Source organism: Nesoenas mayeri (assembly GCF_963082525.1).
Source record: "Nesoenas mayeri genome assembly, chromosome: 2".
Classification (NCBI taxonomy): Eukaryota; Metazoa; Chordata; class Aves; order Columbiformes; family Columbidae; genus Nesoenas; species Nesoenas mayeri.
The window spans coordinates 131,139,468-131,211,556 of NC_137543.1; the positions used below are offsets into that span (position 1 = coordinate 131,139,468).

The following is a 72,089-nucleotide window of genomic DNA, read 5'->3' on the forward strand; positions in this document are numbered from 1 at the left end:
TCAACACACGCACAGTCCTGGCAAACATTTCTGGAGATGAATACTTCCTGCTTTTCAAAGAGAAGGATTATTTTTATGTCGTATATTTCAATAAATGGTTCTTAGTATGGAATGACTTTCAATAAACTGTGTAAGAATTCAGCTACTAAAGAATTATCGAGAAATGCAGCTGAAATTCTTACCTTTACTATCACTTAAATATATTTATGAAGTTTAATCTGCATTGATGTAATTCCAAAATAATCTTTGTTCTTTTTTTTTGAGTATTGTTATCTGATAAAGTATCTGATGCTTTGGAACTATTTCAGTTCAAAAATCAACTGAGCCTGAAAAACAAATATGAAGATGTTTTGTAGTTCACAACTAAATGGCAGATAAATATCACTTTACAAGGAACCCACCTGTGATAAAACAATGGCCAAAACTGACTCATATGGCCCCTTCATTTACATACACTAGAAGTTCTTGCCAGTTTGCTCTGACCAAGTTGCAGAAAAGAATATCCCAGGAATCACAATATTACAGCAGCATTAGGGCCACATACTGAAAATGCAATTGAAAACAGAACGTTATTTAGCTTCAGAAAAATGCCATCAGTCACATTTTATCTTTTTATCTAACGGTGGCTGATGATTTCACATAGTGAGACACTGCAAGCCCTGGTACAGATCTCTGTTGTCACAGTGGCACTGAATGCTGCTAATCTCCAATTTCTGCTGCAAATGCGTAATCTGAAATGCAGACTTTTTCAAAATATCTGGTACACACCTCTGGGTTTTTTTTTTTTGTTTTTTTTGTGTTTTTTTAATTAAGACGAAATCTTCCACAAATTGTTCCTGAAATTTTCCTTGTGTTATCAGCTCCTCCTTTCCCCTGGAAGCCCCGGACCTTTGATAGCCATACCCTGCTTCATGACACCAAGCTGCCAGAATGAGAAGTATACCTGGAATCAAATTTCAACAGGAGCAAACTGTACGAACAGGATGTAATACATTTTTTCCACTGCTTTCTGCATTAGTGTATCTTGTGTTGCCACTGACTGATCATAAACTATAATCTTTCTAAAACAAAAATTGTTGTTTTCAACTGAAAAGCATTCAGAAAGTTATGCATTCTGCTGCACCATCACTCCATGTTTTTTCTTTGCTTTCAAACACCCCTTCTCATCTTACTGTTCAGTAGGATTTCCTTTTAATGCTTGACCCTTGCTTCAAGCCAAAAGCTGACCTTCCACAGCATATTTAGTGTCAGCTCCATAACACATTTCTTCTTTTCTAGAAGCCCCACTCTGTTACTTTCTCCTCTCCCTTCCTTTACATATACATTTCAAAGAAGTAATTTCAGCCAATGTAACAAGCCTTACTCCTCTGTAAGTACATCTTCCTCTTTTGAATAGTCCAACCGAATCAGTAGATCATTTCACACAGCAAAACTGAGAGAAATTTTTTCACACCAAATGTATCTCCTCTGTAAAGTTGGCCTACAATTTCCCCCAGGGATGGTCCCTAAATCCATAAATAATTCATCCTCATGATTAGCCAAAAATTAAACTACCCCAATTCACCCAAAAACCATAAATACTATAAAGGTTATTTTGTCTATATAGCAACAGGTTTAAACTTAATCCTTAACTAAAATCAAGTTCTTCCTTGAGAAGAAAAGCTTAAAAGCTGAAATTAGAACTAGTTACTTATATCAGGGTTGTTGTAGTTTTTTTGTTTGGGTTTTTTGCCATTGTTTTTTGTTGGTTGTTTGTTTTTCTAAGATAAGCTTCATTTTATGAATAAAGACTTTTATCCTGATATAAATTGCTAAGAAAATGTATCCATTTTCAGCAGTTCCCCCTAATCTGCAGACCTCATCTAAAAATCAAAAGAATGTAACAATCTAGCAACTAGAGTAATATAAAACATGAGAGACTTTTACTCATCACCCTCCCAATTTGTATTGTAACTGTATTTGCCTTTAAATCTTTATCAACATATTCTATTTGCATATCTGTTAATGTTTCTAGGTTACTACTGGTAGAATATTTGACTGGAAGGTACTTACAAAGCCTGCGACATGTTGAGTAAGTTTTGCACTACATCTGTTAAAGAAAAGAAAAACTTGTGTGGAGGTTTTGTTCAAAACTTAGTGTTCATTTTAATTCTCAATACTGGATCTTAAGAGTGACCTGAAATTTTAAAGTCTTGAACCATAATGTTCCTTAAGTTCATAAAATTAAAACTTTTTACAGCTTAAGGGAAACTTGCACAAATCTGACTTGTGTAACAGAGCCACTCAGTTTCTGTTGCCATGTAGGGCCATTTAAGGAGAAAATGCAATCAGGAGGCTTTCAAAAGACCAAAGGTTTCTGTTCACTGTGTGCCACAATGGGAACAGAAAGTAAAAGTGGAGCTGCACTTTCTCCCAAACCTATTTTACACTTTGAGCCTCTATGCTCCACACGTGTCTTTTTGCAACGCCCCTTGTCTTTACAGCCTGTAAATGGCAGCGGGCCACAGCTCCCTCCCAATTTCACATTTTCCACTGAACTGTGTGATAAAATTTCCAAGCTGGTGCCAGCATCTATTCAAGTGTGCTGACATCCCTGTCCAGAAACACACATGCCAACCAACCCAGGCCATGTGTAAGCAACCACAGGTGACAATCACAATAACAGTCACTGAAGTAGTTAAGGAAAGCAAGTTAAAAGCACTCGGAGGGGGAATTGTATACATTTGAATGTGACTGGATCTCAGGAAATTCAGTTTGGACACATCTGTGCTGGAACTTTATGTGACCTCTGTGGCCTGTATCCCCTAGGCGGGAAAGTTCAAGAAGAGATGGAGAGATCATACGTCCTTCTTCCTGTCACTCCAGGAGTGACACATGATTCATATTTAGCGTTTCTGACCTCCACTGTAACTAAATACTGGCAAGAGTTCAGTAAGTTTTACGGAACTTTGAAGAAGTTTAGTATTTGGATTTAGATTTAGGAAGATTCTGTGTTTATCGAAGTCTGATCCCCTGGAGTGTCTTATGTAAATGACGCAAACATTTTACACATTCTGCCTCCCTCATCACATAAACAAAATCATGTTTGGGGGTTAAAACCAGCCACACATCAAACCCTAACAGGCTATAAGAGCACTTCCCAGCAGCAGAGATACATAATGCTAACAAGAAGGTGGATAAAGAGGAGTGGTACTGCAGTGCCCTGCATGGCTTTCCCCTACACCTCCCTGGCAGATATCCCCCCCCAGGCCTGCAGTTCAGCTTGTGCCTATAAGAAAAGCACAGCAAAGGAGCAGCAGCAGTGCTGTGAGAGAGAGGAAAGATATAGGAATGGGGAGAGAGTGGGAGGGTGATGGCAAAGGCCCAAGGGATGGTGGGAGTGGGAATGGAAATGGAAATGAGGGAAAGAAGAAAGCAATAGACAGGAGGTTCACATAAAGCAGGTTGTGAATTATAGGGCTATGCATGGTAAGCCATCTGTCACTTCTCCTAAGAATACTGTTTTGGTAGTGAGATAGATAATACTTGGCTGTACTTTTGTTCCCATAGTAAGTGTCCCTCACTCCAAGAGTGACCAAATTTTAACTGGGACAAGCCACGCTGCCCTTAAAGATTCATGGGAGGGCTATATGCCTTGATCAAAGCCATCTATGCTACCAAAATGACAAAGAAGATGTCAAATCACATCACAAGACATCCAAACTGCCTGTCACAGTCCAGTCAGCATATTTGTTCTCTCTACCTAGCAGTCAAAGACTCATCACGATTTGCCAAGTCTCTGAAAAAGCAATATCTTTTGATTTGTCAGGCTACCTCTTTCTTCATCTAAGGGCCTACAGTTTAGATATTTCCTAAATTTCATCTTTCTTTATTTTTTTATCTGATGAAGCCATCTTTCTTTTCTCGTAATTGTACTGCTATAGATGAGAAGAGCCCTAGCCAAAGATAGGAATCCCAATTCTATTGATGGCCTCCAAACCTAAATGAAAAGTGAATTCATGCCCAAAAAGCATAGATATGAATGCATCCCCTTCTTTGGGAACATTCGAGTGGCATGCAAAGAGCTCTAAGCTTGCTTCTCCTTTTTTTTTCCTGTAGAATGAAAGAGTAATTTGTGTTGGAAGGGACGCTAAGAGACCATCAGAACCAATTGCTGCTCAAAGCAGGACTAACTTCAAAGTCAGATTGGGTTTTCTGTGGTCTTACATAGCTGAGTTTTTAATATCTCCAAAGATGGAGACTGCACAGCTTTTCTGGGCAACCTGTTCCAGTGATAAATCATTCTCCTTATGAAGAATCCCTAGCCTTCACAGGAATTTCTCTTTTCAGCATGGGTCCACGGCTTCTTGTTCTGCTGTACACCTCCAAGAAGAGTCTGGCTTCATCTATTCTATAACTAACCATAGGAGACAAAGACAGAAAATGGATCTCTGCTTAGACATCTCGTCTCCAGGCTGAAGAAACACTGCTCTCTCAGCCTCCTCTCACGTCACTGCTCAGTTCAAATGTTTACATTTTCCTAAACTGTCAAATCTTAATGGAATATTTTCACTGATTGCAACTGTGGGTCCCAGTGGATGGGTCACAGTGAGTAATCCTGCCAGAGAGGCAGTAGGCAATTGAACCCTGGCAACACCCTAAGAAGCCCACTCTCTGGTGGAGCCAGGGTTTCATTCTTGAAAGCTATCACACAGTTTCTTTTTAAAGGAAGGCCAATATGTAGGCCGTTTGTTTTCCAGCATAATTGTTTTCCCAGACCTTTCTATCACCAAATTTATCTTGATTTTCCAGGAAGGACACTGATTTAAAATCTCTGCATTCAAAATCTGGTTTTCACTTTTGCTCCTGTTATCACTACTATATTTGCAATGCCTTATTCCTCAATACTGTTTTATTATTTGATCTTGTCCTCGACATATGCAATACTGCACCAAGGCAAGTACCTTAGAAAAAAAATCAATTACTACACATGCATGCACAAACTCAGTAGCTTTTCTTCTGATGATACACCACACTGCAGGTTGCAAATACAAGGGTAGACTGAGCTTTTAGGAAACAAGAACACAAAAGCACTTAGAGGTCTTCTCTGTTTAACAGACACAGACTAATCTCTTCCTCTCTGACAGTTGGGCTTCAGAGTTTGCTGTGTATGCATACTGATACAGGGTAATGAACAGATATTTATTCTGTATGGTATTCAAAAGCCGAGTGGAAAATTCTCCCTTTTCTTCTGCGTGAAATTCCAGATATCTTAGTGCAGTAAGATAAATTGTTATCTGATATAACACTACAACTATTCTAACTAATGTCCTTCCCGAAGTGGACTGTACTTTCATTACATGCCATTTATGATGTTCCTTATGAAACATGTGCCCTTTCCAGCTCTCCCTTTCTTTAAAGATAATGCAATAGTGCAACAAAATGTTAGACCATTCCCTGCACATGTATGTCTATCTCTTTGCACAAAGAATGAAAGCTTCTTACAATTTGAAACATTTCTCTTCCACAATGACTATTTTTGGTCTCTTAATCAAACAAGAGAGTGTATTTTATTGTTTAATTTATTCTCACTGCTTGAAATGAGCCAGCTGCATAATGGGAAGTTTGTTGACTTCCATCTAAATTCTTATCTTTATTAGATCGCTAGTATTATTATAGTAAATAAACAACTTAATAAACACACAAAATGCTTATCTAAATGTACTTAGTGAAAGTTATCAAACCAGATAATTTACCCTTAATTTTTCTGAAGAAGATAAAACTATGCTATCTCTCTTAGGTCACCAGGGAAATTAAGTCCTCCACTATCAGATCTCTTGCAAAATCCACCCCCACTGAATGGATACGTGTACCTCCTTTGATTGTCTGCTTTCTATAGATACCTAGAACAACCATTTAATGACCTTTCTATTAATTCTACTTTTGGAATATAAGCAAGTTAGAGCACTGCTTTCTTCTGCTCCCTTTCAGTTGTCCTTTGCACAGAAAAAGAACTGAAAATGACATAAATAGTGTAGGTTTTCTCAGAATTTTGCTTTCACCACTGTCAAGCATAGGGAAGCAAATAGTTCTCCTTTTGTGCCAATGTTGACAGGGTTAGAGATTCACAGACAGAAGCTCAGCATCTCCAACTTCTCCATCTCAGACAGACGAGTGCCATAAAGGGCCCAAAGAGGGTCAGGGTGATGCTGGTGATGCAGAGCTCAGCTGTTCTACAGGGAGGGCTGGATTTCCTCTTTTGAAACCTTCCAGCCACATAATGCATCTTCTCAGAGAGATTTTTGGCATCAGCCAAAGTCATTCCTAGTTACGTTGCAATGTTCAGGTGTCTGTTTAAGGGCTTCATGTTCTTTAAAAAATTTGTCTTAGTTTTGAAAACAAAACAAACAACTCCTGCTAGCCTGACTTCACCTTCAGTGTCAGCCCACCAATCAGCAAGAACAAGATGACAGCAACTCTCTCCATAAACACCAGTAATTCACACTCAAGAAAGACATTTAAAACTTTTAATGTTGCTGAATAATTGTCTTTAGATATTAGTCCATTTAACTAAATCCTGAAACCCCTACTCTGCAAATATTTCCTGTCTCTGGTGTGTTGAAAATAGAAAGATCCAACACTGACTGCCTAATTAAACATATTTCTGAATTTGAATTTCACAAAAACAAATTTTTATAATTCCTAAAGATAATTGAATTTTTTTCCAGGAATAAATTTAATGCAAATGCAACTGTTTGTAAACAAACATGCTATTACACTAGTTGGGAATGATGAAATGTGAAGCAGCTACCACCAAAAATGAAACAAACATTTGGTTTGGTTTTAAAAAATCAGACAAATTCTCTGTCAGAATATGATTAAGGCTTTTTAGCCACTTGCTGATTCTTATTAATTCGCTTACTACATAACAAAATATAAATAAAAATTGAGGAACTCAGAAAGTATATCTAGTTCATCAGCAGCAATATTTCAAATTTTTTACATAAAAAAATCCTCAGAGCTCACCTGCAAATAGATGTTTCCATGCTGAGGGCAAACTTCCCTGGAGGTGTTGTTAATTTATTTCATCTGAAGCACACAGATTTGCCTTCTTTTAAAAACAACATTAGTATTAATGATCTTTTAGACAAAAATTAAACCTCAACCATCTGCTCATATTTCTAAGCATTAACATTCTGATGAACCACCTTGAAACACTAGCACCACCTTTGAAAACGTAAGAAAGGCTTTTTCACTGTTCCTGTTTTTCTGTGGGTCATCTCTCACCTTTTGGTTCGTTCTGTCAGTGAGTCAATGGAATTTAATGCTGAAATAGCTGCATTTGTGTTGAGCCACATACAGGCTGGCAGGGGAGGGATGAATCGCATTCTGTTCCTGAAATCACCTAAAGAATGTACTTAGCTTGAAACTCGTGTTATTTAACAAAAGCAGAGTTGTAGAACTCTGGCTTTTAACTGTAGTGAGATTAGTCAGTGGTTTGAAGTTAAATTCTTCACTAAAATTGTGGCCTTAACTAAATTTACTCATGGGTACATAATTAATTCACTATAAACTTCCCTACACTGTTTTATCTACCCTGTAAATTAAAACAACAGCAGCAAGAAGATAAGTTAGCCTTCCTCACACCAGATACTACAAAACATTCTGTTCAACATCAAGAAGTGCAATGCCTCATTTATTTTAAGCCCAACTGTCTGAATACGATGCTTTTTCTCTCCATGGCATATGCATACTGATGCATCACGTACCCGCAGGTTACTTGTACAGATTGTCACAGCAAATTTTTGATCCATAATAAAGAGTAGATTGCACTGACTGAAAAGTAATGAAACTTTCAGTCAAGATAAATTTTACACATTAAATATGCTCCAGGTTTAGATCAATGCAGATAGTGCCAAATAAAACAAAAAACTACAAGGGAATATTCACAAAAATTGATTGTGGCCAAAATACGCCCCAGTACTGTTAAGAGGTTTACTTCAGTAGTGTCTGTGGTCATTGACTAGATCAATGAAGCTTATTCTTTCAACAGCATCCAATTATCAGCTTACTGTGGAGTGAGCCTTCTAATAAATCAGTATACTTTACATAAAAGTAGACAAAACTACAATGAAACTTAATAGCAAAGTACAAAGACATTTTGATTCCAGGGCGTGGAGGCTTCTTTGCACCCAAGGAAAGGAAAGTGAATAATTACTTTCTTTATTCAAGTCTGATCCATAGTTAGTAACATTTTGAGGCAGTAACTTTCTGTTAGTTTATGGTTAGCCAGATAATAGTGTTTGATTAAGCACTTAGGACAGGTGATCAATATGCTTCTGTCATATTTACACAATAAAAAAATGGCATGTAACTAAGTGTCAAGCAACATAAATTCAGGCACAATATCAGAAAGTCAATTAAGAACCACTTTACACAATGCAGGACTGGAATGCTTTCATACCAGTATCATGTCTCAGATATGTTTTTCCATATTCTTGGGTAAATAGGCAGCCAGTGAGCATTTGAACTTTATGACCACACTGGGAACAGTGGCAGAGGTCAGGTCATCTTTGGGTAATCTTCCTCTCCAAGAGGTGACCATGTGAGGAGTCCTCAGGACTGCATGTTGCCAGCAACAGATTGGAGAGACAGATAAACTTGAGGACTTCATAACCTGTAACGTTTTTATGTCCCACCACCTCTGTATACCAAAGGTTTCCTACTATTTCAGAGTTGGGAAACCAAAAGAGAGAGAGAGAAAGGACTAGATTCTAAAGAGATCTTCTGCAGAGCATTTTAGAAGTTGGAGCTGTTTGTCACATAAGAGTAGGGGCAATTGCACAGAGACGTCTCTGGAAAGCACGTAGCACTGACAGCCAAAGAGTACATAATCCAGTCTCAGAAGATCAAGATTCATCCTGGTTAGCTGTTGGAGTGGAGGTTATCTAACACAAGATATTATTTGAAAAAATGTACCAGCACTTTTACCTGGTTCAACACTGAATGAGTGTCTCCATAGTGATCACAGGCACAGAGATGCCAGGAATGAGACATTTACATCCATGTTCAAATTCATTCCCAGAAGCCTGAGGAGAGGTTTATATAGTGCAAAAGGTCATTGGTGCCTCCTCTGGTCCTTGCAGAATAAGTGTGCTGTCAGTGCTTACTTTGATCCATATTTTTACACTAGTAATATATGTTCTACAGTCATAATCTTGTTGCTCTCACTGGTGCTGTTAGTTAGCGCTTTAGCATTCTCTGAAGGATCCTAAAAAAATGTAGATTGTGTGAGATAAACTACAATGTCTTTGTCAGTACTTTAGACCCCTGCATTTGTATCAGGCATGGTGCTGCAGCTAGGCTGGCTTCATTACAGTACTAGAATTAGTAGAAGCAATTCAAAGGAACAAAATCTACAGTATCTGAAGGTGAATCTAACCACTGCTCTGCATTGAGCAGAGCACTCCTGAAAAATGTCCTGGTGCTGCATCGCAGCATTCCTACCTGCCTGAGTTTCATGTGGAGCACCAGAATGTGTGCAGGAGCTGTACCACATAGCCTGGGGACATCTCCTGAATCACAGCAGCCACGACACGTGTTTAAAAAAAAGGAGTGGAAAATGTCAAGCCCCAAACATCAGTTGTTATTTTGTCCAGAGACTGGAGTGAATGTCAATTATTTAAAAACCTAACTGATCAATTAAAATTGATTCTGCTTTGCTTCCCATTGATTACCAGGCTCAATGTAGGAGAGGAAAAATAAATTATTCTCTCATATCCTTGATCCTGAGGCAGAGTTGTGGCACTGTAACATAGAGCACCAGGCTGTTCTTTATAAAATCTACACAGAGTACAAATTCCTATTGACATTAGCACAAGCAAAGGTCTGACAACTCCTTCATCCCAAATCCAGTTTTACTGAAAAATTCATCGCAATGTGTACTTCATTATACATGTACCAGACAAGCTGTATTTGAGTACCACAAACTCTATGACTGTAGGAACTGCTGACAAGAAGTTCTCAGTCAATTCAGATACTGGAGTCAGCTAGCCACTTGTACCTAAGGCTGCTGTTTGGGGAGATATTATTTTTAATTTGTGGATAAGTTGAAGTTACTTGTGAAGAAGGGAATGGTGTGTATTCTTTTCAAATGGCAACAAACTCCCCAAGGCTCTCATTTCTTTTCAGCAGCAGATGTTTGTGTCACTGTACATCCTTGTTACAAAACCATTGCTTTAAAGAAAAGAAAAAAAAAGTGGGTTAACGGAGTGAGGCATAATTCTCAAGAACATGAGAGGAAGAGAGATCATAATAGTTCACAAAAAACCCTGTTATTTATCAAAAATAATGCAGTGAGACCTATTATGATCAATGTGAATTTTGTTCAAAGACAATAAGTGTAGATGAGTTTCTGACCTGGGAAACCTCTCACATAATTTGGAAACCTCTGAACTTGATCTTGCAGTTACAGGACCAACTCAATAAAGACTCTAAGTCTAATGTTTCCATTGTACTCTTAAACACCCAACAGCCGCTGATGCATTTTATCCTTATGCTGCCTCTGAGCCTACAAGTTACCTTCGTTGTATCTAATTTGCTATGTTGCTCCTAGGAGAAACTTAGCAGGACTGTCAGATTCCAGCTTGGCTGGTTGCACGTGCCACACCAGCTTTAAAAAAAGTCTAAATCACCTCATTGACCCTACTTGCAGACACACAGGACTTTGCTTCTGGGAATCCTGAATTTTAAACCTATGAAAATTATAGACTGAGCAAAGCCTAGTTATTCAGTTCCAGTGATTAGAAAAAAAAAAAAAAAAATTAGTTCCTTGTGCTCTAGGTGAAATAGGTTGACTGCATGGTCATAACCATTTACATAATTTTCACACCAAATGTTTTCTGCCTTCTCCCTGAGTTGTAGTGCTTGTGAGACCTGTCCCATGAAACAGCTAGTATAAAAATCTGTCCATAAAGACATGTTCCTCAGCAGCCTTAGCAAGGAGATGAGAAGTGCATACGCACCTCTGCTCAGACAAGAAACAAGCTATGGCCAGGACACCCTGCAGGCCCTGGAAAACTGCGCTCCTTCTCTTCAGCTGGGGTTTAGAGATGAAAGGAAATACCTTGAATCCCATCAGGGAATATACAGAAAAGCTGAGCAAATACAGAGCACTTTGTCCTAGAATTAGGCTGATGATCACACGGTGCTTTTGAGAAGTCAGGACATCTATTTTAAATGCCTAAATATGAGCTTGCCTAGTCATTTTGGAAAATCATCTAAAAAATCCCTAGTCTATATGATACTAATAGCTGAAATTACAAATTATATATTTAGGTACTCTCTCACATATCTGTTTTTTCACATTTTAGCCCTAAACTCTTCCTTCACTTTCAGCTTAAAATGCTTACTTACTCATATTTTCATATTATAGTTTACATCTTCATATATTTTTTTCCTCACAGCTTCAGTTTCTCCATTCAGAAAGTCATTATTTAAAATGCAATATCCTTCTCTCTATTTTGAAGTACAGCTCTGAGACATCCTCAAAACCATAGTGTTCTATTGCCTCTCTATACAAGATCCATTTATATACAGATAATTAGATTCCAATACTAAACCATCTTTTACCTTGCCTGTTAAAAGTAAATTTATAACAGACTGATTTAATCTCCCCTACAAGGTGCATACTAGCAAACTCAATTGAAATTGATTTAAGTTAGTTTAAAACCAGCACCAAGAGGATGAAGAAGAGATAGAAAATAATTCTGTTGTGTTCTTGAGAAATGAATTTACAAAAGTTATACATCTATGTACAGAGAGACATACAGACACACAGATAAATAGTTCTCACCTGGGAGATGTGAAAGGTGTCTTGGTTTTTTGTGTTTTGATCATTTACCGGCATTTCTATCTCATGCAGAACATCATTTACCAGCATTTCTATCTCAAGCAGAATGTTATACATGTAAGAACTTCTATTAACAAGCACTTTACCAGATTTCTTATTATACGATGTAAGAAGAAAATAGCCAGCCCTCATAAATTCCTTATTAATGCATAATTTGCTATTAGTAATAGCTAACAGCTTACCATTATTGCTCATATTTGCATGCACACAGCTTTATACACTACAGCATCTTTTATGCAGGCATCCTAAGCCATTTTCAAAGTTTAATTAAAAATCACAGTGGTAACATAGACCAGAGGTTTTGTGGGATATAAATTCCTATGTACAGATCTCAAGACAGGAAAACCATAACGATTAATAAATATTTTAGTTACAAAGTAATTTAGTAAAAATTATTAGTAATTGATATTTGTAATGATATTTGTAATGTCAGGTCATAGGGGATATGCTAGTTCTAGTATCAATGCCCTGGATGTGCCAAAATTTCTGTAGTTACCACCAGAGGTGACTAGTGTTCAAATATTCCTGTATTCACTGAGTCAGTCTGTGAAGGACTGGGTGGGTTATTTTGTGAACTGTGACCCAGTATCACTTGTTGAAAATCTTCCTGTAGTTAGAAGTAGGGCCTGAAGACATGATTTGCTTCAGCCATAAATAGTATTTGTGGTTTATGTGATAAGAAACAGAAGAAAAGCACTTTTAAATATGAATGTGAGTTGGATGTGCTGCAGTTGAAAGGGCAACGTGTGTACCATGATAGCCCTCTGGCTTTGAGCACTACACAGTTATATGCTGAAAATTCTCACTATTGTTTAACTTTAAGCACGAAAGAGAAGAAACACACTTATCTGCTTGAAATCAAATGTTTGCAAAACATAGATCAAAAACTTTGCTATGATAATTACTTCAATATTGAATAAGAAGCATTACTTTTGTAACCAGTCTTGGGCTGTATCCCACATGGAATCTCTGTTGTTTAATAATATTAATTTCTACTGAATCCATTTTCTCTGTGGGGATTCTAACACATGTCTTTTTCTACCACACAAACACCTATTTTCATGAATCTCACTGGAAATTCATATAATTGAGCAATTCCTTCCTTTGTTATATCCATTTCAAATTGATCAATGAGTTAAAACTTTGATGAAGGAAGTCTCTGGGCATCCTGGTAAATGCAACACAATAGCCTGATTACCTCAAGAAAACAGGTTTAAAATACAGATAAATATCTTTCCAAGTGTGCTACTGACCAAGTAACACTATGTCTATAAAATAAATGGCATGTCTGAAAAAAAAGCAATAGTATGTCAGGAGCAGCCTATTTAACTTGCTTGTCTCTGTGATTTTGCTACTATTTCTATATGGGTATAGGATATGGCAGAACTGTATGACATGCTGATGCTCTGCTCCAGCATGTGAGTAAAATACCACAGGAGATTCAGTAACATCTCTGGGCCTTTGATTCAGTTCCTTGCAAGAAATTAAAGAATTCCACTAACAGTTTCTTGTACCACATGTTGATATGCATCAAACATGAGAATAGTTAAGCACCAGGAAAATACTACTGATCTTTCCAGAAAATAAATTTGTCATTAAAATTTTGTAGTAACCAGAGTGCTGTACCAAGTGAGCTAAACTATCAATTGGCTTGCAAATATGTTTTATGTTTGTTTTCCTAAGCCTGCTTGTACTATAGAATTAACTTTTTTTGTCAACTACGTCATTAGCTTGCTTAGTTTTTACAACACTCAAATATCCCATATAGTTAGGAAATTATTACTAAAAGTTAATGGTCATAATTCACACTACTGTCTTGCACTACTAAAAAAAATTAATAATAATAATAATAAAACCTCAAGTGAAGATAATAGTTGAAAATCCTTTATATTGATACAGTGACACTTTGATGAAGTCAAATATGCTTGTGCCATCAGCTGAGAACAGTGAATTGGTAGAAGCATTATGGGAAAGAAGAAAATCAGATTAAATAATTAGTGTCAATTAGCCCCAGCAAAATCATTCTATAAACAATAGGTCTCTAGTGCCCTGCTTAATTATGTGAGACTTTCATCGCTTCTTATCAAGTCTGCTTTGATTTATGTTAGACTCTTGAGCATCCCAGAAGTATAATTAATTATTGTCTTGTAAATAAACCTTTGGTAATTAATGGTAGCAGAAGACAATACAGTATTTTTTTAAAGTATTCCAGTATGGAACTATGAATACTTGAAAACTATTTTAGATTTCAAGGTAAAAAGTACTCACACTGCAGCAGGAGACAAGATAGTCATAGCTAAAGGCCAACTTGTTAAAAGCAGGGCTACAATAACTATGGTCATATTAAAGAACCATTTTGTGCTACTTAGTATAACCAATGTACATCTTTACAATCTGGCTTTAGATTGCCACTCTATCTTACTTATTTCTCGGCCCCTATATTAAAGGAAATCAGTTATTTCTTTCAGGTGTAAGCAACAAATATAATGTCTGCAAAAGAAATATATAACTAAGATAAAATTATTATTAAATAAGAATGCTGTGAAATTTCTGGTACAGCCAGTCCTTTCTGGCACAGTCAGAACTAGAGTAGAACTGCTCAAGGGAGGTGATTGTCCTGCTCTGCTCTTTACTGGTGTGGCCTCACCTGGAGCACTGTATGCAGTTCTGGGTGCCACAGGATAAAAAAGATATTAAGCTACTAGAGAGTGTCCAGAGGAGGGCTAGGAAGTTGGTGAAGGGTTTTGAGAGGAAGCTCTATGAGGAGCAGCTGAAGTCACTTGGCTTGTTCAGCCTGGAGAAGAGGAAAATGAGAGGAGATCTCATGGTGGCTACAGCTTCCTCACAAGGGGAGGAGGAGGGGCAGGTGCCAAACTCTTCTCTTTGGTGACCAATGACAGAACCTGAGAGTGTAACAGGAAGATGTGCCAGGGGAGGTTTAGGTTGGACATTAGGAAAAGGTTCTTCACCCAGAGGGTGGTGGAGCACCGGAACGAGGTCCCCAGGAAGGTAGTAACAGCTCCAAGTCTGACAGTGTTCAAGAAAAGACTGGAAACGCTCTCAGCTACATGATATGAACTGTGGGGTTGTCACATACAGAGAAAAGAGTCGGACTTGATGATCCTTGTGAGTCCCTTCCAACTCAGGACATTCTGTGATTCTAAGAATATACGAACTATACGAAAAAAAGTGAATAGAAGAATGGAAAATCATTCCAATTGCTCAAATTAAACATATAATATAACCTGAATTATGCTATTTGAATTTATAGATGCTACTCCTGTAAATCACTTGTTCCTATGATTCCTCTGTTTGATGGGTTTGTTACACTTGGAAAAATAAATGCAATATCTTTTGCCTTGTGTTGTGTCTACTGCCAGCAATGGCAGAGCAAATAAATAGGCACTGAAAATTATTAGCTAATAAAAGTGTGTAACAGATCTTCTGGAAAATCATCAGGATCAAGTCAAATTTCAAAAATGCTCTTAGCTGATTCATACTGTACTTCAAACTTCTGGTAGCACTCCTATGACTTTACCAGAGAAGAGGAATATTAAATGTTTTTATTGGAGAGATATTGCATGCACAATCTCACCACCACTGCACCTTACCAGTTCCATCACTGTTGGATGCTTCAGAGTAGAACAAAGGGTTCTAAACCTTCAAGTCCTTATAGACTTGGGAATACCATCACTTGATCCACAATCCTGGCTGCCAATGAATCACATCATGTAGTTTCATTCCCACCCACGTGTCCAGATTTCTCTCTCATAGAGATCAGGGAGGGTGGGCCTAAAGGTTAATATAGGGGAGAAACGGAGGGAGAGGTACAGTGCATTCTATGGCATTTCCATCCTAACACAGTCTTGGATGTAGCCTGGGCATGCATCCAGATGCACAGTTGGACACGCTTACAATTTCAGTTAGAGTATAGTGGGGTATTAGGCCATTGCATCTTTTCTTTCACCAGCTGCCAAAACTGAGTTTGACTCCATAATTTCTACAGATCTCCTCCAAGTAGTTGTAGAATGCTATTATATTGCTCCTTTACCTCCTCTTTTCCAGATTAAAGAAGAGCAATTTCCTCAGCCTCTCCATGAAAGACAAGTGGTCTAGGTCTCACCTTCATGATCCTTTGCTGGACCCTCTCCAGAACTGGAGAACCCAGGGATACAAATATTCCCAGTGCAGACTCATCAGTATCCAGCATAAGGAGATAATAACTTCCCTTAACTTACTGGCCTCAGTCCTTGCAATATGGCCCATTATAAGATTTGCCTCATTTGCACTAAAAATGTAGTGTGGGCTCATACACAGCCTGGTGTCCACTGTGATCCTCAGGAACTTTTCAGTCAGACTGGTTCTACCCGCCTGTACTGATACACGAGGTTACTTTGCCACAAGTGCCAGACCCTGCATTTCCTGCTGAACTTCATGGATTTTATGTTGACTCAACCCTCAAGTTTCTCAGTGCCCTTCTGGACTGAATATCTACTGCTTAACAAGTTAACTCCTGCTCCTGGTTTGTTAAGAGCACATTCTGCTTCATCACTTTCACTGTTGATGAACAGACTGAACTGTGTCAACCCTATTATCAACCTCATGGTAGTTAATTGTCATCTTCTAACTGAACAAAAAGCTATTGAGAAATACCTTTGGTTTCAACAGTTCAGACAAGTTTCAGTACATTTAGTGGTCTTTTACATGAGAAGGCTGTGGGATATGGCATGAGAAACTTACTAAAGTGAAACAACACTGCATCCACCACTCTTGCTCCATTCCAATACTCAGGCATTCCATCACAGAAAGTAATCAGATTGGTGAAGCATGATTTCCCTCAAAGGTCTAGAAGTTCCCTGGATTGTTTGCACAGTTCTATGCTGCTTTCCAAGCAGTTGTCTGGGTGGCTGAATCCTCCAGCAGGATGAGGGCCTGTAATTAGGAGACTTCTGCTAGCCATTTGTAGAAAACCTCATCTACTCCATCCTTCAGAGTTAACAGATATGTGGAAAGATGTCAGGCTTGATAATTATATGAAGATTCAGTCTTTCATTGGGGACTGAGACGGTTGTTCTCTCCCAAGATCAGGACTTAATTCCTTTCAATTTAACCATCTTGTTGAAACTCAACTACCTAAAAGGTAGAAAAACCCAAAAAGTCATGGAAAATCTAGACAATGAAGAACACATTCTTTGCATCTCTCACATAAACATTACCAGATTAAAAGTATATTTAGACAGAAAGCTGCAGCTGTGGAAATTGTAAATGTTCTTTAAAAAAGCAGAATGATAATAATAATAAAAAAAAAAAAAAAAAGAGAGAGAGACTGGTATAAACTCAAGTGTTGAACAACCCAAGCATGACAAAGTCTGGGAGACAACACTTCAGGTACAGGGCTGATACAAGTTCAGAACACACAGTTATGCAGAGAGTTAAAGCAGACAGCAGGCACAGTGACATGTTAAATTACCCACATGATGTATAGCTTAATGAACCCCCTTGTGTTGATCATGCTTGGCATTAATCAAGAGCCATGAACAGATTCCCTTATTTTCTCAATGCTGCTCTGATAAACTGCAATTTCATTTAACCTTGGACAGGAACTTTAATAGCTTCCACGGGACAACTGTCAATACTTTCCTGGGTATACAGTGATTAAACTGCAACACAAGATGCATGCCATGAATTTTCTTCATTTGAAATTAGAATTTTCATTTTTAACAACTATTTGCATAAAATATGCTGAAAATATGGAAATATGTACTGGTTTGTGTAATCCTTAGGTAGAAAAATATACCAAGACAAAGGGTTTTTTAAAATAAAGTAATTAACAACACATTAATTAATGTATCGAGAGTTTCAAGTAACCTTCTGGTTGGGAAACAAGACAACAAAAGACAAGAATTCAAGGAAAGGCATGACAATATATTCTTAAGTTAGCTCATTATGCATCAGATATTTTACAACATTACATGCTTCTTTAGCATTTCTGCAGTACTTAGAGGCCAAAGAATTGGCAAATATGGAGAAATGCTTTGTTTCTCAGCTTCATTGGTTTCTATGGTGCTTTTCTTCTCTAAAAATAGAGGTTCACTTCACTCTGAGGTGAGTCTGTCAAAGTCACCTCAGAAGAAAGAGTTAGATCCACTCAGTCTGGGTACATGGAGGTTACTAGTCCAGATGAATGTCACAAGGAACAAAACTGAAGATGAATATGGATTCAGTGCCTTTCCTAGGCAAACTGTTGTAACAGAGGTCTACAAACAAGTCCTTTCCCACTATCTTCATTTAAAAGCTAGTTTCATTTGTTGCCACTAATGACAATAACAGATCAAATTTGGATCACAAGTGACTGAGAGGCAAAATTCTTCACATAATGCAAAATATAGCTATGATTTCATTAAGACCTCTTTATGGTGGATAGACTGATCACAGGATCTGGGTAACAGATGAAACCTAGGTGTTCTAATTCCTCGGAGATTCTAGAGACTTATGGCATGCCACTGGAGAGAAATGAAGGTCTTATTTTCTCTTTCAGAACATTATTATTTGTGTTTGAGTCTGGTTGCACCAGGTGTTATAAAAATGTACACACACATAAGGGAATGGGTAGGAAGCAAACCAGAGGCAAAGAAAGACTCTATCAAGAGGCTAAGATCAGAGATGGAAAGAGAAAAGAGGAATAGGGTGAACAGGCACAACATGAGCACATAATTCAGGAGCAGATATTCCAAAACTGGATGTACGAAAGTAAGGAGAGAAGGTTTCTGAAACCTCCAGAAGAGAATCATAACTGTTGGGCTAAAATGCTATCTAGGTGAATTCCCATTTGTGCAAGCTGGCCCATTTGCAGGTGGGAATGAAAAAAATCCTTCAGTGAGAAGGAAAAGTAAAATGATCCTGCTTTTCATCCAAGACAGAGCAATACTACAAAGTCATCACTGGAAACAGATTAAGAGGATTGGTACCTGGAACATGTACATGTTTTCAAGCGCTTGTCCTGATTCAAGAAGGATATATACGGACTGAATTCCAGCTTAGACTCCTCAAACCATATTAAAATCATGAACCATACTGGTGTTAACTCGCAGTCCAGAATACCAAAGAATAATTTGTTGTTATTAAACTAGTGATACATGTATGAGGTGATGGTTGCTGCTGGTGATTCAGGCAAATGGATCAAATACTTTAGTGCCACTAAGGAAGATATCTCAACAGATCTTTACCACAAAATAAACTGTAGCTCCATAGGGTGTGGAAAGCCCTGGGCAGTCACAACAATTCTTATGCAAATCCATTAGGTGCTCGGGAAGTGCTCTGAGCTACTCATTGGTACACAGGTGAAGTTAACACACCAAAGGAACATAATATGAGGTAGCAGCAGAGAAATCCATTCATAAGAAAGGCAATTGATGTTGTAAATGTGAACAAGGTATTTGTTTCTCTGAGCTTGAAAGTGACCTCAGGTAATACAACCAAGATTAAAAAAAAAAAAAAAAGCACAACACAAACAAAAAACACAAGCGTTTATAACTCAGTTGTAAGCAATTGAAATCTATCGCAAAGGATAAAGTAATCTGCACAGAAGTTGCTTTATCATTTCTACCCCTCATTTCTCAAGGTATTTCTACACTGAAGACAGAAACATGGGGCAGGAGTAATAAAGCTGGCTTGGGTACTGCTGGAAATCCAACCATACCTCCACAATGCAGTCTTCAGTAGGGTCATACCCTCCAAATGTGAATCTAAGTACTGTTTGCTTAGTTAACTGCTTTTCTTGGTCTGGCCGTAGCTCAGATTTTGGCTTTCAGAATTCACTATAGCTCTAGGAAATTAACTTATTTGTAGTGTCTTGGTTTGGGGCCATACAAGATGGAAAATCTGAAGTTCTGACAATCCCTTGTGTAGCTGGGTCACATGCTCTGGAGTGAGTCATGAATGAGAGCTTAAACTACACACTGGATTAAGGAAGCCAAGGCTGGGGAAAAGGATAGTGTGTTCTTACTGCAGACTCCCATATTCAGTTACCTTTTCTCTACGGAAACAGGCTTAAATGCACCAAGAAAAAGATATTCCTGTATCTGCTGGAAAGAAGATGATGATATCCTGCTTTTTTTTTTTTTTTTTCTCATAGTTCCTCCACAAGTTACATTTAAAGTTAGTTGACCTCTCACACCAAGAAAAAGTAGTAGTAAGCTGATTCCACAATCTACATGCTGAAAAAGGGCACTCTATGAATAACTAGAGATTTGTCATTCTTTTTAAAGCATTTTGATAACTTGGACGGCACTAAGAGACTAACTAAGAGACTAAGAGACACTGCTGAAAGAATGCCTCATGCTTGCACTTGAACATGAGTCACAGATTCTCAGCCAAGACAGTTACGATTGTGTACTCTGCCTTCCTGCATAACACACGCGACAGGAGTTCTCTCAACAATTTCTGCCTCAAGCCACAACTTGTGGTAGAACTGCAATGTATTATACCTTCAGAAAAACATGCAGGTTTGATTTAATGTATATACAATTGATTGCATCCTTTGGCAGACTTTTCCACTGGTTAATTGCTCTCCCTTCTCAAAAGTTTACAGTTTGAAAACTGATGACTTTGACTTCTGCCATTGAATTAAGTTATATGTGGCTCTTTCTTTTTTTCTTTTTATTTTTTTGAGTCTTCTTGCCTCAGCCAATACCTTGCTATGAAGAGGGTTATAGACCACTAGTCAAGTTGTCTCTTTACCTTTTAAATAAACTAAGTAGATTAAGTTCCTTTGGGCTGTTACTATAAAAAGCGCTTTCCAAGCCTCCAATTATTCCCGCAGCTTTCTTCCGAATGTGTTCCAATTTTCCATCATCACTATAAAAAGTTAATATCTTAATGGGACACAACATTGTTATAGCAATGCTGATGTGCAGACGCTATTTATTAGTGATAGCTGAATCTCATGTACTTCTATAATATCAAAGAATATAAGAGAAAAATACATGTGAAGCTGACTTAGACAGAGTTTCTTTTAACTATTAGTGAATAAATCTTTTACTGGTAATTTAGCAGCCCGTCACAGTACAGTAAATCCAGGAATAAATATGTAAAAGTTTTAATTTAAAAAGAACAGCATGAAGCTTGAAGGCTGATTTAACAGATATTGCCAAGTTCAATCACCTGATGTTAAGTTGGAAAACATTTCCTTGGTGTCATGAGAAAACACTGTTGGCTACCAAACTAAGGCGGAACTAATGCTGTTAGATTTTCTATATATTGAATGAAGTAAGACTCCTGGTCCCCATCCTATCCCATATTTGACAAATCAAGATGGAAAATTAAGCCAAAAGCACAAGCAATGAACAAGAAAACTTGGAAGGTTTATTTCAGCATGATTACCTGTAAACTCCAGTTTAAAAAGGCAAGAGAATCACAGTTAAGCCATATGTCATCTGAATAAGGTCTTTAAATAAGAGGGGGATTTTCCACTTCCTTTTTCAAACTATAAATAATACATTCTATATTCCATGACAATTCCAAGGATCTAGGATGAATGCTGGATATGATAGCTGTGAGGCTATTGGAACATGTCTCTTGTCACAGAGATAAGGGCTCTTTTGGGACAGATTTTGTGATCTTTGGATTCACCCAAGTCTTTAAATTGATTTGAACAATATTATAAATTCAAAATCCCTGATTTATTTTGCCCCATCTTCTTCCAAATGCTCCCTCTAAAGAGACTGCCCACTGGTCACAGGTAGGTAAGTGGCAGTTTACACTGACTCTTTTGCCCATCATACGGGGTCTCCACAGCCACCAATTCTTTAGTCCAGACTGGGGGAACTGGTGGGGAACATTCAGGGAACTGGTAGGGAACATTTGCATCCAGAATGGTCCTGTCTGCTCCTAACCCAGAGAAATAAGCAATGATTTGCCAGGGAACTCCCCTTCCTCACCATGGCTGGCAAACAAGGTACAGCGTGTACATCCTGCCACCAAAGTGTACATACCTGCATCTGATGAGGTCAATCTCAGTCCCGAAATAGCTGGTTTAATGGCGTCAGTATCAATTTAGCTTTATTTTAGGGGAATTTCCAATAGGTTAGTATGCTATTTGTTTTGCCATGTTAATGCTATGACTAGCTTTACTTTCACGTACATAATAAATCTAAGTGTATGATTGGTGGATAAAGGTTTTGAGTCATAGAATTATGTCAGCCAAAGTTTAGAATTACATTTATGCTGAGTTCATTTGTGCTGACACAGAAAAGATTTCCAGAGTAGCAGCAGTACAAATACTAACTAGGCAGTTACACAAAACTCTCATGCAAAAGAGAGAAGAGTTATCAAAATGCTTTAAAGAAAAAAAAAAAAAAAGTGAAGGAAGAATTCATCTATGTAAGTATGCTAGCACTGTGTCTTATTACCAGTCAAAAGTCATTGACTAACAGGAATATTCAGGTAAACTCTTCCTGAAAATAAAAATGGAATCTGCAATCCAGTCAACAGATGCAAATTACTAAGTCATTTTTGCAAACAGATGTTTGGAATAGCTTTTTAAAGAAGACAGATTTAAGTAGGAAAGTGTATAAACTAAAATCACCTAAGTCAGTCTGTTTGCTATTTAATAGCATATTCCAAAGATCAGCTATTTTAATGACTAAAATATTGATAGAATACATTTATATAATACCAGTCATCTGGAAGAACCAGACCTCAAAGCGATTTAAAGACTAGGTCTGAACATACCCTTGAAGCCTCAGAAGTGAATGGATCGTGCATGCAGATAAATACAGAGAAAGGTGATACCAGTTTGTGCTTTGCTGCTGATTCTAGCTAGAGCAAGAACCCACTGCAGATAATCCATGCTAAATACACCTTCTTGCAGAAGTAGGCAAGAGGAAGAAGGTATTACATTAAAAAGTGAAGCTCTGCTTGAACTAGAGTCTCCACCCCATCAACAAACGTTAATACACAGAAAACTGCAGTGTTTATGTGGGAAGGGAAGTAATTGTAAAACCCTGGAATGCCTATATTGCACCTTCATGTTCTGCAAGATTCCTTTAAATATCTTCGAAAAAAACAATATAAAAAGGATTGGTGATCATGCTCCTAACTGTTTATTCAGCTGTGTTAGCCACAGTGCAAAAACACAGCAGCGTGACAGAGTACTCACCAAGTCCCTTCAATGTCAAGAAAAATTAGCCTAACCAAAAACTTTTGGCTAATTCAAGGTCTGTTGTGGGACAGTATACTTCTAGGGTATTCTTCAGATCCTCTGCTGGATGCTTCAGGACATTACATTAACAATATATAACAGCATTAAATAAAAAAAAAATAAAAAAATAAAAAAAAAAAGGGGGAAAAAAACCAACCAAACAACCACACAAACCTCAACCAACAGTGCTTTAATTTATTTTTTAAACTGTAAGAACTAAATGGCAAAGGATTTATTCAGAACTTTTCTGATGTGGTGTATGATCAGTCTTGAAAGATAGAAACCATCTTGCAAAGTATTTGTATTTCAAATACTTATCTCGGGTTATTTATATTCTTGTCACTCCCCCCACCCCCAGCTAACATGGAGTCAGATTCTATTCTCAGTTAGCCCAATGAAAGTCCACTGAAATCAATGGAATTACTTTGGATTCACTCCAATGTAACGGAGAACAATGGCACTGAACATCACTATTGTGCGTTTGCACCTAAGCTGCTCCTTCAAAATATAAGTATTTGAGTCATTCTTACTCTTTAATTTCAATGGAAATATATCTGCTTTTTCTTCACCCAGAAATTTTAAGTGAGTAGCAATGTCCAGCCTATTTACAGATGAGCTCTCTCCCAACATGCATGGTAAATTGTCTAAATTGACCTCCCTTCCCCCCTCCCGGTACCTGGTTCCAATCACACTCAAATCATGTTACTTATTATTCCTACTATGAAAATCACCAAATATAGTAGGTAAAGATTTATTGTATCTCTTTAAGAAATAAATAATTCATTGAATACATTAGATGGAGTATTGTAGACTTTCTGAAAATCAACAAGATAGCTATTTCTTGCAGCTTATATGGTTTTGAATGCTTTTAATCTTGGAGCAGATAATAAGTTATGTTTCTGGAAAAAAAAAAAAAAAAAAGTTAAAAAGGAGCTATCTAAATAAATAATAAAGCATTCTCCTCCGAAAAGTGTCAGAGTTCAGAAATGCATTTGAAAATGCAAATAAAATTAAAATCTTGCTTAAAACAATAGGATTTAATATTTAAAATTCTCTCTTGATGGGGGATGAACATACACATGATTTTCTCTGCAATTAGCTTTAAATTAGCATAACTAGAAAACCTAGCCTAGAATAGCACTACATCTAGTTTGGAACCCATCATATTTGTTATAAAATCTGGGATAAAGCAAAAGTAAAGAAAGGGAAGAAGCAGATTTTTTTTTATTGTGTTTAAATGACCAGTTCAAAAAAAAAAAAAAAAAAAAATCATTCTCATTATTTCCAGCACTTGAAGTGTTAAGTAGGTGACAGGTTTGAAACAACCAGATTGTGGTTTGGTCACAAATAATAGAAGACCACAATGTTCATTGACTGCTCTAGGTCACTATGAAAATCCAAGCCTCTGGTCTTTGATCTGAAGATAGATGACATAGTAAAAAGAGACCTACATCCTTGAGTGAGACAGGAGACAGCAGTCTTACTTTTTTATTGTAAAGGACTTACAAAATTGTTGTCTGGGATCACATAATCTTATCTAGGGATCTGGTGATAATTCAGAGTAGGTTTAGGAAAGATTATTCATTTGGATCAGGTAGAATTTCTGAAAGATTGGGTTTGCATAAAAGACATGTACAGTCATTTTAATCTAACATATGTGTCTTAGAAATTGATTGTTGTGGACATTGCCATTTCATTATAAATGAAAAAGGTATTCAGTCATGCTGAATGGGGATATTTATATGTAAATAAACACATTTTTGCTTTGGCAATAACTTTATTTCTGAGATTAAAGTTTACATGATTCTCCAAATGCTACACTAACCACCAAAAAAAAACCTGACACAAAGTAAAGCCAAAAGACAAGCCTGTTACTTTGTCCCTGGAACAAGTTTAATGGCTCAACTTCTACCCAGCAGCCACTAAGAAACTACACAATGAGGAAAAGAAGATGATTTGAGCCAAATCTGTTCCTGATGCAGGTCCCCTGGAAATCAATACGTTTGTTCCCAGAGTGAACTGGGCCACATGGCTGCTTTATGTAAGTGGTCACTGGGTTCACTGACACAGAAAACCCTTCACATCTTCAGGAGGAAAATATGAAAATACAAATATGATAATGCAAAATATTTATGTCAGAAGTATGTTCATGTTGCAAATTTAAGCCCTCACGACTTCAGAACAACCAGAATTAAGCTTTCTTTTGCAACTTTAATTTGAGCTCGTTGCACATATGCATAATAATAAGTCTTTAACTGCACAGACACATACATCATTCAGAGCATTGGATGGACGATGCTCCCTGAGTGAGCAGCTGTTCAATATTCTTTTTATTCTTATCACTCAATATGTGGCTCCATGCCTTCCTTACTGCACATCATTCAAATCCAGTGCAGAATACCGAATTATTAATATCTTTATGGGTGTTTCTATAGCATACTCTGCTAGGGTTTCTGAGTGCTTCCCAAACACTAATTAATTTATCGTTAAACCTGTGCAGTAAGACTATACTATTAGACGCACTTTACAGATGGAGAACTGAAGTGCTGAGCCGTTATGGCCAAGATTGATGAAAATATCCGCCAATTTGGGATCCTCAATATGATGTGCTTAGAGCCAGATTTTCCAAGATGCTTAGCATTTTTATGGCACTTCATACATTTAAAGCATAAGTCCCATTGATTTCAGCAGCATCTGTGAGTACTCAGCACTTCTGTGAATCAGTCCTGAGTATCTGAAGTTGTGCACTCAGAAAATAAGGAATATGTAACAAGTGTATTCCACATACGAAACATTCACTTGAATTGTGAGGAACCTGAGTCTGCAGCAGGGAAAAAATCAGGATAGACAAGAAGTAACTTCTAGCATTATGGTTCCAGGAAAATCCTTTTATCCACCATAACATTTAGCTGTTTTCACTGACAGAGCTTGCTTTCTCCCTATTCTGGTTTAATTTATGGCAGCTTCTCACTTTTTCATGATATTCCAGCAGATGATAGCCTCTTATGTTAAAGCATCCTTGCTTGTTCCCTGAGAATTCCCTGTGAGCATGATGGAATGAGTGGGAATGTTGTAGGAAAAAAAAAAGAAGAGTGACTGTATTTTAAGATTGATTCATAACATGAAAGGGGACATTTAAGGCTAGCAAGGAAAGTTTAAATCTATCCTTTTCTAGTCTCTCAACTGAATGCACAACCTTAAAAGTTTTTTGTGTCCTAATTTTTAGTATATAGTTTTTCAACCTTCCACTTTTTTTTTTTTTTTTTAAACATCCTGGCTAAACAGTATTTCTGCTCTGTAGAACCACACTGTTGCTGAAGGTGGATCTTTGACATAGATGGCATCTTGTGATCCACAACATCACCTTCTACAAGTCGAGATAACATAGGAGTAACAGCAATGGTAGTTACTAAGCTCCATATTAACCCGTCACAGGAGTGCACATGACATCCTGCCAGTAGATTCTGCAGTGGTTTGCACTGCAGCTATAAAATCTTGAGTAAAATCTTGAGGGGTGTCGCACTAGTGGTGTGAACATTATTTTAACAGATCCTAATGTAATCAATAGCAATGTTGCTCCTTATTTTAACGGTTTTCCTGGAAGCTGACAAAATGGCAACCTTGGTCAGCTGTCTAAAGGCTGTGAATTTGTCTCTCCATATTTCACACAATTCTCTTTCTAGTATACCCCTTGTGATCCTTCCTCTCCCTTCTTTTAAGCCTATCTAAAGAGAGAGAGAAAATTACCCTGACAACAACGAGCTTGTTGTTTGTTTGGTAGGTTTTTTTGAGAGTAAATGGTTTGGGTTTTTTTAATGATAGATTCTCTTTATACCTAGCCATGTTTTATATTTGGCTACTTGGTGATTTTTCACCCCAGTTTGTAATCCATTTTGCTTTTAAGGAATGTACAACTTTTGCACTGGGATGCAATTAACACCTGCCAGAGAGGCAGTCTGTGAATAGGCAAGGATTTGGCAGCTATAGCCACTGTACTCAGCCTGTTGAAACTCTAATGACTGATCTAATAAGCCAGAAGTATTAGAAGGTCAGAGTGAACAATGTTGCTCAGTTTGACCTTCCATTATTTAAGGTTTGTCACATCAGCTATCAAAGCTCCAAGCCAGGGGTTGATAAGGAGCTGAATCGGCAGCACAGGCATGACACTGCAACATTATCACGTTGTGTGAATAGTGACCCTGCGTTGTGATGACCTGTGCAACCACCCATGACACATGTCCCCAAAGGTGGTCCATCTATGTTCACTATATCATGTAGAAACTCTTTTTGTAAAGTTCAAGATTAACAATATACTGGTACTCAACTGTCTTTTTTTTCTTTACCTTAAGAGGTCTAGATTCCCAAATAATCTCTAGATTCAAAGGCTCCGCTTTTCATAACAGATCTATTTTCATGCTGTTCAGACTACAATTTAACCATTAGCTAAATTATATGGTGCAAAAAAAACCCTCAAACATAGTCTAGAACTCAGGGGCAATCATATCGCGCTCACCTGAGACAGAGGCAGCTCAGTCAAAGAGCAAAATTACTTGGGGGAGCAAGGACCAGGCTGGAGAGAGTGACTCACTACCTGTCTGCATTTTAGTGCAGAGAAAAATGGACTGAAATAGGGTTGGAGTGACCCAGTGGGTGAGTTTTACAGTCTTCAGTATGCTAGATTCTCAGCAAGATCACTAAGACAGCAAGAAGACATCCACTGGAACAGCCCTGTAGGCCAGTTGTCCAGCTGTGGGACAGTATGAGTGCTGAAGAGTCCAACAAGACAGTGTATGTAGTCTGTGATCTCAGCCAGGAACTGATATGAGACAGCTGCCCAAATATCAGGTGTTTCAATATTGTATCCTTGTATGTACATCAGGGTAACAGTGTTAACAGAGCTATTTTCTTTGTTACATTATCTGTATAATTTGTACACCGTCATGATGCAAATGTGAACATTATTTTAACAGATCCTAATGTAATCAATAGCAATGTTGCTCCTTATTTTAACGGTTTTCCTGGAAGCTGACAAAATGGCAACCTTGATCAGCTATCTAAAGGCTGTGAATTTGTCTCTCCATATTTCACACAATTTAACAAACCATGAAAACATACCTTTGAAGTTTGCCAGCCCAAAGCACAAACTACATGTCATAAGGAGTTTAAGTGTGATTCCTTTTCATTAGACAAAGACAAGTGCTCTGAGCTGATTCAGTGTCTATACTCATTAAACTCTTCCTAAGCTTATTATCTTCCAGGATTTGCCTCCCCGAAAAGACCTGGGGAGATACTCAGCCAAAATATCCCCAAGTCTAGTTACAATGTTGATAACGCTTGCAATTTTATTGTGAGTGTCACAATATTTGGTGTTTTTCCCAAGCTTCAGATCCCAGAACAAAATGCTCTTGCATGATTCTCGGCTCTTAATATAACGGCGGACAACAAAACCAAATTCTATCCTGCACAACTTCACACACACACACACACACAAAAGCTTAAAACAAGTGTACAATCCAAACTCATAAACCAGAAGGAAAATGCAAAATACTTAATTTGTGTCATCTGATGAGAAGGCTGTACAGAATTGGCAACAAATTGTTTGCCTTCTGTTACAAAGTCCAGGGAAATTCCTATACACAGTAATGTGGAGAAAACTTACTGGGATATTTCTATCAGAAAATGAAATTTACAGGCCAGTGTTGACTTAGATTACTTTATAAATAAAACAGCTAACAGAACTGAGGAATAACAAAGGGCCAATAACTAATTCAGTTACATGTTGCTTCCCCCAGAACACACATACAGGAAGATGTGGGCAGTCCAGTGAGTCCCTCTCCTTCCTCCGAGCCACTGTCCTTTTGACTAAAAACTTCCCTCCTGCTGTGGGTATCAGGTTCCAAGATTACAGAGACAGAGGAGCAGAGACTTATATACTTGAGGCGGCACCAAATCAACCGTTGTCTCCAAAAATCTGGAGGCCTAGCTGAGACAAGTATGACACTACACAGGGCGAAGATGAGTTTGGTACGTACGTGGAAAGAAGCAGAGGAAATGGAAGGCACTGTTTCAGCTCCTCATTCAGATAGGTTGAAGGGCAAGGAAAAGATCATCATTCATTATTCACTTCTTCAGTGAAGATTTTCCTAGTTCTGGGTTTTTTCATGTATTTTTTTTTTTTTAAGGGGGTTCTTTGTTTTTGTTTTTCTTCTGAATTCTGTGATAGCAACTATGGACCCAAGCCAGTTCTTCTATCTATAAATAGTATGCACCAATAGCAATTTTTAATCTGGTCTTTTTATGGAAGGTTGGATATGATTTTTTTGCAATTGGTGGAGACATATTAAAGTCTGCCCCAACTATGGTCTGACATTGTCCAGTAAGGTCTCATTGTTCTAGCATTTGCTAACAGTAAATTCCCTGAGATTAGACTGGCATTTCTGTGGAAAACATAATTTATTTATTTTTACTTAGAAAACCTTAAATGGATCAAGACCAACCTTACCAAGAAAATGCCTCCTTTCTGCTGCCATTCCTTCATGCCTAAGGTCAGCAGATAAATAGTAAGTAGAGCTCTTGAAGCTAAGTGGGAGGTAACAGACTGACTGAGCTGCTGAGCTGTTCTTCCAGCAGGAACATGGACGTAAGCCAAATCAAAATCACCATGTAGCCCTAGCCTAACTGCCACCGTGTGTGTGACAGGCAGCCTGATGGCCTGGCTTCAGATTCTGGGTTCCCTTGAACAGCAGAGCTGGGCTTCACAATGCCTAAATTCCTCTGAGCACTTTGCTCTTCATGATGCTTTCCCCAAATCTTGGGACTATGAAGCTGAAATTGCAGCTTACAGAGGTATATGCCTAAAGCAATTGCCGCTGGTTTGCACTCTGAGGTTTATTACAGTAGCTCTTAATTATGATTATAAGAAAAGCAATACACAATGTACTACTGACTACTAGTTTGTCCGCTATTGGAAGAAGATAGTATAATTAATTCAATAAATGACTTGAATTGCTATTCTGGGTTTTTTGCTTTCGATTGGTTTGCTAGATATTAAACCAAAGAACTAATGAAGTTATGTGGTTAAACATTTATTTTACATGGTAACATATTCTTCCCAGCCTCTTCCATCCCCTTCTCCTCTTGCCCCTCCCATTTCCTCTCTCCTGTGATCCATATGGACATATTTCAAAATATGCCATTTTTGAGCTTGCAAGGAATAAGTTAATTTACATCACTTGTTTTCATCTTCATCCAGCACTCAGCAGTTGTAGTGTAATTCCCAACCTGTAAAAATATATATTTTTTTGCTTTATGCTTATGTATATATCTGCAATTTACATGCCCACATACCACATGCGTAGGTACGAATTATCGCTAACCACTTTAGTTTCAATTCAAATGTGTCTTAATAACAAATGCAGGTTCAGATTAAACTAATTAAACATTAAAAAAATAGTAGAATCAGAATTCCAAAGACTTTTTAAACTGTAAATTCTACTATTCAAACAGTGGGAAAACAATACAATTACATGCAAGGGCTTGTAGAGAGTTGCTTAATGCATGATGAACATGCTGACCAAATACTCAGTCCTCCTACCTCTCTATCCCAGAGATATCTGAAAGGACCAGGACAGCTGTAGTGTTCCTGATTTTGGGCCATCACAGAGAATGGAATGACAGATGTTGAGCTATTCTTTCAGTGCAGGCAGGAACTCCTCTCTGTCAAACAAAGAAGATTGACAATCTCAGAGCCTAGTTTATTTGTATAAAAAAGCCAGCTGCTTCTTTAACAGTTGAAGGCAGTATTCCTAGCATAGCAGAAAGTAGATGAATAAATTAATAACTACTAACATGATGTTATCTGTTGAATGATTCTGTGGAAACAGTAATTCAAAAAAAAAAAAAAAAAGTTTCATAGACTTAATGTCAGTTTTCCACATAGAATGAAATGTTTTTAGTACTGAACATACCAGGTTCATAAATTCATACTCCAAGCTGTCCCCAAGTTTTGTGTGGGGTCTAAATAATACTTATAGCTATCATATATAAAACACAGACTACATCCTATATATATTTAAAAAAATATTTTAAAAAGTAATTTCAAGCTTTCTGCCTGGTGGGTGACCTTTTTCCAGTGTAAACAGATTTCTAATTTACCAATGAATGAAGTTTAACCATTTCAGAAAAATCCATTTAGCTAGTCAATTTCTCTTTTGTCTACTTTAAATATAGCATTAAACAGACTGACATTTCAAGGGTAGTTCTTTACAGTCCTATTCAATTTTTCCCTAGCCCAGAACACCTAAGGAAAAAATAGTTTATCCCATAGAATGCGAAAGTCAATTTTGAAAGGCAGTATCTGAAAAATACAGAGTCAGCATACAGGCAAATTACGGTCAAATTACAAACATTTACCAATCACTAAAACTGCAAATTCCTTCTAATTAACGATCGTCACACTGGGCCCTTCATATTCAGACCCGAGCATGGGAAAGCACGTGATGCATTGTATCGACCTACATAAACTTTGCTTGTATTATTCTGAAAAAAATTTAGATTTGGGTTGGTTGGTTAGAAACTCTCCCAATTTCCAGCCCGGCAACGCCACCCGGGCCAGGAGGAAGCCCGCACCGTTCCACACAAGCAGCGCCCAGGGCGGCCAGAGAACACCGGGGAAGACGGGACGGCAGCGCCCGGCGACAACATCCCCACCCTCCCCGCACCGGGGGAGCCGCCGTCCCGCCCGGATAGGGCCGCGTGTGCTCGGGGAGGGGCGGGACGGGACGGGGCCCTCACCCCGCCCGCCCTACCGCCCCGCCGCCCGTTACAACCGCCCCCACCTGCCGCCAGGCAAGCGGCGGCGCTCGGAGCGCGGCAGGAAGGCGCGGCACTCCTCTTGGGCTGGCGGCGGCGGCGGGGCCGATCCCGGCCCCCCTGCGCGACCGCCTGTGGGGCCGCCGCTCCCGCCGAGAGGGCGGAGCGGGGCGGGAGAGGGCGGAGGGGTGGGAACGGGGGGCGGAGCGGGGCCGGGCAGGATGGGCCGCTCCGCGCCCGCCCGCCCGCGCCTTTTGTGCGGCGCTCTCCCAGCCTGTCAGCGCGGAGGGCGAGTGTGATTGCTGGGGAGGGTCGTGGCTGGGGGTGTGTGAGTGTGTATGTGTGTGTGCGTCTGTGTACGTGTGTGTACGGGGCAGCGCGCTAGGGTCTGTGTGTCTACGGGCTCGGAGGTGCCCTCGTGTCCTTCCCGGAGAGCAAAGGCATGAGGGGCTCAGGCAACAGGTTGCTGTGGAGGAGTTGGTTGTGTGTGTTCCGTCGGTACATATGGGTGTGTTGGCTCCTTACATATAGGTGCATTTAGGCTGCGTGTGGGTCGGTGTGACTGGAGCAGGAGGCTGTGGGTTGGGCAGAGGTCACGGTCGTGGTCTGCCAGGGAAATCCAGGCATCTGCCTTAACTCAGGACTCCTGACAGGTGTAAGGGTGTTTCTTCTTGACACACTTTGACCTGGCCATCTTCAGTTTGGCCCAAGTGTTTACCTCTGTGTTATTTCCAGCCCAGGAACAACCGTCTCTCCCACTGTGCCAAAAGCCTGTACTTATTTCATTTCCCCCCTCTCTGTGAACAGACAACTACAGTAAACTTCAGCTCAGACTTTGCTCTGTGTTTGAAGAGCAATTTTCCATCAGCACATAGTAAGTGGCCTTTCAGAGGAGTGACGAATTTTACTACCAGACATGTCTGCCCTGCTGAGGGTTACTCTGTCCTTTTATCTTGTGGCTCTTGTACGAATCAGTTGTTGGACAATCGGCTAAACATACCGGGAGCAATGGCATTGGCCTCTTCTTGTGCATGCCTAAGTGCTCAGTGTCAGCATACGTGTTCACTTTGGAGCATTTCACTTTGGAGCACCACTTTGGCCATTTCAAGGGGCTGCACAGAAACCCTTGTCCAGCATAGCTCTTCCACTTCATTTCCAGACCAATGTTTTTCTCTGGTTAGTCATGGCAGAAATGCTGGATCCAAGGGCCAGTTTAAGTCATTCAGAGCTTCCTGCTGTTTTAAACCAAACCTGCCTGTCCACAATTGCCATGTATACAGGGCACCCTCTTGACAGATGTTGCAAGACATAGGGCAGTGTTTCCTGCACAAACCATGTTTTCAGTCCTAGTGGAAACTGACCTTTCTGAGAAATTTTCTGAGCATTTCAGGCCAACACGACTTAAAAAAAGTAAATAAAATGGACAGTCACTTCGACAGGCACACATTAGACTACTTCAACATGAAAACTGACGATCTTCTTCTGCTCATTGCATGGCTTCTGAAATTTCCTTCTAGTTCCCAGTAAGATTGTTCTCCTCCATCAGTTCACGTGTGTCAGGAGTGCAGAGATGCCTGTGTTCAGCAAGGGTAAAATCGGTGAAAAATATATCTACCGTGTGTGTGAGCAGATTGAGTCTGAGGTGAACATCAGAGGGTGAACATCACAGAGGGTGAACATCCTGGACAGTTGCATGCAGGGTAACATACCTTCTGGGAGGAAACTACGTTGTCAACACTAGCTATGTTCCCCCCAAGCATAGTCCCAGTCGTGATTCGCCTGTTGCCCAAGTAACAACGAAGAAAGTGAACCTGTTGATGAAAATATTGAATATCATACTTCTATTACACAAGTACTAGATGTAGTCCAATGAAGGCACACCATAGCCAGCTGGCATGAAAAACCTTAGCCTCTTGTTTCTTTATGAATTGGCGGGCACAGGGTTTATTTTTGAAGATGCAAGCAGAAGTCTTCTCCGATGGAAAGAAAATCCTGTCATGGATAAGGAGGTGTCGCTAGTCTATCTCTTCGGGAGTAACCCGTTTTATGCCATGGAGGCAAACGGGGAGAATTTGCTAAGGTGGCCTGGATCCCCAGGCAGGGGAGGCAGGATCCGTCCCGCTATGTACAGGAGTAACATAGACCACAAGGCACAAAGAAACTCCGGGCGGCCGGATCGGGCGCCCTGGGCTCAGCCCGCCCCGGTCGGCGGCACCCAGGGAGCGCTGAGGGGAGAAGGTACCTTTCCTTTACCGGTCTGTGGGAACGAGGAGACTGAAAAAGCCCTTACTTGTCACACCTCGCATCTGTGTTGGCTTCGGCTATTGTCGCGTCCTTTTAAAATACATCTACGTACCGCTCGGCTTCTCTGGATCGCCTTTGAAGAGGTTTACCCAGAGAGACGGTGCTGCGGCAGCACTTTATTGCAGTATAATGCACTGGGGGAAAAAATAGAAGGGGCTCATTATTATGGTTGATAAACATAGAAAAAACACGTGCCTGACCTTTCATTTGTACAATTAATTGTTCCAGCAGAAAGAAAATGAGTCTTAATTGTGCACAGCTTCCTAGAGGATCAGCTGTGTGTGCCCCTCCACGCTCTGGGAAAAACGCTGCGAAGTTTTCCTGAAGACTTTTACTTTCCACGAGGGCAGGAAAAAGAAGGAAGATCCTTGTATCACCACCCCCCCACACACTCCTATTCTCCCCCCAGAAAGAAAGAATATTGAACTACAGTCCTATTTAAGCAACCTGCAGCATTTCCTTCAGTTTTGTAAAACGAACTTTCCTCATGCCTTTTCAGTGCCATTTCGCACCTATAAGGTAATATTTTACAAGGCGCAATCAAACCCCATTTCAGAGATCAAGGGTTAGCCCAAAACAGCACCTGGAACCCACGCTCTGAATCGGACTACTCAATCACGTTGCTAGTAGTGGGTGGTCATGGTTAGGAACAGGACTTCCCAAGCCCCGCTCTGGTACCCGAATGATGTACTGCATGCGGGCTCCCGAGGGGCTGGTTGCTGTGTACTTACGCAGGAATGTCTGCAACCAAAGCCCCGCTCGGAAATCGAGCCTCTTTGGTCCGTGGCTGGGTGTATCACCACGGCGAATGAAGGGATGGGGCACTCGGGGCGGGCGCGGGGGATGGGGGGAGCAGCGCGCCCGGGACACCCCCACCGTGCCGAGAGATTGAGGATGGGCTCCGGGCCGCGGGATGGACCAATTCCTCTCACAGCGCTGACAGTTCCGCTGGCCCCGGGGGACGGGAGCCCGCGGGAGACTGAAGGTTTTTGGCTTCTTTCAGAACCGCCGGAAAAGTCCTTTTGTCTGGCCCCGGCTGATGATTAATAACTCCCCGGCACCGATCCTGCCCTCGGCATCGCCCCCGGGCAGTTCGGGGTTCAACCCGCGGAGTGGGAGAAGGATCGGGCCCTTCCCGTGCGGCGGATGAGATCCCGCCTCTAGAGTGTGGCCGTCTGAAACGCACATCTTACCGATACCGATTTTTAATCTCTAAATCACAAAGGGGCACATTCTGTGCTCCTTAATAGAGCACAACGCCCATTGACTTCTACCCCATTGACTTCAATGGGAGTTTCGCTCCATTAAGGACTGCAGAATTTGGCCTAAACTGACCGCAATAATTTTGCTGCCGGTAATGGAGCTTCAAAGCCGTCTCTAATTAGCCGACGAACAAGAATCGTTAAACATGCCGTACAATTCAGTGTGTGCTACGTGGGAGCTGCGGAACAGCTGAGCAGTCCAGCTCCGACCTGGAGAAGCTAGGAAACCATATTCAGATATAATTGCAAACTTCTGCGGAGACAACTTGGGGACAAGGGTGTCCGAGAAGCCAGTTCGTAGCAGTTGCGTTAGCATAGGAGCAGTAGGAAAGGAAGCTCTGAAAGGTTATGAAAGATTTGATCAGACACTCAGCTTTCCCTCCCTTCAAAGATGCTTTAAAAAGAATGACAGTATACACCGCTGCTTCCATTTATCAGAGATAAACCTAATTAGTACTGTTTATCCACAGCCCGGAGCACTCCTAACGCGTTCTGGTAAATCCCAAAGTGCTTCCGAAGCAGTGAGTAGCTGTGGTTTGGAGTGGGATGAGTTTCACTACGGTCTGGCACCTTCACGTGTAGCTTTCTGACTAGCAGTTTTCTGAGTACAGGGGCTAGAATGGGGAACACGACAGAAACAAACTCAATCCGCTTGAGCTGAATTCAGCTGTAAAGGCACTTCCAATACACGATGGGATTGCCGTTTGTGGGCATAATCTCCTTCCTCAGTTCCTCAGATGTAGATCCAGCAGCACGAAGAAATATCTCACAAAGATTGTTATTTAATAGACTAAATTTAGGGGCTTATATATGCACGTTGAAATCCCTGCAGACTGTCTATTACCCGTAAATTTTAATTTGGAAAACAGCATTTTCCTCTGGAGAAAAAATATTCGACCAGTGAGAATGGTGCAAAAGCTTTCGATTCGTCAAGGTGAAATACAGCAAGAAAAAAAAAATAATTGTTCAATAGTGTAAACTTCCAGGGTAATTCCGTAAAATCTTCTCGAAGAATTAAATAATATGAGAATAAAAACCGCTCGAAATGTCTAGGCAGAGCCAGTATATTAGTCATTTATTTAAAAAAAAAAAAAAAAAGAGAGAGAGAGCTCGGAAGTTTTGGTCAGTGTTCTAAGCAAAATATGCTCAACAGATGATAGTGGAGATGCAGCCAGAAAACAACTCCAGCTATTTAAACTGCCAAATGAGACATAAAGCCGCATTGTAAAAATCATCTGGAAAACAGGTTTTCCTATTGAAGTCGCTATGTGTTAATTACTGTGATCTGGAAGAGCTCTGTATCTAAACGCCTGGAAGCCGACTTTCACCCCGCATATGTAAATGAAGCAAACGCTGAATCTAAGCCAGAGGGTTCATGTTCGGATTCATTTCCGTGCATGCCTAGACATTAATATGTGTTCATGTAGGGTTCGTACAGTACGAGGTGTTATTTCCTTATAAAGAAACACCAGGTCTCGCTTTCCATTCTCCTTACAAAATTATTCGCATTATTTATGCTACATTGAGCGATCTAATTTCTTCGTGATAGTCAGCTAATTGCTCTGGCAGGTAATTAGAAGCGGTTTACAACGCGAAGGGCTTTTGCGGTGCCCCTCGGATTATTAAGTTGCTCTGTAAATTATACCATATTTGCCGAAGAGAGGGAGGGGGAAGGGGCTCACGATCTTTTGAGAAGTTCTTCCTGCGATCAGAGCTGAAACACGTCCCTGTCCCCCCCCAGCACTTAAAAAAATGGGGGGAGGGGGCTCTTCCAGGGCTCGGAGTCGAATTATTCTCAAGCACGCGATCTGAAGCCCATTTTGTTCGTGCTCACTGGTCCAGAATAACTTGGCCATAATGGCCGGGAATGGGCCAGGTCTGCAGCAAGCTTCCTGCGCCCTGGCAGCGTCCAGCAGGCATGTGGGAAAAGAATGGCTTAAATGGGGACATCTGTTCAGTGTTGCTCATCTCACTCCTGCGGCCAGGTCGGGCTAAGAGAATAACCTGTTCGCCACCTTGCCTCCTTCCCGCTGCTCGCCTGCTTCCCTCCCTCTCCCATCAAGTTATTATAATAAGACTGCTGCTGAAGGGGGAGGGGAAGGCTGGAGAGGGGCGACCTAATTGCTCTGCCGTATAGGCAAATAACGACAGGGAAAGGTGGCAGCTACATTGTGAGCGGAACAGTAAATATATCAATATTAGGGTCTCTCAAATCAGAACGCAGGAGTTCTGCATTCAAAAGAAGGCTGCGGTCTCGCGAAGCGTGCAAACCGACGTCGGCAAAGCCTTCCCGGCTCAGCCCTCCGGAGGTTCATCTTTCCCGGAGAACCAGGGGATCTTCCACTTAACAAACGGCAGCAAGCAAAGATTTTTTTTATTTTTTTTTTTTTTGCCCCCCAGGTGGACGGTTTTGTGCATCTGGCAGAACAAAGAAATAAATAAGTATATACATACATGCGTGGAAAGCTTTCCTTTTCCTCTGTGTTCTCTGCAGACTAAGATTTTGGGTGCTGTAGGATTTGTACATGCAAGTGTCTCACACCCACACATTTATATACGCGCACATATATACACACGCGCAAATGTATATATATATTTGTATATTTATACACAAACAGCATGTACTTCGGGCCATGACCCAGCTTCAGGCAGGCTAATGGCAACGTCCTGCCTTGCACACCGGTTATTCAAACATTTTCTATATATTGTCACCCGTTTGTAAAGCTTGTACAATGATTTGAACACATGTGTGGTTAAACCATCGGACCCAGAGCAGCTCCTAGATTATTTGTAATTAAATACAATTCCCAAAGTAACATTTATCTTCCCGAAACCTGCGACTGCAATTGTCAACCGTCTGGAGGAGACGCGGGGTAATCTGGAAGCATTACCTCCTCTCCTAACGGAGCAGAATGAAAAGAAATCAATACTGCTGAGGAGAAGAATTTACTAGTTTTTAACTCTAAGTGGTGCCTGGGAGAAAGTGATATATAATGGGAAAAACAGAAAGCAGCTTATACAAATTTATTTCTAGGAAGGACTGAAGAGCCCGGCTCTGCAGCCGGCGGCGGGGGCTCCGCGCTTTGCCCAGCCCGGGAGCTCGCTCTCCCCTCCAGTGCCTGCCGGTACTTACATGACCGCCCAGGAACCGCCGATGCCTGCACAGCGATAACATATAGGGAGGAGCGGGGCGGAGGGGGAAGGGAGGGGAGTGGAGGAGGGCAGGAAATAAAGGGGAGAAGGAGGACATGGGGATCGAATCTGGGCGCACACCGGCAATGTAAACAGGGTGGGTGTGAAGGTGCCTCTTCCTCCCCAGGCACACAACACACGGCGGCTTCCAGGGCTAATCTAATTACAGAGACCTTTCAGAGGCGCAGACAGCTTGCCTTTTGTTTGTTTGTTTGTTTTGTTTTTACACAGGCCCAGATAGATAGATAGATAGATAAATGCTGGAGGACGTTGATGTGAACCCCCTCCGCCGGCTGCGAGCAGGCAGGTCAGCGTGTGCCCCCCCTGAAGCGGCTCAGAGAAGAGCCCGGGTTGTGCTGGGCATCTCGCCGCAGCCTGCGCGGAGGAGCAGCCAGGCCGGGCGAGGAAACACGGGGTGGGCGGCGGGATGGGGAGCCCGTCAGGGTTCACAGGTGCCTGGAACAGACACGTTTGAACTGATGGAAGAAATAACGCCAGTAACCTACATAGCAACAGATGCAGGCACCCGCACTGGCTGCTGCCGCCGGGCTGCACCGGGTGCACGGCTACCAGCCCCCGGTCAACGAAGTTACCTAGTGAGGCAGTGCGAGAAACTTGCCAGGTAAATTACTGCAATGAATAGGTGCGAACTGAGGTTAAATAACGACATTAATTATCCCCCTTTGCTCAGTGACCGCCAGGCATCGCACTCTCCTTTCTAACTGGTGGCTGTTTTGTGTCGTTTACGTGCTATTCGCCTTCTTCCTTTCCCCGTCTAAGTTGAGCCCTCCTGCACCTAGAGAGCTGGTTGTCACCCCTCGATAAATCTTACAGATGACAGCTTCGAGGTGAAGGTGGCGGACGGAGGGGAGCCCTCCTGGCCCCCACCTCCCCGGGGACGACGGGCGCGGCGCGGAGGGGCAAACCCGGGGGAGAACGGAGCAGCTTCCAGCTCACGGAGCCCGGGGAGGGTGAGGGCAAGTCCCCCGCCACGTCCAGCGTCTTTTCGCCGTGCAGACCACGGGAGCGGAGCGGGGAACCGCTGGGTGTAGGGGAGCCAAGGTTTGGCTTGCAAGGCGGCGGAGCGGAGCCCGTGGGCCGGGAAGGCATGAAGTGGGGCAGATTCCAACCTATGTGCCCGTAAATTGGCACAAGAGTGGCATGAAACATGCTCCTTCGCTAGCACTGACATTCCAACGTACGGCGTAGTCAGCAGTTAGTTTAATCTTTCCATCTATACCTTTTCAAATAGCATAGACTTCTCTTCACCACCCCCCACCTCGGTAGATCTGTCTATGGACAGACAAGGACCCCTGGAAGAGCAGTTTATCCATCTCTCTGTCTGCTCGCCGCCCGCAGCGCGGTGGGTCGGAGTTTTCTCCGAGGAAAATCCTCCCCCCCCCAGTGAGGTTAGCGACAGCTATCCTTGTGGCTGAAGTTCCGAGATTGCTAATGTATATTGTAGACACAAGATGTTAGGCAGACTTGAGCAAGTTGTTCCCAGGATGTAAATTAGGTCCCAAAAGCTGTTGTCCAAATCGAAGAAACAGAGAAATTAATCTGGGAGACTATCCATCATAGCCTGTAATAAAGGGAGCGACATGGATGAGACAGATGATATGATTAAGGAGCTGTGGTCGTTTTAATTAACTTTTTGCTGTCCTGTAATGATCAAACTGGTCAACAGACCCGGTCAATAAGCATGTTAATATCAAACAAATAAAACCAGGGATGATTAAAAACCTCCTGGTTTATTAAATTTGAAATTCAAATGAAATTTATGCTGCAGATGCATACAGAATACTAATAGATTTTAGCTTTATTGAAAGTGGATCCCACAGGTTTTCAAGAAACAGCACGAACATTTATCTACTCCGTACATTAAACTTCGAATTGGAAAAAAAAATAACGTTGGGAAAACCTCTCCTTTCTGCTACCCCCCCCCGCACCCACCTGTATATTACGTTAATGTACTACACCCCTAAGTGCAGTGGTCAATAACTCAAATGCAAACAAAATTGTAAGCTTCCTTAAACCCTTTGCCCAGCAGGCAATGGGTACAAAGGGGGAAGGTTACAGATGTTTCCGTGGTGAATTCGGAAAAGATCGGCTCATCGCTCTCAAAGTTCAGAATCCGCTGCTTTTCCAGGCTCGGGGAAACTATAAGAGTAGCAGGGACGATGCCACTGACAGGAGTTTTGTGTTTTCTATTCGATTCTGGTGTATTATTTTTCTTTTCTTTTTTTCCTTCTCTGTTGAGTTCCCCTGTATAGACTCTCGTGACTATTTTTAACAACGAGTTTTTCATATTTTCCAAAGCGGTGCTTCTAAAGGAAAAGAGAGAACTGAAATCTAAGGACTTTCGGCCCCAAATGAAAAGAGCCAGCGTCCGCATCGGAACAAACTAACACGAAAAAGATCAAGAAAGTACATGTTTCCTCTGGGCAGGCAAGTGTAGACAAAAATATGGATGCGAATGGAAGACTCACCCGTTGAGACTCTCCTAAATATATATATATATATATGTATATCACTGACGCCTTCTCTTTTCCCTGTGGATGGCCAAGGCTCTCAGACTTTCTGGGGCTGAAAGAATGCGTGTCGATCTCTTTACCTAACCTGGCACACCACAAAATGCGATTTTCTGTTCTTCTAAAATGTATTGCTCGCGGTGCTTGTTTTGCTCTTACGCTTTCTGATCTATGTCTTAATAGTGACTCCCCACCCCCAGCAGATAAAGGAAGTAGAGATAAAAAGTTAATAAGCATTCATACAAAGGAGTATCTCCGGGAAATGTTCTTCCCCCCTTCGCGGGTGATAGTATTGATTAAATTAAACCCGAAATTTAAACAAGTGTGAATTAGGTCTGTAAAATGAATATCATTATAGAAGGAGACCAAAGCAATGAAGTTAATTCTTTTTTATTTGTTAAACGGAGTTCCCTCCTTCCCCCACCCCTTCCTCCTTCTGGGCTGGCCTGTCACGCCTTCTCAACAGGCTAAAATCATTCAGAGCAGCTCGCAGAGAGAAACACGACGTTTATGGTAACCGTCAGCCTTCAGAGAAAGCAAGCAGTTCATTAATTTACTTCACTCTTACTTCAAAGTATGATGATGTACGTTACCCCCTTAATCAATAGATATGATTTACAGCCAATATCCCCACGACACGGAAACGGGCCAAAACAGAGGCCGAGAGGAGAACAGTGGCCTGAAGAGTTTCCCCCCCACCTTTCTGCGACAAGGATCCAAAGAACGGGGAGAGGGAGGACAGAGCAGAGGGGAGCGGGGTGGAGGGTCCCCGCGGAGAAATTGGGTGCTTCCTCACTCTCCCGTCCTTTCCACAATAACAGTAACGATGAGACGATGGTGATATAAATATCCAAACAAGACTAAATTTTTCCGCGGAGGAAAAAAAATAACCTGTTGCCAGATAACGCGCACGGTGAGGGGAGGGGGGCGGGACGGGCTGGAAAGAGGAGGCCGGGACGAAGCAGCCCGACCCGGGGCGGGGCCCCTTGCGGACCGGTACTGGGACCGTGGTCCGGGCTGCTCGACGACGTGACTGCGTGAGGTCACCAGCGCCGTCGAGCCCTCTCCGGGGGTTGTCCCCTCTCCGGGGGCTCGACGGCGCTGATGACCTCACGCAGTCACGTCGTCGAGCGAGGCGGCGGGAGCGGGGATTGGCTGGCGGCGGCTCAGCGGCACTTCAAAGCCGGCGAGGGAGCTACAATTGTGGTGGAATGGGCGGAACTGATCATTGTATTGCACACCTCTAAAAAAAACACTGCCTCTGATTTATCAATATAAAAAAGATCCTCTGAGAGGAGGGCACTTTTGTGTGATGGCAACTTCACTTCTAGGGGTGAGTCTAAGGATTTTTTCTCTTGCTGGTTTAATTAGTTTCTTTTTATTGTCGATTGGAGGGGGTTAAAATAACCCCTGTCTTGACTGGGGCTATCAGTCTCCTCTATTCAGTTTTTTTTCTTTCTTTCTTTCTTTTTTTTTTTTTTTTTTTTTTTGACTTAAGTACAAGTGAGTTTGGCAGAAAAGAAAGAGCGAGAGGGGGGAAAGAGGGCAGAGTCACTTTTCAGTGAGCAGGAAAAGGTTTTAAGGGCATTTGTAGAAACAACCTACAGCGCCTGGGCTGTGCTATTCCTGTGCCCCCGGAGAAGTGGCCTTTCTTCTTTACGTGTGACTGCTGGAAGGAAAAAAAAAAAAATCCAGAACCCAAACCCAGCACAATCGTTTTTCGCGTCCAATTTGTAATTTGCAACAGATTGTGGCTTTTTATTTCCCTTTAAAATAACACAGCCCGCCGTGTCCAGCAGGTACGTTGAACTTGTGTATACATACATATATGTACATATGTTAAATTTATATATATATTTAATTATCGTTGATACGTATATGGGGCTTTTTTTTAAGGAAGCGCTTTTTTCCTTTTTTTTCCTTTTTTTTTAATTTTTTTTTTATTTTTTTTTCCATAAGAGTAAATTGGTAATCCTGAAGTTCTATATTTAAGAAAACGGCATTACTGGTCTGAGGACCGGGGACCGTCCGGGTCCCGGCGAGAGCGAACAGGCTGAAACGTAGCTGGCGCCGCGTCGGTGGCATTTTTAAAGCTACGGTATCAGACGCAACTTTTCACTCTGTCTTTTTTTCCCCCCCTTTTTTTTTAACCCTTCCTGAGCTTCTCCGCAGGAGGAGGGTTGGATGGTGAAAAAAGCCCTGGAGGGTACTTGGAGACAGAGTCGCCGTGTCGGCTCCGGCGAAGGAATCCTCCTGCGGGAGTCGCGAAACTTCGCTCCCGGGGCCGGGCAGCGGAGCAGAGCGGAGCGGGGCCGGGCGGCAGAGCGGGGCCGGGCGTCGGGCAGCGGGCGGCGGGCGGCGGCGGGGCCGCTCCGTCCCTGACCCCGGCGGGGTGGCCCTCTCTCCTCTATGCCCGCAGGAGGAACCGCGGGTAGGCTCCACGCCGCTGGCCATGCTCGCCGCGACCTGCAACAAGATCGGCAGTCCTAGCCCCTCGCCGTCCGCCCTCTCGGACAGCGCGTCCTCCTTCGGAAAAGGCTTCCACCCTTGGAAACGCTCCTCCTCCTCATCCTCGGCGGGCAGCTGCAACGCCGTGGGCTCCGGCCTCCCTAGCTTCGGCGTGGCGGGCGCGGCGCGCAACGGCTCCTCGGCGGCAGCGGCGGCGGCAGCAGCGGCGGCGGCGGCGGCCGCACTCGTCTCGGACTCGTTTAGCTGCGGCGGCTCGCCGGGCTCCAGCGCCTTCTCCCTCACCTCCAGCAGCGCGGCGGCTGCCAGTTCACCCTTTGCTAACGACTACTCCGTCTTCCAAGCTCCGGGCAGCGCCGGTGGCGGCGGCGGCGGAGGCGGCGGCGGAGGGGCGGCGGGGCAGGAGGCGACGACGCATCAGCCCGTCTTCATCTCCAAGGTGCACACGTCGGTGGAGGGGCTGCAGGGCATCTATCCTCGGGTGGGCATGGCGCACCCCTACGAGTCCTGGTTCAAGCCCTCGCACCCGGGGCTGGGCGCCGGCGAGGTGGGCTCGGCGGGCGCCTCCAGCTGGTGGGACGTGAGTGCCGGCTGGATCGACGTGCAAAGCCCCAACGGGGCGGCCGCGCTGCCCGGCTCTCTGCACCCGGCGGCCGGCGGGCTCCAGACCTCGCTCCACTCGCCGCTGGGCGGCTACAACTCGGATTACTCGGGCCTGGGCCACTCGGCCTTCAGCAGCGGCGCCTCCTCGCACCTCCTGAGCCCCGCCGGGCAGCACCTCATGGACGGATTTAAGCCTGTGCTGCCCGGCTCCTATCCGGACTCGGCCCCGTCGCCGCTGGCCGGCGCCGGGGGCTCTATGCTGGGCGGTGGCCCCACCGCACCGCTAGCCGCTTCGCCGCGCTCCTCAGCCCGCCGCTACTCGGGCCGCGCCACCTGCGACTGCCCCAACTGCCAGGAGGCCGAGCGGCTGGGGCCGGCGGGGGCCAGCCTGCGGCGCAAGGGGCTGCACAGCTGCCACATCCCCGGCTGCGGAAAGGTCTACGGCAAGACGTCGCACCTGAAGGCACACCTGCGCTGGCACACGGGCGAGAGACCTTTCGTCTGCAACTGGCTCTTCTGCGGCAAGCGCTTCACCCGCTCCGACGAGCTGCAGAGGCACCTGCGGACCCACACGGGCGAGAAGCGCTTCGCCTGCCCCGTCTGCAACAAGCGCTTCATGCGTAGCGACCACCTTAGCAAGCACGTCAAGACCCACAGCGGCCCCGGCGGCGCCGGCGGTCCCGGTGGCGGTGGCCCCGGCGGCGGCGGCCCCGGCGGCAAGAAGGGCAGCGACACCGACAGCGAGCACAGCGCGGCCGGCAGCCCGCCCTGCCACTCCCCGGAGCTGCTGCCGCCCCCCGAGCCCGGCCACCGCAATGGCCTGGAGTGACGGGCGGAGGTTCTGTGCCGCTGCGCCCCCCCGCCCCCGACCGCCGCCTCCCCGGGCGCGCAGCCCTGCGGCGGGGACGCGGACACGTGAGTAGCCGGCGCGGTTCCGCAGGGACCGCGGCTAGCCCCGTCGGCCGTCCCGCTGCCCGCCCGGAGCCTCGCACGGGGAGAGCGGTACTACCGGGTGGCGCAAGGCCAGCGACGGGGGCAGGGGAGCGACTCGGGAAGGGGCGGAGGGCCACGGCCCCCTGTGGGTCAACTCCCGCCTCCCCTGCGCTTCGCCTTGAGGCCCCCCCTCGGGTTGCCTTTAGAGTGGAAGAAAACACGTTCGCTGTCTCTTTCCTGCTGGAAATCGGCTCGCACCGCTTCCCGCCGCCGCTAGCGCCGGTAGAGCAGCAGAGCTCCGGGAGCGGCGGGCGGGTGGGCCGGGGCTGCCCCGCGGCGGTGGGGTCCGACGGCAGCGCCCGCTAGCCGCGGTCGTTTTCCCAACGGAGCTGGGACTCAGAACTGCCCTCCTCTCGTTAACTGCTCAAAGCCCTTCTGCTCCCCAGGACCGGAGCGGCCGTGTGCTTCCCCTCCTCTCTCCCCCCCTCGCTTTTTTTTTTTTTTTTTTTTTTTAATTTTAACGAATCGTTAACTCCCCGAGTCCAAATTTCATTTCGTTTGCGAACGCAAATTCCCGTTTGAATAGGAATCGCGAAATACGCTGAAATAATTAGGTCAAAAGTCGTATATTTTTTATCTCCAAACAAATGAAGAAGCACCGTGGGTTTCAAGCGAAGCTGTAGTTCCAATGCCAAAAAGGGAGGCGGGGCCGGGATAATAAAACAAAATATTTGTAAAATACGTCTGAAACTATAGGTTTGTACAACCGGGAATCGTTCTAGATTAGCTAACAATTAAATATAACTCCACCACTGTATCGGTGTGAGGTGCAGTTGTCCAGGAGACGATTTTGTATAGTATTTTTCTTGTAAATTACTTCCAGTAAATATTTGAAAATATATTGAAGTACACTTGAGCGCTTTTTTTTTCTTTTACCTTTTATTTTATTTTATTTTATTTTTGTTAAATTTCTTTTCCTGTCACTAGAAAGCGTTAATGTTGCAGTCCTGGTTCACTACATTCCTTTTCTGGACTTATTCCTTGAAGAGTACATCAAATCGCACTTCATGATATAGGTTTTGCTTGAATATTAATTTAGGTAGGCATACAACTGTAATTAAGCAAACAATATTTGATAAATGTTGAATGACATTTAATTTAATGGAGCATGTACTTATTTGCATTTGCTGGCAGTTCAGGTATAGTTACAGTGAGAGTTCTATATTTCATAAAGTGGGTTCGCCACGACCCATGTATTAAATAAACTGTCCAAGTGAAGCTGAACTAGCGTTGGCCTATGTGTATTTCCTGAAAATAATATCGATAAATGTTAATAAACACTCCTGACACTACATTAGCAGTTTGCAACGCTGCAAACTAATTGTCTCATTGTAATGTTGAAATAATTTGGATATTTCACATTGAAATGGAAAGCCCTTCGCTGGAACATTTTAGATTTGCATTTTAAATGCATGAGATGTAATTGATTTTTATCTGTAATATTTTAAATGGTATGAATAAACTCCAGATAAAACATTCTATCTTAGGTCAGCCAATTGTTTTTCTTCTTTTTAATCCCATGGTTATAGACAATGATTTACCTTGAACACATACGGCATGAGTCGTTCTCTAGGGTTTCAGAGAAAAGGGAAAATACAACGAATTCAATTCCCTTGTAAATTGTGGCACCTAATAGGAGCTGCTTTGAGGCATTAAACCGAAGAAGTTGTCAGTCTGCTTCGTGCCTTTTATAATGCACTAGTAGAGGAAACTAAAGGAAAGGCATGAACACGTGTGTTTTTTTAAATATTTTTATCAAACTAACGATACGCTGCCTCTCGCAAAACGGACGGTGTATGAGGGATTGCTTTGCATATACCTACTCCTTGAACTTTATTTTTGCCATCACACCAGATCCATTTAATATTGAAACGCTAAGAGTCATTATTGCTTTAAAAGATCAAATAAAAAGTGGTCTGCCGCTTTTATCTTCACGTGACATGTTTGTGGCTGTGGGCGATGCTAATTGCCGTAGTGAGCGCTAACTTCTGCAGGTCCCGGGGGTAGGAAACTTCACGGTTGTGCGCGAAAACTCCCTTGTCCGGGGACGTTTTCCCCGCAGGACCGGGCACCGGGGCTATTGTAAGGGCTGCGGGGCTCTGCCAACCAGCCGGTCCAGCGCCACCACCCTTGCTGTGTTATTTAAACCTTGTCCATAGCTGTCCCTGAACAACAATAAAAACAATATTGTGAGGGTTTTCTAAAAGCTGGTGTCTTTCACTCGAGATAGAAAAGTAGTTACGGCATTTGTTCAGTGTCTTGGCAAAAAAATCCCGTTAACACTTTCTCATAACAGTGTTTTTTGTGCCTTTTTTTTGGAGGAGTCGTGGGGGAAATATTGCCCGTGTTCGAAAATCTGGCCTCTTGGATTACATAGGGAGGTGATGCTCACTTTCAGAGTACTGAAAAACCAGGGCTCGAGCGTGAGATTTGCATAGCAGAAAGATCTGTTGTGCATACATGTAAATATCATAATTAGCGATAACCTAAACAGCAGGCAGTAAAATGTGGAATACAGACGAGTCAACTCCAGATGCTTTGAACATTTTGGTTTTGTGCGTGGTGCAGAGATCAAAAGGGGCTTTAAACGTGCACTGGAAACAGAAATTGTTCTGGTTAAGCTTCTCTGGGCTGCATTTTGAATTTGCTTCATTACAGATACAACTACCAGAGGCCTGCAAAGTTTCCTACTGAAACAAAACAACTTTTTTGTTTTTTGTTTTTTGTGGGTTTTTTTGTTTGTTTTTTGTTTTTTGTTTTTTTTTTTTTCCCAGTGCCACATAAATGAAGTGGCACAGCGACACCAGATTTCACCAGTGGGAGCGAGGGCCAGTGTTTCTGTTACCTGAAGGTTTCAGTCTTGATGGAATGTACTGAGCACCAAGTGAAAAGGAAAGTGAAATGGAGCAGTAGGTAACTTCTATTACTATTACTATTATCTCCCTGAAAAGAAAGCGCTACTAAAATGCCACTGGCCAGAAGCTTGCTGATTTGTTTAAGGTACTGGTTACTCCATCTCGGGGTGGTCTGGCAGTGGGATAGAGCTGGCGATAAAATCATCCTTCTCCTGAGAAGGCGCATGTGCATCTGCCTGTTTGGATCCGGGCTGTGTGAGAACACACATATTTTTTCTTTATTTTACCAGCAAACCTCAGCACTTGAAGGCTGAATAGCTCCTTTTTGTACCTGATTTACTTTTACTAAACCCTTCCAGATAAGGGCATTGAGTGGTTTGATAGGAGCCGGGAACTTGTCTCTGCATTTGTGCAGATCAAGGTAGAGTTAAACTAGTTTGCTGACCCACAGGTCAAACCGGTGTCCATCAACTTACCTTCCAACTGCCTTCAGATGATTGTGGCCATTCCCGTTTGCTCTCTGACCTTTTAAGTCTCTCTCCTTCAAGCCCATAGCAATGTCTATCGAATTTCTTGTCCTCCTTTTCCCATTATTCCGACTTTTCATTGTCATTTTCCAGTTTAAATTTTCAATAGAGTGGTGATGGGAGATGTGCGCAGCTGAAGCGATTTAAAACACATTTAAAGCGATTTAAAAAACATTTCTGCCTGCTGGAGTGACTTTCCCACTACTCTTGGCCTGTGCCTGCCGAGGCTAAACAGTGATCAAAGGATGTTTGCTTCTCGTTTGGTTCTAGTCTAGGAATGTGAAAGCAGAAAGCAAGAAATGAAATCTCAAACACTATTTGTGGATGTGACGGCTAATCCAGCCGTCAACACCTTCACAGCTGTAAAGACAGAGGAGTAAGGATACGTGATGCACTCCAACAAATCTTTCAGTACAAATGGTTGTAAGTATGCACTTGCCAAAACCTGCCACACTTCAGTTACATTCCATGAAGCGACCTCTGGTTTAGCTTTGGGAAGAAAGAGCTGGGAAAGGTGTGAACAAATTTCATCAGACTTTCACTATCTTTATGATAAAGGGACAAAACTCTCTTGCTGTATTGGAATAACCTTGCATTTCTTGGCATAAATCAGGGCCTGCTTTCTCAGCTCACTCAATTACACTTTGTTTTGTTATAGTAAAGATATTTTTAAAAAATCAGTGTTTCCACAGAGGAAAGCACATTCTGCACTATCTGCTTTAAAACACACAACACCAATTTTTCAACTGTTGTGTGTGTGACATGTTTTCAACCTAGTTGGCTATAATGTGGTAAAGCATACGGAGAAAATGTTACACCTCAGGAAAGTGGGCATTGAGAAAACTGTGCCATTTAGGACATTTACTCCATTTCCAGTTCTATAGTTTCCTAACTGCCACTTGGAATTATTCACTTTTTTAAAAAGGAATTAGGGAACTAGGGGATAATGACAAGCAATACTGCACAGGAGCCTTAGTGGGGCACTCTAAATACAAAGTAACTTCATTTTATGCTTGTGGCTTTTGAAACAAACTGCGGTCCCATATTACTTCTTGAGTTGCGAACAATTCTGCAAGAGGTGTATTTATATTGCCTGTAAGACCCAGTAGAGGCTGGGTAATGGACCTATCTCCTGGGGAGTTACTTCGGTCTTGGCATTTGGAGATTCCTGGTTTTCAGCCTGAGCGATATTGCTCTGCAAAGTGCAAGAAGCAGTCACGGAGCACCACAACTTTTCTGGGTGAAGCATCAGTCGTCACAGGGCGACAGTGCTGCGGGGCAGCCCCTGCTCCCAGCTGGGGCCCTAGGGCTTCCCTTAGGGTAGAGAAAGGAGAAGGGAAGATAGTGCACTTATAACACAGAAACTCCTCAAATAGTGACGCAGAAACTTTGTCTCCGGTTAGGGAAATACCAATGTACCAATGGGAGGGAGGGAGGCTTCTTTCGAACGGCTTTTGCTCCTGGAAAGTTGTAACGCCGTGCAAGTTTCCTCCGGGGGGACAAAGGAAATTATTACTTTTTCTTTTTTTTTCTTTTTTTTTTTTTTTTTTTCGGTAACACACTGCACTTTACACCTGGTCACATCTCTTGGGACAGAAGTCTATGTACGCGTGTACCTACGTATTCGGTGCGATCTCCAGATGCCCCCCGCGTTACAAGCCTGCCTTCTGGTGGCAATAAAAGCGGCCACTCGCCCAATCCCGTTGCTCTTGTGCGGCAGCCTTTGCACCTTACCTACGCTTTCTCCACATGACTGCAGGGCTGCTTCTCTCGGGAAGGGGAAGCTGCCTCCGATCCCCCCCCATCCCTTTTTCTGCACCGGCTCGGACACAGGCACATACACCCCGCCCCCCGCGGGGTGCAGGGGCGTCTTGGCCGGTCCTGCCGTGGGCTTGCAGCGCCACCCGGTGTGTGCGCCCCGTTGGAGGCTTGACCCGCCGCCCGTTTCCATCCCCTGCCCCGGGGCTGCCCCGCGATTTGGGGACACCGAACTGCAGCGGCGGAGCTGTCTGGGCGAGCGGCACATGGGGGAACCCTCGTCGGTTGCGCGCAGCTCCGCGGAAGACCCATGTGATGCCGGCAGGGGCGGCATCACACGTGTCCCCACACAGGGCGCCGGTGTGTGTATGTGTGTATTTTGCAGGAATATCGTCGCAGACGAAGAGGCGCTGGAGATGCGAAAGCAGCCACTAAGGCAGGATTTGGGACCTGGTTTAGTTGTTTCATCCTCGAATTCTTTGATAGCTGCTAGGGAGGAGCTGACAAGGTGACAACGGCTTTTTGCTGTGTTACTCATTCCTGTCGTTTGAGCCTAGCTCGGAGGAGGCTCTTTGGAGAGTTATACTGGGGAGCCTCAATCCCGAAGAAACGCTTCAAAGTACTTTCCTATATTTTGTAAACTCAGCTTTTCACGGAAACTCGGTAATTCCCTGCACCGATTTCGGGTGCGAAAAGCACGAAGAGTATTCCTGCCTATTAAAGTTGCTCCGCACTTAATTACCGCTGCTCCCGAGCTCGTAGTTTTATTAGAAAACCTTTTTTCTTTTTTTTTTATTTTATTTTTTTTTTAAAATCAAAAGATCAAAGGGTACAGTATGTTATTAAATTCTTACAACCCCGTTGGCAAACGATTTGAAAAGCGCTAACCGGGGAGGCGGGCAGGCTCTCCCCGCGCTGCAGCCCCGTGAGAGGGACCGGCGGCGCCTCCCGGGGCTCGGGACTTCTGGGGAGTGGGGAGAGACTGCGGCGGAACGGGCACATTGAGCAAAAGTGTCCTTGTAAGAAAGGTGACTGTCAAGGGAAATACCTTCAGCCTGCAAATGTGGTGTCAAAGTACGAACGTCACCTGCTTTCCTGCATCCGATTGCAAGAAACAGACAATCAGATTTTGAAAAGCTTGGAGGAAGAAGTTTTAATGCTCAGAACTGCAGGGGCTTTTCCCTCTTCACTGCTGCCCCTTCTTACACAACCTTCGCATGTTTTTAACCCCTCAGTCGACAACTCTGATCCACCCTTCTGAGATTTTTTTTTAGTGTTCGTACCTGAAAATCAGACATGAATGTCTGGCAACAGGTATGAGGATTTTCTTCTTAATTAAAGTAATCGATCTGGTGTGAAGTTGTTGCCTATCCCTGCAAACCTTGCCTCAAACAAAACAAAGCAAAATACCCCAAACGAACAAAAACAAACAAACAAACAAACACCCCTCCTCCTCTCCAAACAAAGGAAGCCTCAACCCACCAAACAAAAGAGAAACCAACCCTGCAAACAATTCCCTTCTCATAGTTACCGGACGAGTCCTGTGTGCCTCGCCTCAAGCAGAGAAAAATATGCAATCCACAGTTATTCACCTGCAGCCATTGCTGGTTTTCTCCAGATAGATAAATTACATACAAAGTGAAATTGCTGAACAGCAAAGGGTGCTAGATTGTGCTGGGCCATGGAAACAGGCTGTCTCAAGGGGTAAATCCCTAACTGTTAAGAAACTGGTACCTGAACTGTCAGAAAGACGCAGTATCAGTGTCTGCTGTTTTGTTTGCTTTGCTTTGGATAGTCCAACCATTACTACGCTAAGAATGGGGCTTAATTTGCTTATCCTTATACATATGAAAGAACAAAGCCAAATGGGGAAAACACTTGCCAAGTACGGTTTTCAGTTGCTTGCTGTGCTGCAACAGCACATTGCTAACTCTGTACAGTCATCTTCTGTGTTAGGACAAACACAGGTCTCATCTTCAGAGGGGTCTAGAGCAAGACTTCTCCTCTCCAGAGCCCTGGTGTCACCCCCACACACATACAACAATGCTCAGTAGCGAGAGAGTTTTCTGTTTTAATGCTCGCTTTGACACTGGGTGAATCTACTTTCAGTTAAACTCAACAGCCTGTGGGAACAGCTGCAGACTAAATTTACCTCCCGTTTTGCCAAACACAGAATTTTTAGAAGAATAAATGAATTGAAAACACATGCAAACAGCATATCTTTCTTAGAAAAAAGATTTCAAAGCTCCATGAATTCTGAAAGACTTGTCCTCTCTGAGGACATCCTCGTAAAAGTAGTTGCAATATGTTTATTTGTAGTTCTGCCAAATCCTTTGCCCCTTCTCCCTTCATGACACAGGAAACAAAAAATTCAGTCTGACCTATTTCTGTTCATAAATGAAAAAAAAAAAACTCTTGATGTCAAAACCATGATATAGATCTTGCTTCTGTTCTGGATAGGTACTGTGCACCCAAACATGAGTTCAGTTACAAAACACATGGTATGTAAGGGTTTATAAAGTTTTATAGACATTAAATCATAACTGGCTAGCATTTATATACATGTCAGGCCCTGTTAATTTTCACTTACTGTGGCAGATATTAGGGTTTTTTTTTTTTTTACTATATGAGTCAGGGAAAGAAGATGATGGATTCTAACTATTAGCCAAGGTGCTAAGTTTCCATATCTCTCTTGTCTCTTGTTAGGTAAATTTTACTCAGCATCATGGGATATTAGCATGTGGGCATAAAAATATATTACAAATATGTCCAAGTTGAAATACAGATAAGCAGAACAAAAGATCTACCACCTATTGCCTCTTTTTTTTGTTCTTAGATGTACAGTAGGCAATGATATTTCCTGATGTCAGTAGTACCATGCAACATTATTGCAGACAACAGGAGAGACTGTGTTGCCTGCTAAGGATAATACACATTATACAGGATAGATTACCTACTTTTAATATCTTTCAATTAAATGTTAAAAAATTTGAAAGCCAAGAATATAACATGGTTAATGGTCTTAGTTAACAAGTTGTGGGTTTTGGTTTTGTGTTTTGTTGTTGTTTTTTGTTTGTTTCCTTCCTTATGGTAGCATTTTTCTGTTTTGTATTGATTTTTGTATCAGAAAGACAAGTTCGTTTCACAATGTAATTTTTTGCTTGCTATCAAAATGTTCATGGGAGAATTAACAGGAGTTTAAAAAATCCCTGAAACTGAAGAAAATATCAACATCAGCACTTCTCTTCATTTAAATAGTGGAAAGGGAGTTAGAGAAAGACCAAAGAGCTAAATGTGAAAGAAAATAATTTCCAGCCTTTTGTAAAATGCTTGGTGAACTGCACTTACTGATTTTGGGCTGAGCACACATTTTACTTGCTGCAATATGTTTAAAATAAGATGTGTGTATTTTACCTTTTGGTAACAGAGAAAAATGTGCTTGTAAAATCAAGCTCATTTCAAGAAAGCTACGTTACGAATACTTTCATATAATTTATTGTGTTTCTACAGGCACAGAAGGGATCAGAAGGGAATAGCTGCATCTACTAGATACATTTTTTGCATGTAATTTAGCCACACATCCCCTGTTAGCAGTAGCTGACATGATCTCACTAAACCTGGTATCCTTCCCTCCCTCCCTCCCTCCCTCCCTTCCTTCCTTCCTTCCTTTCTTCCTTCCTTCCTTCCTTCCTTCCTTCCTTCCTTCCCTCCTTCCTTCCTTCCTTCCTTCCTTCCTTCCTTCCTTCCTTCCTTCTTTCCTTCCTTCCTTCTTTCCTTCCTTCCTTTTTCTTTCTTTTTCTTTCTTTCTCCCTTTCTCTTTCTTTCTTTCTTTCTTTCTTTCTTTCTTTCTTTCTTTCTTTCTCCCTTTCCTTTCCTTTCCTTTCCTTTCCTTTCCTTTCCTTTCCTTTCCTTTCCTTTCCTTTCCTTTCCTTTCCTTTCCTTTCCTTTCCTTTCCTTTCCTTTCCTTTCCTTTCCTTTCCTTTCCTTTCCTTTCCTTTCCTTTCCTTTCTTTCTTTCCTTTCCTTTCCTTTCCTTTCCTTTCCTTTCCTTTCCTTTCCTTTCCTTTCCTTTCCTTTCCTTTCCTTTCCTTTCCTTTCCTTTCCTTTCTTTCCTTCCTTCCTTTCTTTCTTTTCTTTCTCTCATTTCTCAGTCAGTTGCCATCTCTAGCCTGACTGTAATAACTTCCCCTAGAAAAAACAAAACAAACTAAACTGTGTTTAGTCTTTGTTGGATAATTTTCATTCTCAATGAAACACTGGTTTTACTGGGACTTCTCTTAGGTGAAAACTGAGCTGGAAAGTGAGTAAGACCTCATGCTGTGCCTTTATGGTAAGGTGCTTGTGGACAGGTGGGAGAAGCAAAGGTCTTGCTTATAGGAAGACTGCAAGGATGCTTTTGGTGTTCCCCTGCCAGCATACATTTTTCCAGTTTGGCATTTCAGTCTTGTGAGGCATAACCTATATTTCCAGAGAGTATAATACCAGCAGAGAAAGTAAGCAAGATTTTAACTCCCCTCATAATGTACAGAAAATGACTTTCAATGAATGATGAGAGGAAGGACAGAGCAGTGTCCCTTCATTTTGTGCAAAATCACTGCTTGTCTGGGACCCTACAAGACAGGACTTCCAAGCAGTCAGAGCAGAAATGCTGAAGCTGAAAAGAAAGCTGAATTACAGTCCCATTGCCCCCAGGCGTTATCTGGCTGCTCAAGGTGCACAGGAAAAACTAGGCACTTACTTCAGAGGTCAAATGATATTTGGTTTCTCCTGGTTTTGCATCAATCAACAAAGAGATCTTTGTCTTTACAGAGACATAAACTCTGATGAAAGCTGCTTCTGCAATGGGAATATTTACAAAAACTGCTGTATTATATAGGTAGCCTAATGTGTAATGTGATGTGAGCTTGGCCTTCTCTTTAATTGAGATACAGTAATAATTTCCACTGCCTAACTCCTAGAATTTTTGAAAAGCTAATTGCCCCTCAAATCAGCCAACAGATAAAAGAGTTCATGTGAGGAAAGCTACAGAGGCAAACTGATGATTTGATCATATGAGATTTGTTTCCACAAGAAGTCACTTCAAAATAAAGACAAATTTATCTTCACATGTGCAACACTGGGAACTAGAATCTCACAAATTCAGAATAATCTTGGCATTTGTTGATTAGTACAAAAATAGGTTTCTAGTATGACTAGAGACTGTCTGTTTTCTTGAGGATGCGTTTACATTTGACAAATATCATTGACTAAAACTCACTTTCCTGTTACATAAAGCTGATCTGTGTAACAGAGGTAATAAAATGGATTACTCTAATGAGTGAAATTCAGAAAGGAATTGTAGCACACTTATCGCAGACCCATGAGATAATTTGTTAACAAAAGACCGTTCAGCTCAGAATCTGGTACAGAAAGGCTTGCAAGCTGAAGTCACTGAACTGTACATTACTTGTCTTAAAGGTGTTGACTCAAAGGTGTTTCCTTCAACCTAGTTTCTGCACATGGAATAGTTCTGGAATACTTTTTGTTTCATAAAGTCAGCAATTTTCCTTGTATAGATAGAGCCTTAGGTTTCACTTCTGTTGGAAAGGCATCTCACATACTGCAAATATTGCTGCCAGGACCAGTTGCTTTCCCTCCTCTGTGATGCTGAAGGGATAAAACCACCGTCATGATGACATTCTGTATCATGGGACTACAGCAATGTGGAAAGGAGCATATGGATTTAGGTCTGTTAAAAAGATACTCTCTCCCCCTGAGTGAGGAGCAGCTCTGATTCTCCTTCTAAGAATCATGGAGTCAAAATGCAGCAGCTGTAATGGCTAAGTACACATTTAAGTGGCAAAGAAACAAAAATGCACTCAAGTTATACTGCTCAAATAAACTACAAGAATGCCTGGGGACAAACTTAACAGGGAAGTTGTATATCTAAACATATAGATTTTTCTACCTATAGAACTCTACTGATACAGAGGGTTACAACCTTCACGATAAATCTGAACTTCTTAGATAGTCTGGTTATTTCTATAAAAAGACAAACCTTATTTTTCTTTATTTGTAAAACTATTCTGAGAAGATTTTCACATTTGCATAGTTATTTTCAGTCAGAAGCGTCAAAACTTTCTTCCTGAAAGTAAAACTAAAACACAGATGCTGAAGTAGCTAGCTGAAAAATCACAAGTGAATTCTATAATAATATACTGAATTTCCATTTCCCGCTTTTCAACACACACACAAAAATGGCTTTTAGCGACAGTATACACACCAATTAGGTCTATTATTAGGACAGGAAAAGTGTGCGAAAACTTCAGTCAACATTGATGGTCTCATACTGTGTGCTCAGGGAAACACCAGTCCTGTCTACTGGAAGATAAACTACACTTTTATAGGAAGATAGGTTAGACTGCTCTTCTCTGGCTAAGCTCAGGTGGAGCTACCACATCACAGCAAATGTCTACTTCAGTATTTGTGAAAAACCAAACACCTTTCATACAGGCACATTCGCAGTTTGTTCCCTGAAGCATCGGAAACAAGTGGAAACAAATGGGTAGGATGAAACAGTGGAAAGCCTGGACTATCAGCAGTATCTACTTGCAGGGTGAGTGATTGTCCCACTTGAAGGTTCCCAGCTGCTGCATGGTTTGAGCTTTTCCAGATTTCAAAATATAAATTAGATATTTCCAGCTAGACCACCAATTCACTGAGCTCTCTTACCTAAGAAAAAGTATTCAACACTATGCCAGCAGACAGCCAAATGCTGCTTCTGACAGTCTCAGCTTGCACCCTGAAGAGAAAGAACAATTCCCAGAGCAAAGTAGTGGATGAACAGAAGACCTAACATATAAGGCATCCTGAAGAAGACAATCGAGGTAACTGAAATTCAGAAAAAGACAAATCTCACTGTCAAAATACACAGTAAAATAAATATTATAAGCTTAGTTGTAAGAAATACAAAGAGGAAGCATTGTAAGTTTATCTTTAAGAAATACAATCTATTTATTCAGAGGACCCTAGCCCGTCTCTTCGTAGTCTTCCTTTTTCAATCTTCCATTCTCCCTCTCATTTCCCTCTTGAAGAACAGCCTTGTTTGCATTTGTGTGTATTGTCACCTGAAGTTTTTATGGGACAGTCTCCAGCCCAGCATTAGTGCTCGGCTGCCCTACTCTGAGCCATGCCTGCTCTCTTGCCGATATCCTGGCATGGATGAGTTCACACAAAAAGAAAGCAACAAGTCTTAGTTGTTAAACTCAGAGAGCAGCACACACATAAGGGGCACTGTGGGAAGTCAGGCACAGAATTAGATGTTGAGATGCAGCAAGGAAGAAGATGGGCAACTGACTGGGAAGAGGCTGTGAAAGTGATGCAAACAGTAGAAAATAAGTCATAATAAGAAATTCGGGTAATGTCTGCCTCCAGTGTGTAAGGGCAGAGGACTTTTATTTGAGTGTTGCAAACATCTAGTGGTAATTGAAATGATCACATTTTTAAAAAAATGCTTTGAGAAGATACACAGATTGTGTATCTTAGCCTTGTTATTTAGCGATTTAGTGCAAGCATACTTGCACTAAAAGAGGACTCAAAACTAGGTTAAAAGAAGATGCAGGAAAACGTAAGAAGAATTTAGTGAAGATTCACAAGAGTGACTGAACAACAGATTGCTGGATAAAGAAGAGTGTGTCATGGTTTAACCCGAGCTAGCAATACAACCACAATAGCCACTTGCTCACTCCCCTCACCTACCGCCCAAATAAGGGAGAGAATCAAAAAGGAAAGAAGAAACTTGGATTAAGATAAACACAGTTTAATAAAATAACAAAAGACTAATACACTACTAGTAAATATATATATACAAAATAGAAATAGAATATAAAATAAAAGATACTCAATGCAATTCCTCATGAACTCCCTTCACACCAAGCAGTCTGTCCCAGGAAGCAGCACGTGGTCCCAACAGCCAAGAAGAGGAAAAAGGCAGAAAGGCCCAGAAACCTCTGCAAAATGACAGGATCGCAAAAGGATGAACTAACAAAAGTCCTGAACAAAACTCCCTTGGACAGGTCTCTCAGAGCAAAGAGAAGAGCCAGAGAGAATGTGAGAGAGAGAGAGAGATCAGAAGATCCTGACTCTCCTTAAATATGAAGCATGACGCTAATGGGGTGGAATACTTCTATTGATCAGTCTGGATGTCAGTCAAGCTCTGCCCCCTTTCTGCCCAATTCCTCACTGCCTCACACCTGTGGACAGCCGCTTAGAATGTCCTTGGCTCTCAGACCAGAGCAATTAAAATACTAACTCTGTTCCGGGGTATTATCTTCTTGTTCTAAAACTAAGTCCAAACAATGACTGTGCTAGTTATGAAAAAGAAAGGTTTCTAACTGCATGAAGAAAATTAACTCATTTTCAGTCAAACCAGCACAGACTGTAAGAACAGTTACTTCTAACTTTTGCGGTTACACCTGAAGTATTTGTATTGAAAACAGAAATTTGAGAGGGAAAGGGTCTTGCAGTACTTGGAGTCTCACTGTTTGCAAACTTGGCTGAAATGAGCCAAGTTTAGACTCCAGGTTGCCAAATTTTAACTGTGATCATAAGCAGTCATTGGAATGAAAACAACCAATGACTAGAATCAACACCAAAGGCTACAGAAACACTCTGGCTAATGGTAAATCTTTAATAATTTTTATTTTCTAAAAGAAATGAAATGTAGTCTAGGCAGGAATTAGTTTAAGAAACTCCCTGATACATATTATGGACATAAGCACAGCAGTCTTCTACAATGAGTTTACTATCTCTGAATCTATGGAGATAAGCCATCAAGTGACTAGCTACAAAACTGCAGAATTATTTGACTGCTGGAGGCTGTAGGGCACTCCAATCTGTATTTAACATTTCAGACTCTGCAAGAGTTGGAAGAAGCTGACCTTGAACTCATGGTTCTGTTCTGGTGAGACCATCAGCCCATGCTGAGATATTATTTGGGTAATTAGGTTTGAGTGACTTATTCATTTACCCTTAGATGTTTACATAATACAACTGAAATATGTTTAATTTATTCATTGACCATTTGATGAAAATCCAAAGTTTGAGAAAAATCCATTTTTGGCCAGTTTCGCTGACTCATTTGTTTAATTAATCAAAATATTTTTAAAAAATCAAATGCTGACTTCTGCAGAACTTTTCTTCAGTATTGGTGAAGAATCATGTTTAGCCTTCTTTCTGAACCTGATTCATGGCTCACTGAAATTTATAGGAGCCATTCATTAAGTATAATGTACTTTGAAATGAGTCTCTTGCGAAACAGACTGCTCAGATGAGAACAGATGCAATCATATTTGGATTTTTAAACTGTACAGCTTGAACTTGAATTGTTTGCTTTCATGTTGAAGTGTGCTGACTTAGAAGAAGAGGTAATTGTAACAGTTAAATGCATCTGCCTACTAACTTTTACTGATTGCTTCTCTACAAATCCCTCCTGCAAACAGATGCATAAATAGAATTCTGCAAGAGTTTGCTCTGATTATGTTATATTCAATATTCTTGTTAATGACCTAAAGGGAATAAAAGAGTATGTTTATTACATTTCCAGAAAATGACCAGCTGAGAAAAACTGGAAGCTGGAGGGCAGGATTAGAATGCAAAATTATTTTTACTAACTGGATCAATTGTCTGAAAACATAGGGTGATATTCTATAGGGGCATTCTCTAGGAGCTAAACTCAGTGGGGAACGACCAGTACAGGCTGTGGGTTAAACATGGTAACTGACTGGGTGACATTTTTGTGGAAAGAAAGGTATGAGTTTATGGTTGAATGAAATCTTGACACAAATCAACAATGTCAGGCTGCTGCAAAATATCATTCTGACATACTCTGGTCAGGAATATAAATTACAAAACATGGTAAATAATCCTTCTGCTCTGCTCAGAACTTGGAAAGCTTCAACTAGAGTGTGCCTTGGTATAAAAGACTTCTTGAAGGGTATATGCCAGCTGTAAAGTGCCCAGCATAAAAAAAAAAAAAAAATGATGTTGATAAGCAAAGGTGATTCAGGCTAGATATCACGAAAAAAAAAAATTCTTTCCGTTTTAAGGAGAGTGAAACAGAGATTGCTGATGGTTAGGCATTGTCAGCATTGTCAGTCTTAAAGAACAAGCATCTTTCATGAATGACACTGGTGTAGCTCATCCTGCCTTGAGGATATACAGGGTGACCTTCTTGAGAGTCTTCCAGCCCTCTGGTTCAGGAAGGCTGGGTGACTGGCTCTGGCAGAAGTCAGAAAAGTCACCTGGCTCACATCTGTGAGTTAGTAGATGGTTTTAGATTTGTCCAAGCTCATGTGAAAAAATAGAGGATTTCAAAACTCAAACGTGGACCTGCAGAAAGTGAGAAAAGTTGAGAAAGCTGAAGGTCTGCTTTAGCTACTCTACCTTCAAGTTTAATAAAATTCTTCCAGTGAGATTGGCCTGTGTTTATTCCAGGCTTTGTACACCATAGTGTGAATTAGTTATGATTTGGTAATTGCTTTTAGAAGATATATCTGCCCTAAACTCAGAAGTGGGTCATGAGTACACCTCAGATGTCATTACTTATGTATTTCAGCCAAGCTTATTCTTAATTCAACCTGTTCATCAATGACCTGGATGAAGAGACTGAATGCACTCTCAGGAAGTTTGTTGATAGTATCAAACTGGGAGAAAGGGCTGACACACCAGAAGGCTGTGCTGCCATTCAGTGAGACCTGGACAGGCTGGAGGACTGGGCAGAGAAGAACCTGATGAAGTTCAACAAGGGCAAGTGTAGAGTCCTGCACCTGGGAAGGAATAAACCCAGACACCAGTACAGGTTAGGGGTTGATCCGCTGGAAAGCAGCACTGTAGAGAAGGACTTGGGAGTTCTGGTTGGCAATGCGTTGACCATGAACCAGCAATATGCCCTTGTGGCCAAGAAGGCCAATGGTATCCTGGGGTGCATTAAGAAGAGTGTGACCAGCAGGTCGAGGGAGGTGATCCTCACCCTCTACTCTGCCCTGGTGAGGCCACATCTGGAGTACTGTGTCCAGTTCTGGGCTTCTCAGTTTAGGAAGAGTAAGGAATTACTGGAGGGAGTCCAGGGGTGGGCTGCCAATTAAATTATAATGAATCTACAAACGTGAAGAAGAAAATACAGACAGTTCATTAGTCACAAAACTCCAACTTGTCTACAAAATGTGACCCTCATGACAAATGTGTTTTATCATATTTTCTACTTATTAGAATTTTTCTCTCAGTTGATACTTAACACTTTACACATAGAGGTAGGTAGCAGTAATACAGATTTACACAAAGAGAAATTGAAGCATGGGAAACAAACATTTAGGGTGTCCAGGGATAGACAATTCAAGAGGATAATACAAACCTTTAAAAGGGATCTGTAGCAGTTTAAATTGGGACTGGGAAAGGTTAAAGGCCTAAATATGAACTTAAATTTGAGCTGTGCTGAGCTAAGAGTTCTGAAACCAGAACAAACTATTTTAAAATTTTAATTTCTTTAATCTGAGCTTCCAGATCAGATTCATCACTATAGTCCTTAGAACCAAGAGTTCAGTTTAATGATTTAGATTACCTCTTACAAAAATTAACATAAAAACTAGAACAACAATTTCAGATTATACAGCTAATTAATTATATCTGTCACTGTTAGCTCCAAGGGAGTCTGCTCAATTGCATATTTTATGGAGCGGGAAAAGAGAGGGTAAGCACTTGAGTGAAAAGCTGAAAAATTATCTGCAGCCCATATTCATATTCTGTTCAATATAGAAGGCACGTATTTATTCTCTGAAGGCAAGGACACTGATCAGGTTAAGAGACTCCCAGTCCTAAATAGAACTTAAGTACTAGGAAAAAAAAAAGCTGTAAAACCACCAGATCAGGCAACACCTTTTTGATAGTAACTACTCTTTTTATTTTTTTTCTCCTCCTGACAGCTCATTTCTAAAGAAGACCTCAAGCTACTGATGTTTTATGGCGGTGTTCGTGCATTTACTAAATTAAAATATGCTTCATGTCTTGCCATCACTGCTGGTGAATTCTTATTATTCTTTCACTGGTAACAACAAGAATAACTCTGCTGGTGGTGATTGTTGGTAAGTGATTGCAATGCAGGTCCATCTATTCTATGCACAAGCCAGAGCTTGTCCCATCATCTAAAGAAAAAGAAAAAAAGTTATAATGTCTATGTGGTCAGGAAAGAAGTGAAATAGTTTTGAGAGCCTCTTAAAGGAAGCTCTGGATATGCAAATTTAGGCAAATTAAGACTGATAGGATCTATTTGTACAAGTTTGCAAAGCATCTCTGTAACATTTCTGTCAGTGTGCTTTTGTAGGTCTGCTTCACTAGATTAGGCTGCATCCATTCAGGATCTCGGCATAATGCCTCTCACATGTGGTAACTCTTTACTGGCAAAATCTGGCACTTTATTGACAATACCCTTTCTCCATGGAGACAGGAGGAGCACAGGCTTCTTCATGAATCTGAGTCTACTGAGCCAAATAAAGTGAGTTTGATTCAAATGGTCAACATCTAATCCAAATAAAATTGAGGTTTACAGAGCACTGAGAAGGCACAAAATGATACTAAACTAGGCAATGGTGGTCCTTTATATGTTAGTATATATTGTAAAGTAACAAACAAGACCCTTTGCTCTTTCCCTTAAGGTTAGGCAGATGTGTCATATCTATGCTGCAGCTTCATCAATTATGTCTTATGAATATCAGGTCTGAATTTTCGTGTTGTGGGCAAAACCTGCAGGGTTTGTCTATCTGGAGAAATTTACTGCCAGAGCTATAACTGCCTTCATGGATACACTTATTCCTTCCATCCCCATGGGGAATTACAGCAGTGTAGTTAAGCAGGTAAATTTTCCTATTTAGACAGGCCCAGACATCTCAAGAAACACTGCTAAATTAAATATTTCTCCTGAGGGAGTAGTATACATACATACTTTCATCAGCTTTTGGTCATACCTACACACATAACAAGCAAGTTTAAGAAACAACTACCCTCAGCTGTGTTACAAGGAGGTTTTACCTTCCATATTCTGTCAGGACTCATTCATCCTGTAAATCACAGCCCAGCTTAGTGCAGCAGGGTTGTCACCCTGGACCCAATTTTGTGAAGCAAAAATCCCCTAGAAGAATCACTACAAATATTTTTGCTCCCAGAAAACCCAAGTCTATATTGGGAATAGTGCAGTAAAGTTATTAGAAGTGCAGGATGAAATACAGGTACTGAGAGCTATTTTACCTCTTCTGCAGGAGTAGGTGGTCCCATGCTGTAGCTTAGGCGGGCATTGCAGAGATAGCTGTGTATTTTTAACACTAAATAAGTACTGGAAGAGTAACATTATACTAACACCATATTCTTGGGGTGACAACCAGTCTCACTGAAAGCCACAGGATTTTTTTTTTTTAGACTCTTTTGTAAAATATAAGGTGTAGAAAGTACGTATAGGCTCGTGTGTTGTCAGAAACTATGAATAAAGTGTTACTTGATTTGAATTTAGGGCATAAATACCTTGACTAGAATGGGGCTGTCCACCCAGGAACAGTCTTTCAAATATCACAGTTGGGTCACACACTCATACACACTTTGCTCTGAGTCACCTGCTCATATGAAGACCAGAAATCCTTGGGCCAGATGCCTGCAATTGCAGGGTTCACCTGGTTCTCAAGGTGATAACTACGGAAATCACCTTCTAGATCTTCCCCATGCTAAGGAAACTCATGACTGCCTCTCCCTCTGCATTGGTTTTACCAGCTTTTGCTGGTTTTTAAAGGCTTTTAGCATGCATCAGTCCAACCACACTTTCAAGATTTTAATACCTGTCTTAGTTCTAACAAACAAACCCAAAATAGACAGAAAATCTCTCAAATCCCAACACTATGTAATCTGAGAAAAAATAGTTTGTACAATAGGATTTGTATCCAAGTCTTATTCAAACAATTGTAACATCACTGGATAGTGGATGTGTCCAGATAAATTCTAAAACATTAAAAAATAGTACTGTGAAAGAAGGTGGTAAAATAGCTACCTGTCTTAAAATGGCAGCTAACAGGCTTCAACAAGGTCTACAGCGATTTAAAAAAATTCCTGAGCACTTACTTTCATTAGTTCATAACAACATCTTGGGCTTTGGTTTGTTTTTATGAGGATGGCTGTAATTTCTCTCAGTTCAAGGAAATTGGTAGAGGAATGCAAAGACAGTAAAGAATTACCAATTTAGGAAAGATTTCCTGGTTCTATAAAACAAATTAGAGATCTGGCAAAGTTCAACACACAAAATTAAAATAAAATAGAAACTAAGGATTAAAACAAAATCTAGAATTTTGAAACCTAAGCATTTAAAAGCCAAAAGGGAAGCACAAAAAAACTATTTCAAACTCAAGTAAGCGTAGAACTTGAGCCAAACCCCTGCATTTTCCCTGCAGAGTATTAGCTGATCAGATTTCTGAGCAAGCAGCTGAGTTAATAACCCAATATAGCTGTGTACAGTGGGTTAACGTAAGAAACTTGGGGATCACTTGTTATCCATTTTGTACTTCCACTGTAGCAAGGACAGAAGTTCAAGTTTCCATCTGGAGTACCCACACTGGATCAAATCATCCTCATTGGTCTTACTCTTTCCCCTTTTCTCATACGTTGATGAGGAACTGTGTACATTTTTGTACAAGACCACAAGATTTATATTTTCTGAGGGCTTTCCAGTGAAAAAAACACAGCTTTGTGCTTTTCCTTGGAGAAGACAGAGAAGTGTGGATGCTGAAAAGCAGTGGTCTCTGTTGGCTGCCATAGAGGCTGCCTGTGTGGCTGCCAAGCAGACCTGGTGTGATTTTCCCTACTGGATAACAGTAATAGGAAATGCCAGCACAGTCCTACTACACACTCCAGTGAAGTGGAACAGTAACAAGGACAGGAGGGTGCACTGCATGAGAGGATGTGACCAATCCAAGGGGTTGAAGGACGTTTTTAAAATCCAAAACTCTGGGAGTTGCTGAAGTTGAGCCACCTTTTACTAAATCTCCATCATCCTCTCTGAAACAGAGGTTGAAAGCAGCATTTAATTTCCACTTATATCAACTGGAATTATTCCTCAGTAAAACCGGACTCGCAGTCAAATGACAGTTTATCTGCCTTATCAGATGCAAACTTGTATAGTCCAATTGGCTTCAATGGAGTCATGTTGAAATAAAGCCAAATTGTAGGTTTCCTGCTTTTAGTCTGCAACTTGCTGTTACTAATTTTTTAAGATGGATAAAGAAAACTGCATATTGTTTTCTTCCAGATTAGCAACATTAAAGTTCACTAGGTTAGTATTCAGTAACATTAGTAATCATCCTCCCTGTAAGCCCCTCAAGACTGGACAGTAGTTCTCTATCTACAGTTGTGTCACTAGCTAGGTGAGTTATAATGAAATCATCAGTACAGAAAATTGTAGTCTTTGCACTTACTCTTCCACAAGGCAACTGAAGAGAAGTGCCTTTTCCTTATCCACAGGTGTCAACAAATGTTAATATGTCAAATTTCAGTTATAAAGGACAAACCTTCTAGGATGGGGATATCTCAGTGAGGTGGATGCGTAAGAGAAATGTCACAGAACTTTAAATGTGTCCTTTGAGATGTGACCAACAATGTTTATATGCTACTTGTGTTCTGAAAACTTATAAATCTATTTAGATGTTTGCCTTAAAATGCTCATGTCAGATTAAGAATCTATTGCAGATGTATATTTTTAGATAGCTGTGCTATTATCAGATGCCCTGAAGTACTATGTTCAACAAAACATTTCTGCAATGTCCTTGAAATGCCGGTGTGGGTGTAATGGTGACTAACTACTCTGAATAACCCTTATTAGCTGTCCTTCAGTTTTATTCTACTATAATCAGTCTTTAATTTTAGGTCTGAAGCTGTATTCTTAACACTTCCAGAAAAAGAATTTGTTCAATGTTTGCATGGAAAATAATGGCAAAATTTGACCATATATGTCCACACGTAAGAGAATATGTGATCTCCTTCCAGAGCTAAACAATGTTAAAACACTCAGATACAGCACAATTATATAACTACTTCAGCCTCTGGGCTCTGGAACTGTTACGATTTGAATACCACACTATTCATTTGTGGTCTGAGTGCCCATCCTCTATGATATCTTGAAAATCATACTAAGAGATGGTGATTCTGCTGTCTTTTTATATAACACAGTATTATCGAGTCTTCTAGTTGCCAATAAAACTGCAGTATAAGGGGGGGTGGTATATCCTAAGTATGATTAAAACACCCAGTTCAGTTAAATCATGCTTGTTCTGGAATTTATTTTCACAGGTTATGAATTTACTGTTAAAAAGACCACATTTTCTGGTTACCAAAGGCTGCAGTGGGATTCAGTCTTTTTTTTTTTTTGCTAGGTTGTTCTAGTTATATGTTTCTGATTTCTGCAACATAAAGAACTTTTTACATCACCAAAAAAAAATCATATTGGAAAACATTGTTTTTCATCACCAGACTCTTAATAGCAAAGTTTGTGGCATGTCTAGCAAACTAGATTTTCTGTCCCATCTGACAGTAGATCTTAGAATAATCCTTATTTCATCTGATTTTCTATAGTTAAATAATTGATGTGAAAAATGCAATTTTTCAGTAATCGGAGGCAAACACAGTACTGTTTTAAACACATTATCAGGTGTAGTGCAGTTACTTTTGGGAATTAAATAAAAAGGATGACAGAGAAATAAGCAGGGCATCTTGCAGTAACATGAGAAAAATAAAGAAAAGGAGCTTTACCTGCATAGTTTCTGACTGTGTATCAAGGTTTTTTTTTTTCTCTCAGAGAACTTCTCTGCGGATTCTGCCTCTTGTCAGTGACAGAAACAACAGTGATGACCTGTTCCTGCACTAATGTGATATGGAGCAAGAAGGCACCAAGTTCAGTCTCTGAGACATTGAGCTCTAAAGCAGACCAGCAGAACAACATTGTTTTGGGATAGTGACTGAAGTTTCAGAACAAATTAAATTTTTAGACTGTGTGCAGCACAAAGTTACTCCTTTCGACCAAAAATATAGCTGAGCAGATAGGACTACAAAAAAAAAAACAAACCCTTAATATTTATTTTTATTCTCTAAATTTTTCAAATGGGGCAAAGTAGTGAAATGAGTCTTCTACTATCCAAGCAGTTTCATTATTTTTCTGGTTAAAGTGTCACTTATTTATTTTGTATCCTGAAAAAAAGTTTAATGAAAATTGACACATTTTGATAGAATAATACATTTTGGCAAAAACAACACCTATATTATTAAAAAGGAAGAATAAAAAGATCTCGCTAAAATGTGCCTTCAAAAAGAATTCAGAAACCAGAAATTTAAAAATTTTCTTTATTCCTTTGACTTGCTTATGTTTTGAAGGTGTAGGAGGCAAGGCAGTTATTTTACTTTTTCAGACAACATATAGAAAAGCAACTTAATCTATCAAGTAAACAGCTAGATTTGCCTTACTGCCAACCAGTGTGGAAGTTGACAGTGTGTGGGTTTAAACCGTCTAAAGTTATTAGAGACATTGCACACCCAACTATCCTCCTACAGATGAAAGCAACATTGCAGTGTAGCCCTTCTTCATGTACCCCATGTGTTATGTGAATCCTGTTCAATATGTACTAAATCAAACCATTGTCTTCACTTCAGCTTCCCAACAAGCATGGGGTGTTGTGCTGCTTGTGAACACTGTAAGTGGTGTTATTTGAATGTCTGACTTAGAAACCACTCTACAGTAGTCAGATTTATGCTTTAGAACTCTGTTTCTGGATCTTTTCCCAGTAAATTAAACAAATTTAATCTAATGTTATGCTAAACTGCTGGGCAACCCAAAACTGAACACCGCACTCCAGGAGTGGACTTACAAGTGTTGTATAGGTTTTCTTTGGCTGGTGCAGTATAGTAGATGATGCCCAGTATGTGGTTAGTCTTTGTCACTGCAATGTCATGCCACCCAACTTACCATCCACCAGGATCCCCAGATCCTTCTCTGCAAAGCTAGTCCCCAGCCAGTCAGCTCCCAGATTGTCCTGCTACGTGGTGTTACTGTGTCCCAGGTGCAGGGTCCTCATGAGGTTCTGTCATTCCATTTCTTCAACCTATCTAGCTCCTTCTGAATGGCAGTTCTATTGTCTGGCATATTAATCCTTCTGGTTTTATGTCATCTGAAAATTTACTCAGTTATTATGAGGACATTTTAAAGCTGGATATCTATGTGGAAATACATTAAAAGAAATTGGAAAAGCTCAAACAGATTCAAGTGACATATGAAACAATATTTTCCAGAATTGTTGGTTTCCAGAGAACAGACTAGGTTAAAATATCTTTTTCACTGGAGAAAGGGACAGCAGTTGCCAGACTGAAGTGCTGTAGCATAGCTCTCCCTGGTATTTGATAGACCACTGTTCTGCAGCATCCTAGTATCTCTTGGAGATGGGGAAAAAAAAAAGCAAATCTATCTTTACGGTTATTTGTCTCTTACAAGACAAACATGGAAAGGTACTAGGAGATACAGCCAACTCTAGTTTCCTCTTAACAGTAACTTTTTTGGCAAATGAGAGACTCTGAGTTGAGTTGAAGAGCTAGGAAGTTTGAGGGTGACATCCCAGTGAGGCTGGCCAGGGACATTAGAGTCAGTTTTTATTTATCAGTGTTTATTTATCTCCTCTTCAGTCATCCCTTCTGTTTCCTTACTACTTTGCATTTTGTGGTAATTAGCTAAATGCGTAGAAGGTTTTTTGTTTGTTCATTTGTTTTTTACTTAAAAATGAAAACTCTTGACAGAGTCTGCATTTTGATCCAAAGCTTTTTGGTGAATGACACATTTTTGGATCCTATCTGATTTTGGTGTCATACTGCTGGCAATAAACTGTATTTACTCTTGTTGTGCCTAATCATATATACTAGTGATATCTGGGAAGATATTGACAATGTAGGTGAGAAAGATCTGAATGACAGATGATCCAAAATTTTAAATAGCTCCCCAAGAGGGGGTGTGTCTGGCAAAGAAGTTTCCTATATTAAAGATGTTTAAGTGTTAAATGCAGTTGTTCCAAACAGAGACGTATATTGAAGCAATATGACCACCCAGAGCCAGGGAAGGATATTATATCAGTGGACAGAGACCAGCAAATTGACACAAGGCAAGAGAGAGGCCACTGGTGAACAGGAGTGCATTTCTAGTGGGTGACTGTTAAAATGTAAGTTTATGAAAATCACATTTTTGTGCTCATTTACAGTGGAAATCAGTACACTGGTGTTGATAACATTTCAGAAGAAAATTAGTTTAAGGGAGAAATTTATTCCTTCTTCCTTCCACCAAAGGATGAGGGCACCTTGCCAAGTCCCATGCTGGTGACAGCGTAAACCCAACTCTGGGGCACCCCGGCCATCTACCAATCTGGACTATTCTCATAGGGGATCTCTCACCATCACCGACCAAATAAGTCCCATGGCTTTCTGTCTGCCCCTACTCTGTGCTCTCTACAGATTCACCCATCTTTCTGGGTCTCACCATCACAACCCCTTCCCCTGCCAACCTGCCTCCCAGCAGGCCTGGTGCAGGGAAAAGCCAGAGTATCAAGAAGGCAAAATCTAGGCTGTAAACTAGTTTGGGGAAACTTTCAGCAGCTCTCTGACTGGTGTGTCTGCAGGATGGAGTGGGTCCTAGGAGCCCCTGGGCACCCTGGCCTCTCCAGTCCAGGAAGGGTGGCTGCCCTCAGGGTCCTAAGGCAAAAACTGCAGACTCTGTCAAGAGTTTTCATTTTTAAGTAAAAAACAAATGAACAAACAAAAAACTTTCTACGTATTTAGCTAATTACCACAAAATGCAAAGTAGTAAGGAGACAGAAGGGATGACTGAAGAAGAGATAAATAAACACTGACAAGCTGAGAAACTTTTTTAAGGTGGTTTTAATTTAACTGCAATATTATTAGCAAAGCACACTTCATATTCTCCTGAACAAGGTTCACATCCTTTCCTCCAGGCTCCAATTTACTCCTGTCCTTGACATGCTATGTCATCTCAGAGGGTTCCTGCATTTTGAATGTGCAAATATATCAGGCATAGTTGTGGTGAGTGTAAGAGTTCTAGCCAGTCTTCACACTGTAAAGACCAATCAGGTCTTGATGTGTGTCTTCTGAATCTGCCATGTGTATTGGGATGTGCATGCCCTGGGAGGCAGCAATCAGATGTCAATGACTTGGTCATTTTCCAGTAATAATCCTGTAATAATATTGTGTGGTAGGTCCTGGGCAAAGCCTCACAGATCTGGTAGGAAAGACCCCTGGACCCAATTAAAAATGAGAGGAAACTTCCTAAGAAGAGCTCTCCATGTTGCAAGCACTCTGTGGCAAGTCTCAACATTTGTCACACAAGGCCATTGCTGAAATTAGGGCTGAAGTGTTTTGAGAGAGTCTCTGGTGTTTTAAGGAGTAGAGATGTAAACCAGAATTCATTCCTTCAACTCAGAAGGCAATTTATCACTGTGACAATGAAATATTCTCCAGGATATGATGGGAGGTGTAAATCTGCACACTCTTAATAAACACATTTATGTTTATTAATTTATAAGACTTGTATGAAAACACCCTTCACAGTTAGTCTCACATGAACTATTAGACACACTCCCAAGTGGAATCCCACAGTATTGGGGAAATACAGAAAATCCAAACTGAATCCTTAACAGGACCCACCTATCTCAGCTCTGTTCTAAGCATTTCTGCAGTATCCACTGCTTCTCAACACAGGTCAGTTGTAACAACTCAACATCCTCTCTGTTTGGAAAGGCAGAGAGTTCTGCAAACGGAACTTCACTTGTAGCTGTGCTTCACATATGCTGAAAGATATTGTGTGTAGTAAGGTGAACCATACACAGACTGCATGTGTAAGTGAAAATACACATAATATTGCCTAATGCTACATTTTTTGCACCAAGGGACCTGTATAACAAGTGATGAATTATCAACCAGATGCAGTTACAGGCAAATTACTGGTCAGTGAGAACTTGTAATATATTTTTTAATACAAAGTGTCCACAACTACAGATCTGCTCTGATGAGAGCCCATCTGGAGTACTGCGTCCAGCTCTGGAGTCCTGAGTTCAGGAAAGATATGGACCTGTTGGAGCCAGTCCAGAGGAGGCCACAAAAATGATCAGAGGGATGGAACCTTTCTGAGGAGGAAAGGCTGAGAGAGTTGAGGTTTTTCAGCCTGGAGAAGGTTCAAAGGAGACCTTGTTGCAGCCTTTCAGTACTTAAACGAGGCTTATAAGAAAGATGTAGATAGGCATTTTAGTAGGGCCTGTAGTGATAGGACAAGGGTAATAGTTTTAAACTAAAACAGGTTAGATTCAGACTAAATATAAGCAAGAAAATTTTTTACAATGAGGGTGGTGAGACACTGGCACAGGTTGCCCAGAGAGGTGGTAGACGCCCCATCCCTGGAGACATTCAAGGCCAGACTGGATGGCGTTCTGAGCAACCTTATCTAGCTGAAGATGTCCCTGCTCTATCTGTCTATCAGGATATTCCTGAAAGTTTTAATGAGGGATTGGTTAATCTGTACACTTCTTTTTCTGCTTCTAAGAAATCAAGAGAGACTTTGTCTTACTCTGCTTGGGCCACCTCAAGTAAGAGATACCTCT

General features: G+C 41.5%; 1 protein-coding gene across 2 annotated transcripts; it reads left to right on the forward strand.

Annotated features, from left to right (window-relative positions):
- Positions 1–42,487: 42,487 nt before the first annotated feature.
- Positions 42,488–45,088, forward strand: SP8 (Sp8 transcription factor; the record flags this gene model as incomplete). 2 transcript variants are annotated; one of them, XM_080340217.1, is made up of 2 exons in its annotated part: positions 42,488–42,523; positions 43,610–45,088. In XM_080340217.1, exons 1-2 carry the CDS (start codon positions 42,503–42,505, stop codon positions 45,086–45,088), a joined length of 1,500 nt encoding a protein of 499 aa, XP_080196343.1. In that variant the 5' UTR covers positions 42,488–42,502. The 2 variants fall into 2 exon arrangements, with proteins under 2 accessions (XP_080196343.1, XP_080196344.1); XM_080340218.1 differs by lacking the exon at positions 42,488–42,523 and having other exon boundaries at positions 43,433–45,088.
- Between the last annotated feature and the right edge of the window lie 27,001 nt (positions 45,089–72,089).